General features: G+C 50.4%; 2 long non-coding RNA genes across 2 annotated transcripts; both read right to left on the bottom strand.

Moving 5' to 3' along the window:
- Nucleotides 1-16,168: 16,168 nt before the first annotated feature.
- LOC103881377 lies at nt 16,169-26,417 on the bottom strand. Its single transcript, XR_001899071.3, has 2 exons — nt 19,137-26,417; nt 16,169-16,772 (listed from the first exon to the last, which is right to left on the bottom strand). It is a non-coding gene; the product is annotated as an uncharacterized LOC103881377 (long non-coding RNA).
- A 5,828-nt stretch (nt 26,418-32,245) lies between these two features.
- Nucleotides 32,246-45,458, bottom strand: LOC116275405. Its single transcript, XR_004184496.1, has 3 exons — nt 42,812-45,458; nt 41,076-41,174; nt 32,246-34,226 (listed from the first exon to the last, which is right to left on the bottom strand). It is a non-coding gene; the product is annotated as an uncharacterized LOC116275405 (long non-coding RNA).
- Between the last annotated feature and the right edge of the window lie 26,245 nt (nt 45,459-71,703).

Genomic DNA, 71,703 nt, shown 5'->3' with positions numbered 1-71,703 from the left:
AGGTCCCTAGAGGAGTCACATCCCGGAGTGAGAAAGCAGGAAGGTGGGCGTGGGGGCAGGGGAAGCAGCAGGGACTGAGTGTTGAACGGGGAGGAGGTGAAAAGGCTCTGGACTAGCTGTACAACAGTATGGGTTTACTTAACACCAAGGAGCCAAACACCTAGAAATGGCTAAGATCATGCACACTGTGGGGTGTCCTACTGAAGAATTACCCTGGCCCCCAAGGACCTCACCACTGAGCAAGGGTAAGAGGTGGGTGCTGATGAGAGCAGTGGGCACTGGGCACTTGCCCTGAGGTTGGTGTTTCCAGGCAAGTCTGATGGCTGCCAGGACAGCACCCGGTCCTTGGCTCTCTGTGGAGCCTCCCCTCCCATGCCCTGGGGTGACCCCATTCCAACAGATGAATGGCACCTCCCAGCGACCCTAAGAAGTGCTCTTGGTGAATGTGTGCATGTGACTTGCTGGGAATGTGTTTCCAAATGTACCCAGGGAGAAACAAAATACATTTTAGAGGTTCTTCTAAGTCTTGGGACTGGCATTATAGCCAGACGCTGTGGTCACCGTCTCCTGAGCCATCGCCGTGCCTACAGACTTTGAGGAAGTTTGAGAACCAGCAATGTCATCCCAACATTGCTGAGTCATCTCCCAGGAACCAGGACACCTCTTCTTGGCTGGAGAGGCTTTTGCTGGACAGAAAAGGGTTCCCTCACCATCAAGGTGCTGAACAGGTGGGTGCCCTACCCAAGCCGCCTGGAATTCTCCAAGGCTGGAACTCTCCATGGCTGGAACCACACTTGTGTACGAGGCATGGATTCTTCTGTCTCTGCTCTGCCTGCCTCTTCCACTTCCTCAGCAACACCATGAGAGTGACTCACAACCCCCAGCCCCTGGCCAGAGGCCTGACACCGATGGCTCCCACCTCAGGGAGCCCCTGGGGGCAGGAACATCTTGGTGCAGGGACGTTCAGTAAGCTCCGGACACTCCACTGGGACACGTCTGCCTGGAGCCAGCCCATTCCATGGAGGGATCGGTTGGGTGCACATGAACCCCTCGTCTATTTGAAAGTGTGGAATGATCTAGAGCAGACAGTCAGGAAACAGTTTTCTAACGAGTGAGAGAACGAGACAGGATAGTGGATGGTGAGTGTTCGTGGAGTCAGGTTTGTCAGAAATTGAGTTAACCCTTCTCCTTACCTTAGACAAACTGAGGTGAAAAGTAGTTTGTCTTAGGTACACAAAAGTATTTGTTTTTTCTTTTTTTTTTTTTTTTGCAAAATTCACTCATCTATTTATTCACTCATGAATCAAATCTTTCCTAGGGCATATTTCTTTCCAGGGCCTTGTACTGGGTTAGGGACCCCCAGAAGAAAGTGATGTGGGGTCCTTCCTTCCTTGGGCCACAGACAATGTGAACCAGAATGGTCACAGCTGCAAAACCACCCCTCTCCAAACGCACGTTTCAATTGACAAGAGGCCAAAAGTGGGACCTTGGAGAGATCCTGCAGCCACAGGGTGAGATGTGACTCCCAGGAAACGACCGCCATGACCAGCGAGTCTGTGTGTCTGCAGGCTGGGTCCCTGTGTCCTCCGCATCCTCCTCGCAGGCAGTTCCCTCATCCCTGGGATGGAGCTTTGCGAGGGCCAAGTCAACGCCTTCTGTGTTTGGTGGATGCAGTGCTCCTGAGAACGCACAGCTAAGTATGAAGGGAAGAGGAAAAGGCAGTGTGGAGCCTCCAAAGTGGCCGCCTCGAGCTTTTGGTGGTGTTGATTTCTCATGTTCTGTTTTACACTTTTCATATTTTCTAATATTTGTACAGAGTATTCTTGTGATATAATAAGGAGGACATTACAAAAAATCATGTTTTCTTTAAAATAAAGACAAAAAATGTGTTCAAACAAGTGATAAACCTAGCCCCTTTGTGTCGTGAAAAAGTTCAGTGCATGGCAAGCTTCTGAGTCCCTGTCTCTGTATGAATAAAAGTCTTGGTGTTTTAGAAGGCAAGGTAGACTCCTACTGTTCATGTTCTTGTGCATCCAATGTAAGCTTTGTATTCTACCTAAGGCTTACACAAATCACTGTGCTTTGCTCTGAAGTGGCCCAGAGAAAGTCTGGATGTTTCAGGGCCTTTAAAATGAGTGAAGTAACAAGGTCTTGCCACACTCAGCCCATTTAACATTTATGTTTCCAAAACATATTCTGAATCACTGACCTTGAGAATGAAGTGACTCAAGGTATAAACCAAAAATAAGATTCTAAGCTCCCATGAGGATCTGAATGGGCCCCATCTCTCAGCCACGGGCATTCCGAAGTTAACCTGAAAAACTCCTTCAGGCTGTGATGGGAAGTGGGGGTCAGACATGCCTCATTATACCCTCTAACCGCTGGAACCTGGGAAAAGCTGACCAGCAAGGACACTGTGATGGGAAGTGGGGGTCAGATGCCTCGTTATACCCCCAAACCGCTGGAACCCGGAAAAGCTGACCAGCAAGAACACCATGACGGGAAGTGGGGGTCAGATGCCTCGTTATACCCCAACCGCTGGAACCCGGAAAAGCTGACCAGCAAGAACACCATGACGGGAAGTGGGGGTCAGATGCCTCGTTATACCCCAACCACTGGAACCCGGAAAAGCTGACCAGCAAGAACATCAGCACAGACTTTAAGCCTGATAGGAAGAATTACAATCTCTTCTCTCTGCAGCCTGCTACATGGAGGCTTCGTCTGCATGAGAAAACCTTGGTCTCCACAACCCAGACACTGCCTTCCTGTGGATTCTACTTTTTAAGATAATAACAACTCTTTCAACTAATTGCCAATCAGAAAATCTTTGAATCCACCTATGACCTGGAAGCCCCCCCACCGCCCCCTGACTTCCCATTGTCCCTCCTTTCCAGACTGAAGCAATGTGCACCTGACGTGTATTGACTGATGCCTTATATCTCCCTAAAATGTATAAAGCCAAGCTGTAGGCCAGTCGCCTTGGGCACATGTTCTCAGGACCTCCTGAGGCTGTATCTCAGGCCAAGGTCACTCATATTTGACTCAGAATAAATCTCTTCAAATATTTTACAGATTTTGACTCTTTTTATTGATAAGGCATTCCTGCTTCTCGGGCTCCAAATTGACACTAAACAGCCTTGGAAGCTCTGCCTTTGGGTGATGGCTCCAAATCGCTCGTCCTCATCACAGGGCAGCAGGCCAGTTGGGTCACTCAGTGCCCAGCATCCTCCCTGCATGCAGTTTAAGCAGTGAGTCTCAGACAAGCATACACTGCTGCCAGCTTTAGACACTCACGGAGGAGCCAGGGCCATCTGTGAACAGCAAGCTCACTTCCAGCCAGAGTCATGGCTCACATCGGATTCCTGTTGGGTGTACCTGCCTGGCTACTGTCAACAGCTCTGGCCATATCGGATGCCCCATGTCCCTCTGTCTGCACTGTTGGGGGGTCCTGCTGCTGTCCCCCTGGAGGCAACCTTGCTGTCTCTCCTAGGTGGTTCCCAGGGGTGACAAAACCAATGAGGCCAGGGTTGGCAAGAAGGGAAGAAGGATGGGTGGGGCCCTTACCCCATGCAAATCTCACCCCCCCCCCCCACTAAGACCACCTGCACTGCAGCAGCCCAATGTTGCCCTCCCCAGCAGTGGGCCTGGAGTGGCTTGGGCAGGGACCCCAGCCATCCCCTCCTTCCCACCTTGTGTTAGTCCATTTCCATGCTGATAATAAAGATATACCCAAGACCGGACAATTTACAAAAGAAGCAGGTTTAATGGACTCACAGTTCTATGTGGCTGGGAAACCTCACAATCATGGTGGAAGGCAAGGAGGAGCAGGTCACTTCTTACATGGATGGCAGTAGGTGAAGAGAGAGCTTGTGGAGGGAAACTCCCCCTTATGAAACCATCAGGTCTTGTGATACGTATTCACCATCACCAGAACAGCACAAGAAAGACCTGCCCCCACGATTCAAATACCTGGGAATTCAAGATGAGATTTGGGTGGGCACACAGCCAAATCATGTCATTCTGCCCTTGGCCCCTCCCAAATATCATGTCCTTATATTTCAAAACCAATCATGCCTTCCTGACAGTCCCCCAAAATCTTAACTCATTTCAGTATTAACTCAAAAGTCCACAGTCCAATGTCTCATCTGAGACAAGGAAAGTCCTTTCACCTATGAACCTGTAAAATCATAAGTAAGTTAGTTAGTTCCTAGGTACAAGAGGGGTACAGGCATTGGGTAAATACAGTCATTTCAAATGGGAGAAATTCACCAAAACAAAGAGGCTATAGGCCCCATGCAAGTCCAAAATCCAGTGGGACAATCAAATCTTAAAGCTCCAAAATGATCTCCTTTGACTCCATGTCTCACATCCAGATCACACTGATAGAAGAGGTGGGTTCCCACGGTCTTGGGAAACTCTGCCCCTGTGTGGCTTTGCAGGGTACAGCCTCCCTCCTGGCTGCTTTCATGGGCTGTTGTTGAGTGTTTGCAGCTTTTCCAGGCATAGATTGCAAGCTGTCAATGGATCTCACATTCTGGAGTCTGGAGGATGGCTGCCATCTTCTCACAGCTCCACTAGGAAGTGCCCCAGTAGGGACTCTGTGTCAGGGTTCCAATCCCACATTTCCCTGCTGCACTGTCCTAGCAGAGGTTCTCCGTGAGAGCCCACCCCTGCAGCAAACTTCTGCCTCAACATCCAGGCATTTCTATACAACCTCTGAAATCTAGGCAGAGGTTCCCAAACCTCAATCATTCTGTGCACTTGCAGGCTCAACATCATGTGGAAGCTGCCAAGACTTGGGGCTTGCACCCTCTGAAACCATGGCCTGAGCTCTATGTTGGCCCCTTTCAGCCATGGCTAGAGCAGTTGGGATGCAGGGCACCAAGTCCCTAGACTGCACATAGCACAGGAACTCTGGGCTCCAAAACCACTTTTTCCTCCTAGACCTCCAGGTCTGTGATGGGAGAGGCTGCTGTGAGGACTTCTGACATGCCCTGGAGACATTTTCCCTGTTGTTTTGGGGATTAACATTTGACTCCTCATTACTTATGCAAATTTCTGCAGCCAGCTTGAATTATTTCCCTTCAGAAAATGGGTTTTTCTTTTGTATCACGTTGTCAGGCTACAAATTTTCTGAACTTTATGCTCTGTTTCCCTTATAAAACTGAATGTCTCTAACAGCACTCAAGTCACCTCTTGAATGCTTTGCTGCTTAGAAATTTCTTCTGGCAGATACCCTAAATCATCTCTCTCAAGTTCAGAGTTCCACAAATCTCTAGGGCAGGGGCAAAATGTCACCAATATCTTTGCTAAAACATAACAAGAGTCACCTGTGCTCCAGTTCCCAACAAGTTCCTCATTTCCCTCTGAGACCAGCTCAGTGTGGACTTTATTGTCCACAACATTATCAGCATTTTGGGCAAAGTCATTCAACAAGTCTCTAGGAAGTTTCAAACTTTCTCACATTTTCCTGTCTTCTTCTGAGCCCTCCAAACTTTTCCACCCCTGCCTGTTACCCAGTTCCAAAGTTGCTTCCACATTTTCAGGTATCTTTTCAGCATCGCCCCACTGTCTGCACCACCAGTTTACTGTATTAGTCCATTTTCACACTGCTGATAAAGACATACCCAAAACTGGGCAATTTACAAAAGAAAGAGGTTTAATGGACTTACAGTTTCACATAGCTGGGGAGCCCTCACAATCATGGTGGAAGGTGAAAGGCATGTTTCACAAAGTGGCAGACAAGAGAAGAGAGCTGATGCAGGGAAACACCCCCTTATGAAACCGTCAGATTTTGTGAGACTTATTCATTATCACAAGAATAACATGGGAAAGACATGCCCACGTGACTCAATTACCTCCCACTGGGAACCTCCCATAACACAGGAATTCAAGATGAGATTTGAGTGGGGACACAGCCGAACCATATCACACCTCATTTCACATTTATGTCATCACAGCAGACTCCAGAGCAGGAGGCCAGGCCTGGCAGTGCAGCATCACAGGCACAGGAAAAGGAAGCCTCCCTGCAGTAGTCGGTCATGTGCCCTGCACTGTGGCTACAATGCCGCAGGGCCCACACCCTGCCTCTCTGGTCCTGACAGGATTGGAGCCTCAGCCCTTCCAGGGAACAGCGCCCCTGCTGGAAGCTGTGCTCCAGTGCAGTCTGGAAGACACCTTCCTAGACTCAGCCATCTGTCGGGACTGGCCTGGTCAACCCCAGCTTCGCTATGAATGGGAGTCTCCAGATGAATGACCCCATTAGGGATGGGACAGTCCATTGGAAATTGGACCCATGGTTTCCTTGTCTCCAGGGTCACAGTTTCCCTGTGTGAAGTCCCGTGCCCACCCTTAACAACGGCTTTGTTTGCCCTGTGTACTGACTGTGGCTTTTGTCTTTCAGCCTAATTTCTGCCCATCCCTTGACAGAGGCATGGGAGAGTGCTTTGGCCTTACCTGAACCTGGACCTAGAGATGTGGAAGTTTCTGAAGCTTGTGAGCTGCCCTTTTCTCTCTGCCATGGCTCATCTGAGGTCTGTTCTGATGGGAAGAGATTCAGAATGGCTTCTGACTCATTTGCTGTCCTGTCCTCATGACCCTTGCAAAGCTGGGGTGTTACAGCTGCCAGGGAGGCTGAGACTGCTTCCCTCCACCCCTACCTTGCCATATTAGTCCATTCTCATGCTGCTAATAAAGACATACTGGAGACTGCACAATTTATAAAGGAAAAAGGTTTAATTGACTCAGTTCAGTCTGGCCGGGGAGGCCTCAGGAAACTTACAATCATGGCAGAAGGGAAAGGAAATATATCTTTCTTCACATGACAGCAGGAAGGAGAAGTGCTGATCACAAGAGGGGAAAGCCCCTTATAAAACTGTCAGATCTTGTAAGAACTCACTCACTGTTGCAAGAACAGAATGGAGGTAACCAACCCCATGATTCAATTACCTCCCACTGGGTCTCTCCCATGACACATGGGGATTATGGGAACTACAACTCAAGATGAGGTTTGGGTGGGAACACAGCCAAACCATATCATTCCACCCCTGGCCCTGCCCAAATCTCATGTCCTCACATTTCAAAACACAATCATGCCTTCCCAACAGTCCTCCAAAGTCTTAACCCATTCCAGCAGTAACACAAAAGTCAAAATCCAAAGTCTCCTTGAGACAAGGCAAGTCCCTTCTGCATATTGGCCTGTAAAATCAAAAGCAAGTTAGTTACTTCCCAGATGCAATGGGGGCACAGGTAAATGTTTCTGTTCCAAATGGAAGAAACTTGCCAAAACAAAGGGGATATAGGCCCCATGCAGGTCTGACATCCAATAGGGCAGCCATTAAAACTTAATGTTCCAAAATGATCTCCTTTGACTTCATGTCTCACATCCAGGTCATGCTGATGTAAGAGGTGGGCTCCCATGGCCATGGGTAGCTCTGCCCCTGTGGCTTTGCAAGGTACAGCTACCAACTCCAGCTTCTTTTATGGCTGGCATTGAGTGTCTGCAGGTTTTCCAGGCACACAGTGCAAGCTGGCAGTGGATCTATCATTCTGGAGTCTGGAGGAGGGTGGCCTTCTTCTCACAGTTCTACCAGGCAGTGTGCCAGTGGAGACTCTGTGTGGGACCTCTGACCCTACATTTCCCTTTCACACTGCCATAGCCGAGGTTCTCCAAGAGGACTCCACCCCTGCAGCAAACTTCTACCTGGACATCCAGGCATTTCCACACATCACCTGAAATCTAAGAGGAGGTTCTCAAACCTCAATTCTTGACTTCTGTGTATCCGCAGGACCAACACCACATGTAAGCCACTAAGGCTTGAGACTTATACCCTCTGAAGCAATGGCCTGAGCTGTACCTTGGCCTCTTTTAGCCATGGTTGGAGCTGAAGCAGCTGAAAAGCAGGGCACTATGTCCTGAGGCAGTGCAGAGCAGGGGGTCCCTGGGCCTAGCCCAGGAAACCATTTTTCCCTCCTAGGCCTACAGGTCTGTGATGGGAGAGGCTGACATGAAGGTCTCTGACATGCACTGGAGACATTTTTCCCATTGTCTTGGTGACTCCTTGTTACTTATGCAAATTTCTACAGCAGGCTTCAATTTATCCCTAGAAAATGTGGTTTCCTTTTCTATCACATCACCAGGCTGCAAAATTTCCAAACTTTTATGCTCTGCTTCCTCTTGAATGCTTTACCGCTTAGAAATTTCTTCTGTCAGATACCCTAAATCATCTCTCTCAAGTTCAAAGTGTCAGAGATCTCTACGGCAGGGGAAAAATGCTGCCAGTCTCCTTGCATAGCAAGAGTGACCTTTACTCCCATTCCCAACAAGTTCCTCATCTCCACCTGAGATCACCTCAGCCTGGACTCCATTGTCCATATCACTCTCAGCATTTTGGGCAAAGCTATTCAAGAGGTCTCTAGAAGTTCCAAACTTTCCCACATTTTTCTATCTTCTTTTGAGCTCTCCAAACTGTTCCAACCTCTGCCTGTTATACAATTCTAAAGTCACTTCCACATTTTTGGGTATCCTTATAGCAGCACCCCACTCTCTGCAGTACAAGTTTACTGTATTAGTCCATTTTCATACTGCTAATAAAGACATACTTGAGACTGGGTAATTTATAAAAGAAAGAGGTTTAATTGACTCACAGTTCAGCATCACTGGGGAAGCCTCAGGAAACTTACAATCATGGCAGAAGCGGAAACAAACACTTATTTCTTCACATGATGGCAGGAAGAGTAAGTGCTGAGCAAAGGGGGGAAAGCCCCTCATAAAACCACCAAATATCATGAGAACTCACTCACTTCACAAGAACAGCAGCATGAGGGTAACCACCCCCATGATTAAATTACCTACCATTGGGTCCCTCCCAGAACACCATAGGGATGATGGGAACTACAATTCAAGATGAGATTTGGGTGGGGACACAGCTATACCATATCACATGGGTCAAAGCTTCAGAGACTGCTAAGGCTTTGCTAGGCTGAGACCCACAGAGGTCAGGACCCACCCTGTGGGTCTGTGGGAGAGAACTCAGGGCTCTTCCTTGGTGACAAAACCATACAGCACAAAACCAGGGTCAGAGGTAAGAAAGGACCCATGACCCCCTGGCCCGGGTGTCTCAACCTAAAGATCAGGGCTTGCTTAGATGATCACTACAGGGACAGCGTTGTACCAAGGCAGAAGGCATATTGTGGCTTCAGGGCTGACCCCACGGCTGCACCAGCACATAGAGCCCTACTCGGTTCTCTGCCTTCACCATGCTGAAAGTCTTAATGACCTTGGAACAAGGGATCCTGCATGTTCATTTTGCACCAGGCTCTGGGAACTATGTAGCTGGTCCTGATCAGATTTCCTCTGTGCTGACAGAAAGCCCCACTGGTGCAAAACCTAACTGAAAGAACAGACTAGACCAGCAGTTCTCAAGGGTGGAATGGTGCCCTGGGGGCACATTTGCCAATGTCTGGAGATATTTTTGGCTCTCTCTGCTGGTGCTGAGAGGGATGCAGCCAGGGATGCTGTGAAACTGTCTACAAGGCACTGCAGTCTCCAGGAACAGAGTCATCCGGCTCCAAGTGTCCATACTGCTGAGGAACCCTGGGCTAGAGCAATGTAAGCAGCCCAGGCAGCTGCAGCAATTGCTTATGAGTCCAATCAAAGGAGCCAGCGCTGTCCAGAGGAGGCTTCCCAGCACAAGGAGAGGCTGGAATTTAACCAGTCTAGCAAAAAGAAAATCTTCCCGAGACACCAACCCCCACCCCCCCCCCCCCCCCCCCCCTCCGGCAACCCCTTTAGCCCTTCCTCCCGAGAGTACAGGCCATAAATCAGACAAAACGTGCATTCTGCAGAAGGAACACACTCTGTGACCTGGTGGGTTGCAGCATGGCCGAAACATGCATGCATTTGAAGAAGCGGCAGCCCACAGAGGTCATTCTGGAATCACACTGCAGACAGAGGCAGCGAGGAAGGTCCGTGAGGGCAGCGGGGGAGACTCACTGAGTCTGGTATCCTCTGCCGTGATGTTAGAAATCAAAATTTTATGAGTGTGACAAGCAGATGGTCAAAACCACGTCGATGTGCCAGGTGTTTTAATGAGCCCGGTCCCCAAGTCAGCGTGGCACCCCGGAGCGCAGCATTCCTGGAGTTACCTAGGTTACTCCACCGAGGCAGCCCTGGGCAGCGAGGCCTCAGGTGAAAACCTTGAAAAGCGGCTTGGGCATTAGCATGACAAAGAGCCGCCACCTGGGGCAGCTCTGCGGCCCGGCCTCCTGGCTGCCAGGACAGACGCTGTTGTTGTTTGTCTTTTTGTTTTGTTCGTCTTAAAGAACATCCTGAAGATGTTTGCTGGGGCTGGTAACTAAGCAGCAAGAGTTTATGCTCAAAATAGACATTGTTTGTAATTTTTCACCCCAGTTACCCTAGAAATTTCTCAAATGATTTCTTTATAGCAGCAGACACAGGACTCCATCCCACCCCCCACTGGCTCTGCTCCTTAAAGGGATAATGAGCTGGGCCCCCTCAGCCTCCTTCCCACTGATTACTGTTTATTAAGCGTCCGCGAGAAGCGGGGCCTGTTTTCCCTCAGCCTTTTTTATCTCCTAATGTGTGTGTGTGCCATGCAGATTAGCATAGGGAAATGCTAATTTACACTGCACAGCGAGCTGCCCAGAAAGCCAGATCTGCACAGACCGGTAAGCTGGGGGGCGGTGCAGGGGCACCAGGAGATGCAGAGGCTGGTGCCCCAGGGTCCAAGGCAGCAGACCTGGGGTAGGTGGTATAGACGTGTTCAACCGCATTCAAGTGGTGCATTCCTAGAAATGGGGCTGGTGTGGAGGAAGCTCCATGCACATCCTATATTGGCACCTCTCAGCCAGCCGGGCTTCTCTGGACACCATGGACACTCCAGGCTGGACGGGGCGCCTCTTAGGAACCTGTCTCCACTGCTCTGTCCCCAGGCCTGCTAACTTGCTTGCAGGAGGGTCAGGGCCACAGAGAGACCAGGGGTTCATGCAGGTTCTCAAGGTCACCTTCCTGGAACCCTCAAAGGAAGGGCAGCAGCTCCAGAGATGCTGCGACCCTGCATGTGAGCTCCAGGCTCAAGGTCACCTTCCTGGAACCCTTGAAGGAAGGGCAGCAACTCTGGAGATGCTGGGACCCCACATGTGAGCTCCAGGTAACTCCTTAACTGAGACCACAGAATGTTCCCTTCACACGGCAGAACTGAGTTTATGAGGCTTTCCATTTTGAGAAGGATGCAACCATTTACCTTTTTAACTCATTGGAAGGTGGAGACTCTCTGTTAGCTAAGTCAAGGCTTTAAAGAGAACAGCCACAGCTGGTGGAGGTAGAGGAGGACAGGACCGAGCTTAGGGTGTTAGGGAACTGGCGTTTCTGGATGCGAACAGCCTCTGAGAGGCAACGGGGAATCAGAGCTGGGCAGCAAAGCACAGTTTGCGCCTGCAGCACCAGATTTCCAGTGAAATGAAGACTCAGAGTCACGACAAGCCGTGGAGACCATGTGGCTGTGCTCTCTTGTCAGCGTACCTGAAGAAGATGAGCTACACCATGACACTCAGGAGCCCTCCTCAGTTCCCAGGACTCTCACGCACAGGGATAGAGCATTTAGTACTGCCACCCACTCCCCAAGGGACATGTCTCGTTAAACTCACCTCCACCTAACTCCACCCCCAGCCCTGGGCTATTGCTTTGAGCTGTCAATTTTGTATTAGATAGAGAATTAAAGTTTAGTCAATGAAACAAGTCAAACTCTGTAAAATGTTTGAAGAGATTTATTCTGAGCCAAATGTGAGTGACCATGGCCGGTGACACAGCCCTCAGGAGGTCCTGGGAACACGTGCCCAAGGTGGTCGGGGCGCAGCTTAGTTTTATAGATTTTAGAGAGACATGAGACTTCAATCAAATACATTTAAGAAATACATTGGTTTGAGAAAAGCAGGACAACAAACTGATACAAATTGATTCTCATTTTGAATCTGTATATATACACTACCTTCGTATTAAGAAGCTAATTGGTATATTGAAGGGGGGCTTCCAGGTTATAGGTAAATTAAACATTTTTCTGGTAGACAATTGGTTACCTAAAGATAAATAGGAAGAATGAATGGAGCAAGGTTCAATAGGAAGGAATGTCTGGGTTAAGAAAAGTTGTGGAAACCAAAGTTCTGATTGTGCAGATGAAGCCTTCAGGTAACAGGCTTCAGAGAGAATAGATTGTAAATGTCTCTTATCAGACTTAAGGTCTGTTCGATGTTAATGCCAGAGAGGTATCATGAGTCCTGTCCAGCCCCTACTTCCCATCATGGCCTGAACCAGTCTTTCAGGTGAGATTTTAAGGGCACCCTGGCAGAGGAGGAAGTCCTTTCAGATGGTTGCACTGTGTGGCGGGGAGCAGGGGTGGGGGGACTTGGAATTGTATTTTTGGTTCACAGTTTATTAAATCTGTGTTAATGCATTGAATTTGGGCCATAAAAATTTCTGTAAAATTGGGGTAATGTGCCACTTTCTCTTAGGTAAAGATGTAGCTATTTTGGAGAAATTTGAATGAATGCTCAGAACAGGTGAATCAGAGTGCAGCGTCTTAAGGCTTGCCTTCAGTTGCAATACAAGGCACCGATTTTTAAGAATTTTGATATTCTAAAAGTTATCTGTAATAAAAAATATTTTGGCACCAAGCATGTTCCTCTTTCTTGTAACCTGTATTCTATGTTCAAAAAATTGTTGAATTCACATCCCCCAGAATAGAAACTCCATGAGAAGAACATTGCAGTTCTTATTGAGAAGTCTTCTAGGCTCCAAAAATAGTGTCTGATACGTAAACATCACTTGAGGAATACTGTTGGATGTGTAAACACACCGTGCCCATGGCACACGCATGCACACCACACACAACCTGTTGTCTGCTCCATTAATGCTCCCATTACTGGTATGCTGGGATGGTGTCAAGAGTGAATACAACCTGCCCAACACGCTTTGTATACATTTTTCTGGAACATAAGTGGCTCTTTGACTAATCCTAAACTTTGTTCTAAAAGAAATGTAGCTAAAATTTGCTTCTCATATATTATCAAGTGAAAAGACTAGATCACACGGTAGGATCTAAGGTGTGGCCGTAAATTGCTTTAGAAACCTATCGACACACACTCCTAGAAGAACACTGGAAGAATATGCACCCAAGTGTTGGCAGTCAAGATTTTCCCCTAATTATGTATATTTGTATTTATATTTTCTCATTTTGAATCAATATGATGCACTGCCTTTGTATTAAGAAGCCAATGGGTACCTTTTTCCTGGGGCATGTGTTTGGTTTTAGAGCAGGAGCCATCACCTGCCAGGTGTCTGACTCCCCTGTACTGCCTGCTGCTGCTTCCCATGACACCCAGGGCCTGAGGGAGGAAGTGGGCTCCTGCAGCATGGTCAGGGCAGTGAGGTGAGGCAGAAGCGGCACTGAGGGGATTCCCTGAGGGACTTGGGGAGGGTCTCCATGCATCCCACCAAAGGTCAGCACCTCCTGGGGTCTCCTCTGACCTCCTGGCACCAGGGATGGGGTGCCCCTGCTGGGACCTTGGAGCCTGGGCTCTCTGACTGCTTACTCTGTGTAGCTTGGCTCCCCCTATTCCATTACTTTGAAAGGGAAAGGAGAAGGAAGAAGGTCAGAGGGAAGGAGGAGGGAAGGAGGAGGCAGGAGAGAGCTGAAACAACCTCCGGCAGCACATCTTTGGGTGCCAGGTCTCGGAATGTAGCGGTGAGTAAGACAAACTCCCGGCCTTCAAGAGCAGATACCAACTGGCAATTTGCATGATTGATTATTTAGCCACAACTGTGACGAGTGCAACTGAGGACAGGCACAGGGCCTAAGGCGGTGCCCAACACGATGCCAGGCCGGGGCTGGGACCGGACTGAGATCTGAGATTGGGAGGTCCAAGTGTGTCCTGAGGTGCTTATCTCTGCCTGCAGGAGCGTCTGTGAGAAAGAAAAAGGAACTGCAGGTTCCCTCCGTGAACTCCCACAGCCCTGCCCAGTGAGGACAGCCGGGCCAGGCCAACAGCCGGGCCAGTGCGTCTGCCCCCTGGAGCTCTCTCTTCCCTTCGCGTCTGCCCCCTGGAGCTCTCTCCTCCCTTCACACGGGGGCTGCTGGTGGGGAGGTCACAGGCGGGGAGGTCACAGGCCAGAGCGCAAAGTCCTGGCTGCACAAGAGGCTTCCCTGAGGGAGGAAGCTGCTCCCTTCCACAAAGGTCTCTCCAAAGGACCTTCCTAATTTGCTGCTGGCAGAGAGACAAACAACACAGTGGCCATGCCAACTGGGGAGAGAGGCCAAATGGAAACCACAGGCCACGCTGCAAGGTGGTGGGGAAGAGGGCTCTGGCTTGCTTGTCCTTTTATGTGGCAAAAACTAGAGCGGCAGCTTTCATCAGGCCAAAACAGGATGAAAAGGACAGAGGGAGCATGGCAGAGGACAGCACCTGACTGCCAGGAGATGAACAATGAAGCCAGGACGCAAGAGGATGTGCGTGCAGCGGCATTTGGGACTCGGAGAGAAGACACAAGCCTGGGAAGCGCAGAGGGTTCCAGCCTCATCCATCACATCACCAAGTTCCCGTTTTACCCTCGATTCTAAGCAGCAGCTAAATAAGCAGATTAAATACTTAGAAATGCCGCGTTGTGGAGTGTGGAGGCCCAACGGCCAGCGAGGAGGCTGTAAACAGAGTCAGTGAGAGACAAAGAGAAAACAAGTCTCTAGGAGGCGTCCCTCTCTTTTGCTTTGACGGTTGTGATAACGAGCAGGGAGGAAGGATCCATGAGTGAAAGGCATACGTGAAATATGATTTTCAGTTTCCTTCTTTCACAACTGGGTAGAAATAATCATTCACCAAATAGAGAACAGACAGGAGGAGGAGTCTACTAGGAAAATGGTCATTATTGAAAACCGAGGCAAAGGAGTGTCAGTCGAGCTCCAAAGCCCAGACACACATGGGAACACTGCTAGGAAAAATAGCAAAATTGCTGAAGACCTAGCATCTACCTTGGCCCTGCAGCAGACACAGGAAGAGCTCTGCCTCCTGGAGTTCTTCAGACTCAGACTGCAGTGCTGTTTGGAAGGAACTTTAGGTAAACACAGCACCAACAGGTCCGTCATCTATGTGTGCAGCTGTGGCTATAGGGCGGAAGATGGTCATTGATGGTGAGCGAGGGAAAAGGCTGGTGGCAGGAAGGATCACAAAATGAGGCCTAGACCAATGTCCACATCATGGAATGCTGCGGTGGCCTCTCGGGTAACATCAGATGCAAAACAGATACCAGAATATTCACCCAGGTTTGATTCCTTAGGCCCCTCATTCTGAAAGCAAAAGTGCTCAGATTCAGTGATGAGAGGAATCTGAGGACACACTTGTGAGGACCAGGCACTTCACATGTTCAGAAGGTTGGAAAATAGCCTCTGGAAGGTGAATACTGTGCTTGGCTTGCTGAAGGGGTCCCTGGCAAAGCACATTCCCAGCTGCGTCCTTGTTGTAACAAGCCGTGCCTAGTGGGCTCTCTGAGCTTATGGGGCCTGCAAACAAATGATCTGGAAACTTTATAAGTATAGTATTGATTATGACTGAAGATAAAGTAGATTTAATTTCACTGGCAATCTGAAAAAGGTATCTTTAAGAAAAGCTAAGTGATCTATGAATTAGAAGAGAACAAGAAAGAAGAAATAGATAATCCCAGATCAGCTTTCCTTGACCTAAATAGCTGCAAAAGATTCCTTTTTTTTTTTTTTTGCCTTGAGATATTCCACTTACATGAATAAAGTGAAATAGTATTGTTCCTTTAGAAAGTAATTTTGACAGGTCTTACTAATTATTGAGATGATCACTTGTTTGCTGTCCAGAGAACAAAAGCCTGCATTTCGGAAAGGCCAATATTCTTTTTGTTCGCCTTACACTCATTCTACTTTCAGTGGGTGGGCTTAGGTTTATTTCAGACTTAGGTTTTCTTGCAATGCAGGTATTATGTAGGCTATATGCCTGCCCATGCATTCATGTTGATTTAGTGTATAAAATGCTTGGACACATGGAATCATGAATCCTAGAGAAGTAATCTAAAGAGTTTATTGTTGTCAGTCAGGATGGACTAAGTTATGCTGTGCTAACAAACAATGCCACGATCTTAAAGAACAAAAATCAATAGGTTTATTTTGTGCTTATGCTGCACTTTCACTGCCAGTCAGTAGCAGTTCTTCTGCATATTGTTCAGTAGTTCAGGCTGAGGAAGTTCTAACTGAAAATTGCTGGTTGTTACAACAGAAGGAAAGTAAAAACATGGGAAACCATGTGTTCACTCTCAAAGCTTCTACCCACATGTGTGACACATTCCTTTCGCTCACATTTTACTAGCCAAACTCAGTCATGCCTGCAGGCAACAAAGGTGGAAATGTGTAATGCGCCAAAGTCTTGGAAGCAACAGTGGTCTTGCACCCTGCTTTCAGACAAAGTCTACAATGATCCTTGTATACCATCTCATGTGAGCATTTCCTAGATACAGTCTTCAGCAAGAGGACTCTCAGTCTTCCATGTAATGGAAATACAATCAGCAGTTGAAAGCACAGAATTAACTCCACTGGTGTAAAAGCCGGTGCCTTGCTTCTGTCCCAGAGTCACCAGGATGTCCACCAGGGAAATGAACCAAGTTGACTCTGTAGTGAAGAGGCTGCATCAGCATCAGCCCTGCGTCATCCATGGTGATTACATTATCCACATCCATGGTGATGGAGCTAAAATACACAATGATCACACACAGGACATAATGACACATTGTGGATCATGACCTGCCTAGGCCACAATTTGCCCTAGGGATCAATGGCCTAGAACTATATCAGTGAAATCTGTTGAACAATGAAAGAAGAGATTCTCTTACTTCAGTAATTGAGAAGAAAAATGAATTCTCCTACCTCAGTAACTGTGGAAAAAGACTGATTTACCTCAGTACCTGTGAAGAAGAATAGATTTTCCTACTTTAGTAACTGTGGAGGAAAATGTGTTTTTCTACATCAGGAACTATGGAGAAGAACAGATTCTCCTACAGAGAAGAGGGATTTTCCTACCTAGGTAACTGTGGATAAAGAGAGATTCTCCTACCTTGGTAACTGTAGAGAAGAAGACATTCTCTAACCTCAGTAACTGTGAAGAAAGATTCTTCTACCTCAGTAACTGGAAAAAATGAATTTTCCTATTTCAGTGACTGGGGAGAAGGGAAAGAAACTCTTACTTCAGTAAGTAGAGAGGAATAGATTCTTCTACTTCGATAACTGTGGATATGGAGAGATTTTCCTCCTCAGTAACTGTGGAGAATAGATTCTCCAATGTGAGGAACTGTGGGAAAGAAAGGATTCTTCCACATCAGTAGCTGTGGAGGAGAGATTCTCCTACATTATAACTGTGGATAAAAATGAATTCTCCTCATTCAGAAACTGTTGAGATGCATGCATTCTCCTACTTCAGTAACTGGAAAAGAATTGATTCACTTACCTCCTCAGTTATGAAAAAATGATAAATTTTACTGTCTTTGGAGGAAGAAAAGATCTCCTGCCTCAGTACCTGTGAGGAATATTGCATTCTTCTACCCCAGTAACTATGGAGAATAACAAATTTCCCTATATCTGTAATTGTGGACACGGAGAGATTGCACTATTTACATGTGGAGAAGAATGGCTTCCCCTATCTCAGTCACTAAGAAGAAGAATAGATTCTGTAACTTTCATATCTGTGGAGGATGAAAGGTTTTTTTTACCTCAGTATCTGTGGAGAAGAATGAATTCTCTTACCTCACTAATTGTAGAGAAAGAGAGACTTTCCTATCTCAGTAACAGTGGACAATAATGGATTTTTTTTTAACCTCAACAACTATAGGAAGAATAGATCTCCTTTAATAACTGTAGAAAAGAATGAAATCACCAACCTAAGTAACTGCAGAGAAGAGATTCTCCTACCTTAGTAAGTATCTAGAAGATTTTATTATTCTACATCAGGAACTGTGGAGAAGGATACATTCTGGTACTTCAGTAACTACAGAGAAGGAGAGAATCTTCTCCCTCAATAACTGCTGAGAAGAATGGATCCAACCTTAGTAACTGTGAAGAAGAATGGACTGTCTTACCTCAGTAACTGTGGAGAAGAATGATTCTTTTATCTCAGTAAAAATGGGGAAGAACAAATTCCATAACTTCAGTAAAAGGAAGAGAGATTCTTCTATCTCAGTACAGGTGGAGAAGAATGGATTCTTCTAATTCAGAACTTTGAAGAAGAGATTACACTCCTGCAGTAACTGTGGAGGAAAATGGATTCTCCTCCTCTGTGACTTTGTAGAAGGAGAGATTCTTTTACCACAGTAACTGTTGAGAAGAATGAATTCTCCCTCTTCAATACGTGTGGAGAAGAATAAATTCTCCTACCTGCATAACTGGAGAAGGAAGGATTTATTTTAAAACTCAGTAACTGGGAAGGAGAGAGCTCCTTCAATAACTGTGTATATGAATGAATTTTCCTAATTAGTAACTGTGTGAAAAAAGATATTCTCCTACCTCAGTAACTGTAGTGAATAATTTATTCCTGTATCTCAGTAACTGTGGAGAAGAATGGATTATCCTATCTTAATAACTCTGGAAACGGATGGGTTCTCTTCCTTCAGTAACTGTGAAAATGAATTCTCCTACCTTGGTTATTGTGAGGAGGATAAAGGGTGTTACCTTAGTAACAATGAAAGAAGATAGATTCTCCTACCTTAGTAACTGTAGAGAAAAACGGAAAGATCCTCCTCACTCAGTAACTGTGCAGAAAAATATTATCTTCCCTTAATTGTTGGGAAAAAGAGGATTCTCCTACCCCGGCAAGGGAGCAGAAGAGATTTTCCCACCTCTGTAATTGCAGGGAGGAATTATCCTACCACAGCATCTACAGTGAAGAGTAAATTCTCCAACTTGAGTAACTGGACAAGAATGGATTTTTTAAACTTTAGAAACTGAAGAACAAATTCCCTAATCAGTAACTGCATGAAAGAGGAGATTCTCCTACCTCAATAACTGTGGTAAAGAATTTATTTTCCTATGTAAGTAACTATGGAGAAGAATGGCTTCTTTTACCTTCTTGGTAGATGTAGAGAAGAATGAATTCTCCTAGTTGAGTAACTGTGGAGACTGAGGAGGAAGAGACATTCCTCTACATTGGTACCCATAGATAATAATGGATTTTACCAACTCATAACTGTGCAAATGCACAGATTCTTCTATTTCAGCTACTGTGGAAAAAAATACATTCTCCTTCCTTAGTACATGTGGAGAGGAATGGGTTCTCCTATCTCAGCAACTGTGAAGAAAAGATTCTTCTGCCCAAGTAATTGTCAAAAAGAATGGATTCTTCTTCCTCAGTAACTTTGGAGAAAGATCTATTCTCTAACCTAGTAACTGTGGAGAAGGGGAGATTCTCCTACCACGGCAACTGGAGAAAGATTCTTTTGTCTCAGTAAATGCAAGGAGGAATGGATTCTTCCACTTCAGTAACTGTGGATAAAAAGAGATTCTCCTACCTCGGTAATTGTAGAGAAAAGAGATTCTCCTTCCTCAGTAACTGGAGAAGAAAAACTTTTCTTCCTTAGTAACTGTGGAAAAGGAGAGAGTCTCCTGCCTTACTATCTGTGGAGAAGAATAGATTCTACTTTGTTAACTGTAGAGGACAGTGCTGCTACCTGAGTAACTGTGGAAGAGAGATTCTCCTACCTCAGTAACTGTGGAGAAGGAGAGACTTTCCGTCTTTAGTAACTGTGGAGAAAGAGAGCTCTTCTTCCCTCAGTAACGATGGAGAAGAATGTATTCTACCTCATTAAGCTTAGAGAAGGAGACATTCCCCTACCTCTCTGGTGAGAATAAATCTGGGCTCTTGGTTAGAATAGTATCAGTGTAGGTATCGCCAAGGCTTCTTGTTTGTGTCCCTATGAACTTGGGAATGTGCTGAAATGAGACGTGGTGGACCGGATTGAGAAAGACCGGCCAGGGGGGCTTTGGCTCTTGTGAAGCTTCTCTACCAGTGAAAGGCACAGCTCGGCACCTCCTCTTTCACAAAATGGTGTGGAAGATTATTAGAACTGAGAGCCCCAGTGAAAAAAGAAACTCTTCACATCCCCTGTAAAAGCTGTTGGTGAGAGGTTCCTGAGAGACGTGGGGGGATATCAATACTCTCTCCTCCCTACCAAGGGAACGCACCTTCTGGACATCTGGAGAAGAATCACAATAATACTTTAAAAATCACAGGACCAAAATTGAAAATCAAACCCTCACAGAAAATATGACAAGGCAGAATTGTAGCTAATTGTGGATAAGATGGTCTGCGTTTGAATTATGGCTCTAGCACTTACCAACTGTGTGGCCTTGAGCAAGTTAGTCGACTTCTCTGTGGTTTCAGTTTCCTCATTTGTAAAACTGGGATAATAAAATGACTTGTGCAGTCAGCCTTCTGTGAGAAATAAATAAGATAATGCCTGCGACACACTCAGAACAATGCATGGCACAAAGCAAACGTGCAGTCAGCATTCACTGCAAACAATTTCTCATCCTGAAAAAAATGTTGATTAGACCATGGTGAGCCAAGAGATGAAGGCCATTTTCCTTAAAAAGTCCCATTGGAGGCCTGGCCTTGGTTTCTGCAAACTGAGTAACTAAACAAGCAGAATTGAAGGTGTGCTTTGCCATTGTTCTGCAACAAAGCTTATTGCTGAGAATGGAAGTTTGAGAGAACAACTTTGCCAAAAAGAAATTTCATCACTCCTTGAAATGGCAACCATAATTTGGGGTTTTTAGGAAATTCTCTCAGAAACCCAGTGCCCTATTTTCCTCAGATTACCCCCATTTAGCTATTTGTGCCATACACCATATAAATTGTCACATCGCTAAGTCCAAGACATCATGACTCATAGACTGCCTCTTTGTTTTCCTAAAGAATGAAGAGTCCAAGAGGAATAGAGAGGCATTTTTTCATCCACAATTTTTTTTTTTTTTTTTGAGATCCCCAATGTTGTGTCGGGTGCAGGTTATGGAGACAAAGATGTAGGTCATTACCTCCAGGGTCTCACAGGCTGGTGGGAAGGCAGGCCAGGGAACCTGCCTGTAGCAATTGATCCCTGGTATATTCACAGGCTTTGGGCCTGATGGAAAAGAAGGGTGGGAGCTCAGGGACTCAGAACCCCGAACAGAGGGAGGAGAATCGTGAGGGTGAGAGCGTGGAGGGCAGGGCTTCCAGAAGGGAACAGCCCAGGCCAGGCAAATGGTGAGAGAGCCTCTCACATTTGGGAACCATGAGAGTTTCCATGTGGCTGAGAGGTGGCTTCATGGGGAAGACGTGAGGGAGAGTGGAACAGGGTGGAGACAGATCACAGAGGGCTCTGTGTAACTTATGCTGGATCTCAGCACCATGGGGAGCTGTCAAGGGCAATTTAGATTGAGCAGAGATCCAACTGGGTTCGGAATATCTCTCTACAGCAGCAGTAAAATACCATGTGGGTGACAAGACTGGGAGCCGGGAGCGGAGGCAGGAGAGTGTGGATGGTTCAGGCCAGGGATGGACAGTGGGGCCGAGGGGAGGAGACACTGGAGTGGCACTGTGCAGACAGGGGCAGGTCTTGGGGACGCATAAGACTGAAAGAAGATGTGGAAACATCCAGGCCCACAGTCTAGGGGTCCAGGGGCTGTGGCCACTGGGGTGCCATTCAATCAAAGACTTCTCCCAAGCCCACCCCAGGTGAAGCCCCTCCCCTGCCTGTGCTGGCTTGCTCCTGGGGGCCAGGGCCTCTCCCTCATTGCAACCGCCAAGCTGGACCATCCAAGAAGTAATGTAGCACCTGCCTACCATGACCCATGCCTGAGTTTCCCAGCCTGAGCCTTCATTCGCAAAGCTGTTTCTTGCTTCAAGGCCATTTCCTCATGGTCCTCCCGTTCCTGCGATGCTCAGCCCTGAATTCTTCACCAGACTCCTAACAGTGAGTGATTCGCTCCTCTGTAAACATCTCCTCCGTGAAAGGCCTTGCCCAGTCTCCAAACCTAAATTAAGTCCTCCTGTTACAATACCCTATACTTTGCCTCACATTTATGGCAACGTGGAATTATATATTTCTGTGTGTGGCTGTTTGTTTTATATTTAGCTTCCTTCACAGACCATGATCTCTGCAGGGACAGGGCCCCTGTGCCCCCATGCCCAGGGCGGGCTCTACACTGATGCCTAGAAAACACACATGCAAAGGCAAAGGCATGAAGTCAAGTGAACGAGAGAAGGCTGGATTGGCTCCAGGTTTCTGGCGGTTGACAGTGCCCAGTATCATTCACCAAATGTGGGATAGGCCAGGGGGAAAACACACTGTGAGAAGGAGAGAGGAGCTGTGGATCTGCTTCAGAGCCATCTGGCCCAGGCCCCTCATTCCAACTGACAGGGACTTGCCTGTCCAAAGTCAATGTCTCCTATGAGTCGCCAAGCGTACAGGGATCACAGGAGCCTTGGGTTCACGAAGTGCGTGGCTCCCCTGTGCAGATGAAGGACCAATGGCGAAAGGAACAAGAGAATCCTGAACCTTCTGTAAGACAAACCCACTAAGTGCTGTTTCCCACTGGGGTCTCCTGCGGAGAAGCCCCTCAGACCAGGAATATGGTGCAAGAGCTTCGAATTCTTTCTCCTGGACCAGCGGTCACCCAAACAGCTATCATTAGCCAGCAGACTTTTGGTCCACAGGAGGTGGATGATGCACTTGGTCCTAATGGGAAGTTTCCTGGATCCGTTTGGTTTGCTGCTGTTGGGAGACCAGGCGGCCACCTTCTTATAGCTGTGTCCTCCTCACTTACGTGGTCTCCAGCAGCACCGCCATCCCACAGTTTCCTGACTCTAAAGTGTCTGAGGCCCCCACTGCCTCTGGCCAAAGCGCATCACCTGCAGTTCACTCCCAGCTGCCACTCACCACTTTTGGAGCTCCTGCCAAAGCAGCTTCCATGTGCTGAGGACAGCAACCTGCACAGTTCACCGAGGCCTGACTCAGTTGCCCTCCGAGGGTCGGGGCAGCTTGTTGAGTGCAGATGGTGAGACGGAGTAGGAGGCCGAGGGGCAGGAGGCCATGCTGCAAACCACAGGTGGATTTCTGCCATTAAGGACAATGCTCTGTGCTGATGAAGGCCTAGTCTGTCACAGTTAGTAATTCTGTAATAACACATTACATTTTCAAAGCATTTGTACATTTTCCAAGTATTTTCATGTTTATTACTCTTTGTTAACAATAACTACAATTTTTTTTGACCTGAAGTACACTCCTGTGCTGCCCACTGACATTTACTAACTCATCAAATCCTACACACTTATTCTCTACTCACAGGCGAGAAAGCTGAGGCCTGGAGATGTCACCTACACTGATGGAGGTCAGCTAATTCGGGTCTGTCTGACCCAGAACCCACACCCTAAATCACTGCAGGCCACTGCCTTCTCCCCAAAGTGCCCTGAGGGAGATTAAAAAAACTCACCTCCTCCCAATTGAGCCAATGGTCCCAGCAACCATGATGGCACTATCAGGCAGGGCAGGTCCCTCTCTTACTGATGTGAGAGCTGAGACAGGGAGCCCCTCAGAGCCCAGTCTGAAGTTTCACAATGAAGACAGCTAAGTCACTCCCTTCCTCCCTGCCTCTCCCCTCCTTTCTTCCTTCCTTTCCTCAATAATGAAGCATCCATTAGAAACCTGCTCTATGGAAAACATTGCTCTGTGAGGATACTATGAAAGTCTCCTGGAAATCAGGAGTGGTCTGAGCATTTCCAGGGGTGTGTGTGCACACGTACATATATGATTCTGTTGATAGCAATATTAACAGTAGAGTAAAAAATAAAGCACCAAATCAGAATTTCTTAAAATTGTTATATATTTCAAACATTTGCACTTAGCATATTAATGCTTTTATATGTAATTCATACCATTTTATTGGCAGTGTGTCTGGAAATAGGACTAACATTTGTAAGAGTATGTGCCTTTATAGAAATATGGAAAAGAAAATGCTGCCTCTCAATCATGTCATTTTGTGACAGGAGGTAAAACTGCATGGAGAATGAAGTACTGAAAATAAAAAATGGAGGCCTTTCATTAGTATTAGGCCCTGGGTTAGCTTATCTCCACCTCGGAGATTGGCGTCTGCTAGGTTTCAACTCTTCCTCCCAAAGCACACAGCCTCTTGCCTGTTGCCAGCCAGTTGAGTGTCAAGTGGAAGTTCGGAGCCATTGGCTCCATTCCGACTGCCCACAGAGAGGAAACAGTGCTGCTAAAGGGATCATGTGTTTGGGGAGATGGGCCTGAAAGCACTGGTGGGTGTGGAGAGGGTGGGCTCTGTACAAGCCCTGCTGCCTCTGGCCTGGATTGGGGGTGTGCTGCAAGGTCTGGGTGCCCAGGGCAGTCGACTCTCTAGACAGCACCGTTCAGTGTGTGCTTCCCTCACATCTGTGGGGACTACTCAGGTACAGGAAGCTGTCCCAGGCTCTCTGGACCTCATTCTCCAAATAACAGAATAGTAACGTTGCACAGGTTTATGGGAAGATTTGTGGAAATAATTACATGTCTCTAGTGAATCTGAACTAGAATTCACAAAGGATATATATGGGTTAAGAACCTGAGACTAGTTCTGCCTATCCTATAAAGGAGCATCTGTATACCATAGTATTGGTGAGATTGACAGTCTTTGCGTGGAAATTGTGATCCCTCACTTCAAATATGCATGAGAGGCCCTAGATCATGCCCTGATGATGCCTGCCATGGTTTCCAGCACAGGCCCTTGACCACACCAGCTCTAAGACGGCACCAACAACGCAGACCAGAGCTTGTTCTTTCAACCACCTGTATGGGCATCATCCTCATGTCCACCTCTCCACCGGCATGTCCACCTCTCCATTCACGCGTCCACCTCTCCGTCCATGCATCCACCCCTCCGTCGGTGTGTCACCTCTCCATCCACACATCCATCTCTCCACGTGTCCAGGAAACTGTTGCCCTGGGGGCGAGAAAAGTGTAGTTTGTAGCAGTCTACACTAAGCTCACACTTTTGCTGTCTTCACCTTGCTAGTGTGGTGGGCCTCGGTGACCCACTCTGGTTGGTCGGTCAGCACACAGCGCGGCGACGGCAGCTCCATGGTAGACGGTGCAGTGGGACCCGGCAAGGCTGGCCGTCCCTCTGGCGGGGTAGTCAGAGCCGCTTCGTGGAAGGCGGACTTCATCCGAAGGGCTAATGTCGCCAGGACTTCCTGACCGGGGAACTGCAGAAGGAGCCCCCAAAACAGTGCAAGCCACGGGGCTTTAAAGGCGCTCTTCCTTCTGCGTCCCATTTTACAAAATAACATTAATATTAGGTTGATCACAGTTAATCGTTGTTTTGTAGATTGAAAGCATTTGAATATTGACAATTTAATAAAGTTTATATTCTATCTAAGCATGAAAACTTAAAAATTTATAAAGCACCTTCTAGAACAGTCGCTTTGCTTCAAACATTTCAATCCTCAAACCGGCCACGTGACTATGTTAGGGCAGGTATTTTTCTCCCGGCCTCAGGTGAGAAAACTGCCTCCGCTGTGCGCTGCGCTGAGCCAGGGCCGACACAGCTGTGGGGCTGGGGTTTCCAATGCCAGCGCAGAGCATCTCCCGCTGACTCCTGCGGTTGTGAGGCTCCTGGGATGCCCCTCTCTGAAGTGGGTCGGGACCGCATCGGGATCCGGGCAGCCCGGCCTCGCAGAAGGCCCTGGGCCCGGGCCTGCAGCTCTGGCCTGACCCCTCAGAACCGCCCGAGGCTAGCGCGCTCTTCTCGGGCCCCGCCGGGAGCCCCGGCCTCAGCCCCTCGCTCCCTCCGCCCTCCGTGTGGATCCCGGCGGCCGCCCTAGGTGGGGCCTCTCGGCAGGGCAGTCTCTAGCGCCCGCCCTCCCGTGCATCCCGGCTCCGTGGTGAGCAGCGTTTCCCGCCTTTGCCTTCTGCCCCCTCCCAGCTCCGCCGTGGGAGGTGGCGCCCTTCTCTGGCTCTCCTCAGGCTGCGTTCGCGCCGCACGGGAGGTCTCGCCAGCCTGGCAGTGCTCGGCGCCGCTTCCCGCGCGGACTGAGGAAAGATGGCGCGCAGGCGCTGGGAACCCGCGGGCTTCTGAGGAGCGCGGCGGGCACGAGGACGGAGGGGAGCCCTGAGGCCACAACTGAGGAAAGGGTCGAGCTCAGGCACCGAGGCGGTGGCCGAGGGGTTCCCAGGGTGGGGGCGGACGCGCGTCATGGGAGGCGCTGGGGTAGGATGCTATGGAGGCCGCCCGAGGCCGCCCCAAGCGGCAGGAAACAGGCGGGCCGCGTCCCTCCCGCCTCAGCTACAGGCCTGTGGGGCCGCCTTCCTGGCGCGGCAGCTGCGGTGAGGGGCGGCCGCTCGCAGGCCTTCCTGGGCTGTGTGGTTCCGTCGTCGTGCAGATGGGATCAGATGGCTCTGGAGGTGGGGTCCCCTAGGTGTGCGCCCCAGACGTGCCGGCGCCTCCCCACGCCCATCAGTGAGGGTCACAGCCCCTCCCCAGACCTGGCGGGGCCTCCCAGCCCTTAATGCAGCGCTGACTGGGCCTCTGCCCACCGGACTCCCTGGTCTCAAGACGGAGCCCACGTCCCCTGCTTGGGCTGGACGAGTGACCGTCCCCTGCGGCCATGAACAGGGAGCTTTAAACGTGTTGAGGCTGAACCCCACTCTCTGGGAGCACAAGCATCAGACGCCACGGACGTCATGGTGGAGGAGACCACCCGCGAGCCTGGTGACGTCATGGTGGAGACCACCCGCGGGTCGATGACGTCACGGTGCAGGAGACCACCAGCGAGGTCGGTGACGTCACGGTGGAGGAAACTACCCCGAGCCCGGTGACATCATGGTGAAGGTGACCGCCCCTGAGCCTTGTGAGGTCAAGGTGGAGGAGACCACCCTGAGCCCTGTGACTTCACCATGGAGGAGACTGCCCCTGAGCCCGGGTGCCCCTGACCCCAGGCACTGGATGGGATCCCTGGAGGCCATGTTTTAAAATCCGTTTATTTGCTGTCTCATCTATAAATTATTTTTTAATTGCAATAAGACTGCCTACTCAAAAAGAGTTCTGGAGACAGATGATGGTGGTGTCTGCACGTAGGAATGTATTTAATGCCACTGAACTGAACACTTAAAAATGGTTAAGACGGTACACTTTTTGTTAGCTGTACTTACCATAATAAAAAATTGGGAGAAAAAGTAAACACTGGCCTTACAAACACACTAGCTGATCCTGAGGATGTGCATTTTGTGCTAGCGAGGCATAAAGGAACCTCAGAGCGTTGGCCAAAAGATGTGACCATACTACAATTTGGGGTAAAGTCTGAGCCTCATTTTTTCAGCTGTATAATGAGATTAAAAATAACATGTAGTCCTCTACGATGTGGGGACAAATAACAAATGTTTGCTTTGGTAACTGCAAATTGTGAATAAATGTCACTATATAGTTAAAAAACAACAACAGCTCATCTGGTAAGCACAGCACCACCAGCCTCCCTCATGGCAGAAACCCAGCATCTGGTCAGCATAGCACCACTAGCCTCCCTCATGGCAGAAACCCAACTCCAGTGTAGCGTCAGCACTGAACAACAGATGGGACATTAGCCCAGGAAACACAGCGGATCCTCAAGACAGGCATTTGCTCGTGGGTTGAATTTGGAGAAGCACAGCACACTCAGAGGGTAACTGTTCCCCATCTTCAAGGTCGCCCATTAATAAGTGTTTAAAGTTGGTTTGTTCTCCAGTTTTCCACGTATCTATGTGTACAGTGAAGTGTCAAGGACTCCAGCCTCCTCCACTGATTCAAGACCACTCGTCCTCTGTACAAATAAAGACTTAGCCTGGCAGCAGAGCGAAGAAGAGACTGCAGGGCATGTTTGTTCTCCACAGAGGCTAAGAGTTCCCCTCAGGCTGGCACCACCCACGAGAGGCAAACAACTGTGTCTGTGGAGCTGGGTCCCCTCTGGTCACAGGGACAGCCAGACTTCCTGGGATAGGGGTCAGAAGGCGGGAGACAGGCAGGGGCAGCCAGTGAGGAAGGAACCAGGATGAGGTCCCAGGAGATGGCCGGGAGGAGACAGCCCAAGCGGAGGAGAGGCCGGGAGGCAGGTGGGCACCCTGAGCCTTCATGTCCCCTTCACTGGTGGGCAGCATCTGCCTATGAGCTCCTAATATTGCATTCAAGAGTCCAGTAAGCACGGGCATAGGGAGGGAGCATGTGGACGGGCCTCTAACCCACAAGCCAGCAAGTGACGATAGTGCCACCAAACAGGAGGCATAGGCTGTGGGTCTCCCCTTCTGAACCTGCACATTCACCAAACAGGAGGCATGGGCTGTGGGTCTCCCCTTCTCACTGGACACGGGCGTTGGGAGGGAGCATGTGGACGGGCCTCTAACCCACACGCCAGCAAGTGATGACGATGCCACCGAACGGGAGGCATAGGCTGTGGGTCTCCCCTTCTGAACCTGCACATGCAGCGGCACCTGCTTCAGGGCATCTACAAGCCGCCTTTGGCCCAGCACCTCAACACCCCTGCCCCTAAGGAGCTGCGAGTCCCTGGCCCCCAGGCTTGCCTGGGCCACAGGTTTCTCACGGGAATGAGGATCTTCATAGCACCTCACAGGCCTGCTGTCCTAGGGGCCACTGAGACCATCGCTGCGAGGCTGTGTGAAGTGCACCCCCCAGCTCAGTTCTACTGTGCAGTGGTAATGAGATGACATCTGGGGTTTTGTTTTTGCTTCTCTGACTTCCCATCCTTTCAGACTGGAGGACCCTGACCCTGCTGGGGTGGCCAGGGACTTGAGGAGGGAGTGCAGGGAGCTAACCCAGCTGACCAGCTCAGACTGGGGAGCCTCAGGTGGGTAGGGCAGGCCCGGGGCTGAGGAGGCTCTGCCTTTGACCAGGAGGCTGGTGGCAGAGATGTCTCAGGGGTAGGGTTTCCTGGCTGTTTATTTCTAGGCTAGGACCTATGCCAGTGTCCCTTTTAGAAAAGCTGGAAGAAGCATTCCTGGGTGAAAGTCTGGACAACAGTACCTGCCTGGGCGGCCCGGGCTCTACCCTTGCTTCAGCAGCCGGGGGCCCTGAGTGCCTGGTCGCTGAGTCACTTCTGCAGAGCCAAATTCCACAGACGCGCATATGGCGCCAAACACCTGGCTCCTAGACCTCCCTATTCAGGCGCTGTGCCCAGGTGTCTACATGCCTGGAGGGCGGGAGGCCTGCTGGGCATGCACGCGATCTCATCAGCACACTTAATATACATGTACCCACACCCTGCAGGCGCGTGGACAGGCAGGTCACAGCCCGGTAGCAAGAGCACACCTGGAGATTCCGTGGTGCCTTAACTTTCCAAAGCACTCTCATGTGACTGTTCCACGGTGACATCTTCCATCCCCGCCCTCTCAGCCAGGCTCCAGGCTGGGCTCTTCACCTGCATTGGTGGTGGCCCCTCTGCAAACCCAGTGCTAGACAAGACAGATTATTGTCTTTTGTCCTTGGAGGAACTGAGGCTCGGAGAGTGTGATCAACACACCCAGGCCACACAGCTGGGGTGTGTCACACAGGCATTGAGTGTGTTGATCCTGGGACCAGCCATACCGTCCACCACTCTGGATACTTCAGGCGAGCTCCTTAATCCCAGCCGGGCCTCTATACATAGGTCTTAACTGTGTAGGCAAATATTTTAAGAAATGAGTAGATATATCTGCTTTAGGGAGCCCATCCATGAATATCCATGCCTGTCCAAGCAGGTAAATTGAAGGACTTGCTATAAAGTAGAGGTGAACTTCTCGGCCACATGCAGTAAGGATGGCTTACATCAAAGCGCATTTCACAATTTTACCAAGATCTCTCATATGCATTAGCACTTGAACTTAATTTAAGATAGGATGTTGCCTTTCCTAGGAAAGACTGTATACGTGGGTAGCTTACATTCTACTCACATTCCAAGCACATTACTGTTCGTTATTCAGCCATAAGTGCCATTATTATAGGCCCTTGATGGAGTTACGTAAGTGAAATGGGCTGAATTTCACTAAAATTCTATTTTGCACCTGGGGTTTGCCTCAATCAATACTTTTTGTACAAGACCTGGATTGAGACAGAAAGTTGATATCGTACAAACTAAGATAAGTTTGTGTTATATTTCCTTTTCAATTTGGACATTAGTTATTGGTTGTCACATGTACTCACACATAAATAAAATGTGGACTCACTAGGCCAGGAGGAAGGACAGATATGGGGGAGGAGAGGCTGTAACCAGAAGGCAGTAGAAAGCCCAGACCTCCCCCAGGGCCCCTGCTGCACTCAGTCCCTGTTGGGTCAGAGATAGGGAGAAGCCACGGGGTAGGGGAGTTGGTGAGGGGAGCAGCCTTGGTGAGCGGGAGGTGGGGAGACGGAGATGGAGATGGAGACAGAGAGATACAGACAGAGACAGAGAGAGGCAGAGATGGACAGAGACAGAGACAGAGATGGGGACCGAGACAGAGAGACAGAGATGGAGAGACAGAGAGATGGAGAGAGACAGAGATGAAGAGATGCAGAGATGGACAGAGACAGAGATGAAGAGATACAGAGATGGAGAGAGACAGAGATGAAGAGATACAGAAATGGACAGAGACAGAGATGAAGAGAGACAGAGATGGAGACAGACATAGAGACAGATGGAGAGAGATGGAGAGACAGATGAAGAGATACAGAGACAGAGATGAAGAGAGACAAAGATGGAGAGAAGCAGAGACAGACAGAGATAGAGATGAAGAGAGACAGGTGGAGAGAGACAGACAGAGAGAGACAGAGACAGCGATGGAGACAGAGAGATGCAGAGAGACAGAGATGAGATACAGAGACAGACAGACAGAGATGAAGAGATAGAGATGGAGAAAGACAGAGATGGAGAGAGGCAGAGACAGAGATGGGGAGAGACAGAGATAAAGAGAGACAGAGTGAGACAGAGATGGAGAGAGATAGATGAAGACATACAGAGATGGACAGAGACAGAGATGGAGAGAGACAGAGATGAAGACAGAGACAGAGAGATGGAGAGACAGAGAGAGATGGAGAGAGAGAGAGAGACAAGGAGCAATGAAACAGAGACAGGAATGGAGAGATACAGGGAGAAATGGAGACAGAGAGAGGTGGGGACAGAGCGAGCCAGCATGTGCCACTCCAGGACCAGGTTCTGTGGCCACGTGGGCATGGCATCCTGGGCTGTGCATTGCTTTCCCAGAGCACATGGCTGGCTGTGGGGTACAGGACCAGGAAGAAACCTGGTTGCCCTCAGGCCACCTTGGGGAAGGCGGGAGGTGACTTCAAGACAGAGAGGACACCAGAGAGCTGCTCCCAGCCATCAGAGCCGAGCACAGGCATGAAACCTCGAAATGGCCTCGACTCCAAGGGGACTTTGGAGCAAGCCCAGCAGTGGAACCAGGCAACGGGTGGGGTTTGTCCACAACAGGAGGGCAGAGCAGAGGCCCAGCCAGAGGTTTCAACCTGAAACCTAGGCTCCCTCAGACCTCGGATCAGAACAAGCTCCTTTAACTGAGAATTCGTTCCTATTTCAAGTGAATTGTTGCTAAATGCTGTATTTTAGGCTTAGATGAATCAAGGTCCAGCATACCTGATGATGACAAAGGGGACCTGGGAGCTGGAGACTTCTGTGTCCATGGGCAAAAGCAGGGGGGTGCTCAGGTGCTGGGAGGAGGTCCTGGGCCTCTGTGTTCTTGCAGCAGGAGGCTGGATGTGGAAGAGAAGGCAGCCACCTGGGCGTTCAGTGCAGCCCGACAGACAGCCCCACCTCTGCCACAGCCCTGCCTACCTGGTCCATGCCCTGCACCAACCCCAAAGTGACCTCTCTAAAACCCAGAGCCATTTTCCTGCTGGAAATTCCACAATGGCCTTCAATCTTAGTCGTACATTGGAATCTCTTGTAGAGATTTTCTTTTAAATGCTCACACCTGGGCATCACCAGAAGTTTAGACCTCATTGGTATGGGCTGGAGTTCGGGCACTGTTAAAAGCCCCAGGTGATCCTGACAGCCGCCAAGCTGGTGGCCAGCAGCCGTGCAACCCGCGGTCCTGCATGCCGTCCAAGCTGGTCCAGCTGCTTGAACCACCCCAAGCATCATCTCGCAGCCACCAAGCGATGGTCCAACGCCTGCACCCGAGGTCCTGCAGCCGCCAAGCTGGTCCACACCTGCACCCGAGGTCCTGCAGCCACCAAAGTGGTCCGCGCCTGCACCCGAGGTCCTGCAGCCACCAAGCTGGTCCACGCCTGCACCCGAGGTCCTGCAGCCACCAAGCTGGTCCGCGCCTGCACCCGAGGTCCTGCAGCCGCCAAGCTGGTCTGCTCCTGCACCCGAGGTCCTGCAGCCGCCAAGCTGGTCCACGCCTGCACCCGTGGTCCTGCAGCTGCCAAGCTGGTCCACGCCTGCACCCGAGGTCCTGCAGCCGCCAAGCTGGTCAATGCCTGCACCCGAGGTCCTGCAGCCGCCAAGGTGGTCCACGCCTGCACCCAAGGTCCTGCAGCCACCAAGCTGGTCCACGCCTGCACCTGAGGTCCTGTAGCCACCAAGGTGGTCCACGCCTGCACCCAAGGTCCTGCAGCCACCAAGCTAGTCGAAGCCTGCACCCGAGGTCCTGTAGTCCTGTGGCTGCCAAGCTCGTTCATGCCTTGTAACCTGCTTGAAAAGCGCTTCAACACCTGCACCCAAGTTCCTGCGGTCCTGTGGCTGTCAAGCTGACCCGCGCCCCTGTCACTTACTTGAAAAATGCTTCAACACCTGCCTTCCACATCCCTTTCTGGAGCTTCCCAGTGCCTCCAGTGAGTCTGCAGCTCCCAGCTCTGCACTGCTTGAAGTCACAGAGAGACATCTGTGTCAGGGTGCACGTGCCATGCCTGGCCTCTCAGGAACAGCGTTCTGAGCTCCTCATGTGGAAGCTACTGTGGTCTCTGCTTCCATATGGGCACAGGCCATGATGCAGTAAGGTGTGAGCGAGGGCCCCACTCTCAAAATGCAACACACTTGACTGTCCAACACACACAAGGACTCATGTGCACACCCAAGTGTCTACACATGTCCACACAGTACATATGCCCACAGACACACGGTACACAGTCATACACATGCGCACAAGTACAATGCACACATCCACATGTCTGCACATGTTCACATGAGAAGACGTGTTTGCATGTGGATTCACATGTGTGGACACCTGTGCACACCCCCACCACCACCACTTTCACCACTGTGTCTCTCATGGTAGTCAGAGGGTAAGGGTAAGAATTTCTGAATCCCATGTATGATATCCTAAAGCAAAATGCTTTTCTGCGTCCTTCCAGAGAGAAGATGCAACAGCCACAGGAAATGAGCTTCTTGGACAAGGGACATCAGGCGTCCCGTGCCCTGCCGACTTCCTGGTGCCTCGTCCCCTGAACCGGTGAGAGGTGCTGATAAAATGAGCTGCTGCACCGATGCCTGGGGTGACTGGGGTGGAGGGCTGTGGGGACAGCAGCCCTGCTGTCCTGGAGCCACTCCTTCTCCCCCTGCATCACTCCCAGGCCTCTCCTGGAGGCCTGAGCCATCCTCCCCAGGGCAGCCCCAGGCTCTGCTGCCTGAGCAAACCCAGAGCCCAGCCCTCCCTCCCCCTGCAGCCTGAGGGCAGGGACCATGGCAAGCCTTTCTCCTACAGTCCCAGTGCCTCAGCAGCCTCATTTTCGGGAATGTGCCAGCTCATTTTCTGGCCTGTTTTGTGGTGTGGCAACAGCCTCGAATCACAGCAGCCTGAGCAGCCCGGTAAATATTTACACAAACCTGGGGCTGGCAGGCCCTCTCCTTTGTGGGGCTGCTCTGCTGAAAGGGAGGGGAGCCAGGCCGGCTCAGTCCCAGCTCAGTGCAGATGGTGCCTGCAGCATGCAGCTCTCGCGGGGACGCAGCCGGGATGCAGACATGGGGTTTTGAAGCCCCTGGCAAAAGCTGGTGGCCGCTCCTGGCTGGGGCTCTGTGGTCTTGTGTCTGGAAATGTGGCCTGGGAACATCCCTGAGGTCTCCCCAGAACAGCGAAGACTGTCTTCTTTTTTATGCACAGGCAGCCCTCTGAAGTCCTCAGAATGCTCCAGATATGCACAGTCACCTCCCAGCTGGGCTCTGGTGCTCTGGAAATCAGAAACAGGTTTTTTATGTGGTTCATTTTTCTCCGTTTCCAAGCATTTTTATTGTTATGCTTATTAACAAATCACATCGTCATTGCCGGTTATAGTAAGTGTATAAAAGTGCATTTAGAGGCATATCCACTGAGGCGTTTCCAGGACAGAGATAGGGGCCAGGGAGGCCAAAGTTCTCAGCCTTCAGCAAAGGCAGCCATGAGTCAGTCATGAGTTACGGTGATGGGCGCCTGGTGTCACAGGAGACCTCAGGCCACAGTCACAGGGAGAACTGGGCATCATCACCGGGCCCCTGGCCTGTGTGCCCCCACCCAGCCAGCCCGAGCTATGAGCTCATCACCAGCAGCCCGAAACCAGAGAGGACTAACATCCACATCTCCTCTACACCCAACAGGGACAGCTCACAGCGCCCAGGGCTCAATGGAGACCAGGTGTTTGGGAGAGGCGGGAGAGGATGTGGGGTGATGCCTGCTGCTTCTCCAGTGAATAAGGTAGCTGGAGTTAGGACTAAATTTGTAAGGGAATGTTTGGGCCAGAGGACCTACCATTTCTGCGGTCTGTATCTCCCCCAACACCCCAAATGTCCAACAAAGATACAGAGCCCAGGAAAAAGCCGGGCTCAGGGAGGAGACTCGGACGGCAGGTCACATACCTGCTGGTGGAAAGCCAGGCAGGAACCCTGTGTGGCCATGACGTCAGCACGGAAAGACCCTGGACCTCAGCCTGTCCCCACTGCATGGCAGGCAAGAAGCAGCAGCCCAGAGGTGGCCCCATATGCAGGCCAGAGTCCCAGTGTGGCTCCCATCTCCTGGGGCAGCTCATGGCACTAGCCAGAAAAGCCCAGCCGGGGGGATCCAGGGGCTCATGAGACACGAGACATTTGCTTCCTCCCTTGGACAATCCCTTCTAGGAACAGGGTGAGCTGGAGAGAGGCAACAGGGCAGGAACAGGGAGCACTGAGGGTGGTTCCTCCTGAGGGTACAGCACACATCCAGGGCCCTGTCTGCACACTATTTCTCCCTCTCTTCTCACTCCCAATTTAGAACAAGTGCCCAGGGGAAGAAAGAAGAAAAGACACGCTGCTCCTGCTGCCGGTGCCTCGTCCTTCCAGAGTGCTCTGCAGGGCAGGCTGCAGGCAAGGCCTCCTCACCCTGGCACCCTCCCGTTCTCCATCTCTGCTGCCCCATCTGGACCTGTGAGCCAGCCTGCACCCAGGACCCCAACCTTTCCCGCTCCGTAAACGAGTCAGTGCACATTCATGGCTCCAGCCCATAAAGAACAGGGTGTTTCCGTCTCTTAGGCCTCAAATGTTTTAAATGCACAGAAAGAGATAGTGAGTGCTCAGGGCATCCCTGCCGCACGCACTCAGCAGCAGCTGTCGTGGCCGACCTGGGCACCACACTTCAGATATGTGGCTCTGCACAGTACAAGAGATTGGGCCAGTCATCACGTCCCACAGACAGGCAACACAGAGGCATTACCTACACCACAAACCCACAGGTGCTCAGGGACAAATGTTTAAGCTACTGAGGCTACACCAGGCTCAAACTCAGATGACATCTTTCAGATTATCAGAGGCAGTGTCCGCCAGACACGCAATTCCCTCTGTGGAAGTCAGACCCCAGGTCACCCAGCTTGCTGGGAGGGTTCCTCCAGAGCAGAGGGAGACATGCCCAAGTCAGACTCAGGAACACCAGCAGTTGACTTCCGTAGCATTTGCCACCAGTTCCATCTCCCTGTGTTCCTGTATCTTCCCAACTTCCTGTGAATATCTCCACCAGATGTTCCGTCGGCACTTAAAACTCACATTTCAACACTTGATCTGAATTCCCCCAAATCCCACCTCTTCCCCTGGGCACCCTGATTTGGTGCTGGCACCACCATCAACCAGGCAGCCAGAACCAAACTTTGGGCTTCTTCTCACTCTCATGCTTCCATGCAAACCACTGTGGAGTCAGGTTGTTGCTCTCTCTGAACCGTCTCCTAAAATCACCGCTTTTCCCACTTTCCACCCCTAACTCTCAGGGGAACCCCTCATCACCATCCATTTTGGCCAGTCTGCCTGGCATCCCCTCAATCCATGATCCTTCCTGAAGCACAGAGCTTTCATACCTTGCTCAAGTATCTGGCACAGGAAAGTTCTTTGCTCCTGGGTGTGGAGCCCATCAGCACCCGGCTGAGCGTTGAGCCCACCTCCATGGTACCATTCTCTCTTGGGTCCCAGATAAACCAAGTGCTCCCATCCGCCACCTGACCCCACTTTTCTGCCCTGCCCTTTGCTCAAGCCATTTGCACTCAAAGTGACCTGTCCTCCAGGCCCAGCCTGCATCAGACACACTCTCTCCAAATCTACAGCAGAGGAGGCCTGGAAGCCAGGTCTGGCTGCTGCATCCAGGGGTCTCTGCCAGGCAGATGCTTGACCCTCCTGGGGGGCCTCATTGGCCCCTCCTGCTCTAGTCTTCCTAGTGTGGCTGTGGTCTCAGAGTCCTCCACACCCAAATCACCTCCAAGAATCAAAATTGAAATTGGTTGGGGAAGAAACAGGTGGCAGGCTTCTGAGGGAAAGAACCCGTCCCTCTAATTCCTAAATGTGTAGTCAACCCTGCCCGAGGGCTCCTGGAGAGAGGGAGGAGGGACACAGGGTCTCTTCTTGTATCCAAAGGCCCTGAGTCCAAATACAGTCTCACTGGGAGCTGGGACTTCAGTGCGGGACTGGGGGGTACCATTCAGTCCACAAAGTCCACAGCATGTAGGGAGGGTGAGGTTGGGGAGGAGGCAGAGGCTTGGCCCCAGGCTGCAAAGTTTCTCAGCCTGTCTGGGAGGGGTACGGCTTTAAACAAAGAAGTCCAATCAAAAGCCCTGGCTGCTGGCACAGATCACCACACCAGAGACACAACACGCCACCTTGCCATGGTGTCTGCCACTGAAAACGTCCCGAGCCAGGCCCTAACCCACCTGCCTGGGTTTTTCACCCATGGGCTGTCTTCAGGGCCATAACCTCTTGGGACAGATGATGAATGTTCATTGATTTTTAGTGGTATGTGAAAAGAAACACATCGTAAGTATTAAATAATGTATTTAAAGTTATCTGTGGTTGAAGTATGTATTACAATGTTCATTTACATATGATCTTTAAAAATATTCCTATGATTTCCTCATTTGGCAAGCATTGTATGCACTTTACTCTGCTTTCAAAGTAAATGTAAGAAAAATCCATGGCTCATCAGTACTTTTGAAGCAAACAGCTATATTCTATTTTATTTAAGGACTGAGTGTATGTTAAAAAATCAAATTACTTGCATGTAATATGTCTCCAAATGACTTTTATGATCCAAAGTTTAGAATATTTTTATTCAGATGTTTAAATATCTGCTTCTCTAGAGATCATATTTTGTTCCCAAATGATGCAAGGGACTTAGAGACATGTCTGAAGCTCTTTGCAAACAGCACATTGATGGTGTGACAGGTTATATTCACAACCAGCAAAAAGCAAAAAGGCTACGACTACCATTCTATTTCCCTTTTTGTCCATTGGATGTGAGGGACGTCTTGACATGTTATGGAGGCATCTTGCTAAATGATTGACGTGTTATGTAGGCATCTTATTAAATGATTGACATGTTGTGTAGGCATCTTGCTAAGTGACTGACATATTACATAGGCATCTTGTTAAATGGATGCAACTTAGAGACATCCTGAGATTTACTTGCAGAACTGCTGCAATTCTTTTTAGTACTTGCCGACTTTCCTTACCTTCCTCATAGACACTGTCAATTTGCATAGAATAATATATGACTATGAGGAATAAAAATACAATTCTAAGGTCCCCAACTAACTGAAATGACCCCACCTTGGCCAAAGGGACCACTGAGAAACCTTGAAAACTGAGTTCCCAGCCATGACAGGGGGAAGTCAGATATGCTTCCTGATCCCCTCTCTCACTAAGCACCATTAGGCTTTCTTCCCTGAGGGCTACACAGAATACAGCCCCTTCAAAGGAGACCACGCTGATTTCCACCAACCTGATGTCACCCCTGTCTTTTATGGTGTGGGCACAAACACTGACCAGCACTCCTTCCTGATGCAAGAGCACTGACTGCAGACTGCAGCTCCACCCGGCCACACAGGAAGCACAGTGAGGGTTTTTGCATCCTCTGCTTCACATTTACCCTCCACACTGCCCTAGGAGAGGTTCTCCACAAGGGCTCTGCCCCTGCAGCAGACTGCTGCCTGGATATCCAGGAGCTTCCATACATCCTCTGAAATCTAGGCAGGAGCTCCCAAGCCTCAACTCTCAGCCTCTGCGCACCCACAGGCTTAACACCACATGGAAGCTGCCAAGGCTTACAGCTTGCACCTTCTGGAGCAGCTGTCTGAGATGTATCTGGGGCCTTTTTAGCCATGGCTGGAGCTAGAGCAGCTGGGACACAAGGAACAGTGTCCCAAGGCTCAGCAGGGTAGCGGGGTCCTGGGCCTGGCCCTCAAAATCATTCTTCCCTCCTAGACCTCTGAGTCTGTGAGGAGAGGAGCTGCACTGAAGTTCTCTGAAATGCCTTTGAGGCATTTTCTCCATTGTCTTGGCTATCAACATTTGGCTCTTGTTTACTTATGCAAATTTCTGCAAGCCAGCTTGAATTCCTTCCCAGAAAATGGGTTTTTCTTTTCTACCACATGGCAGGGCTGCAAATTTTCCAAAATTTTATGCTTTGCTTTCCCTTTAAATTTAAGTTTCAATTTCAGATCATTTCTTTATTTATGCAAATGAGCATAGGCTTTTAGAAGCAGCCAGGCCAAATCTCGAACACTTTGCTGTTTAGAAATTTCTTCTGCCAGATATCCTAAATCATCTCTCTCAAGCTCAAAATTCCACAGATCCCTGGAGCAGGCGCACAATGCCTCCAGCCTCCAGCCTCCAGCCTCCAGCCTCCAGCCTCTTTGCTACAGCACAGCAAGAGTGACCTTTACTCCAGTTCCCAACAAGTTCCTCATCTCCATCTGAGACCGCCTCAGCCTGGACTTCATTTTCCATATGACTATCAGCATGTTGATCACAACAATTTAACAAGTCTCCAGGAAGTTCCAAACTTTCCCTCATCTTCCTGTTTTCTTCTGAGCCCTCTACACTCTTCCAACCTCGGCCCTTAATCCAGTTCCAAAGCGGCTTCCACATTCCAGGGATCTTTATAGCAATGCCCCACAGTACCAATTTTCTGTCTCATTGCATTCTCTCATTGCTATAAAGAACTACCTTATAAGGGTCACTTATAAGGAAAGGAGGTTTAATTGGCTCATAAATTCACAGGCTATACAGGCTTCTGCCTCTGAGGAGGCCTCAGGAAACTTACAATTAGGGCAGAAGGCAAAGGGGAAGCTGGCATTACTTATGTGGCCAGAGCAAGAGACAAGAGGGAGCAAAGGGTGAGGTGCTACACACCTTTAAATAACCAGATCTTCTAAGTAACCAGTGAGAACTCACTCATTATCATGAGAACAGCAAGGGACAAATCTGCCTCCATGATCCAGTCACCTCCCACCAGGCCCCTCCTCCCACACTGGGGATTACAATTCAACATGAGATTTGGCCAGGACACAAATCCAGACCATATCACACACCTTGCTCCTCTAACACATGGACAAAAACATCAGTCCCTTTCAGAACTTCTGAAGGTTCACAAAACACCCTGGGGAAACGTGTGCCTATTTAATTTTTGTTAGAGTTTAACTCTGATGTTGAAATGCAGGCATTTTGACTGTGAGGTGAGGGAACACTTGGAAATTTTCTCAGTCTGCTCCATGTGCTCTGGGACATTCAAAATCTCCCAGGCGTCTCCACCAAGAGACCCAGCCCCACAGGATCCTCTGCTAACAGTAGAGGATTATCCCTCCCCTCTGCCAGAGCAGCAGTGAATCACCTCTCAGCTCTTCAGGGTCAAGCCATTTTCACCATGACTACCTGCCAGAGCCTAAGGGTCCCAGCAGGACGTCCCAGATCCTGACCTGGCCCAGGACCTGCAGCCCCTGCCCAGACACGCCTCCCAAGGGCTGCTCCAATCACAGCCACCCCTCAGCTCCTACTAAGGTTCAGTTTCAATTTTGCAATTTCTCTCATATGCCCATCCCCCAAGCCTTTTCAGTCTCCTAATTTTCCAGCAAATGAGACATTACAAAAAGTCTTGTTCATCCTAGCTAAGTATCTCAATTAAAACACTCCATTCCGAAAACACGAAGCGGCATTTGGCACCTTCGTGGTAGCACAAAACAGCTGGCGAGATGCTCTGTGCTCTGAATGTCCACCGAGTCAGCTTCTGGCCGCTGCCACACTGTCGCGGGGGAGGGTGTGGGGGTAGCGGTGCTCCAGCTATCCCCGTGTGAACTGGATGCCAGTGAGGGATGGGGACTGTCACGGTGCCCTCAGAGCTGGTGATGGGTGCTTCCCACCGAGGACCCTCAGGACAAGCTGGACATTCTGCTGTCCTGGGCACCTGGCATACCTGCATGTCCTTCCAGAGACCAGGGGTTTGGCTCCCCCCCACCAGTTGAAATGTGACAGGGGAAAGCTCTGCATGTCTCTGCTTAGAAACTTGCTGAAAGATAAAGGTCATTGTTAAGCACCTTCTCTGTGTGAGACAGAAACAAGGGGGATCCCTGCTCTCAGGGCTGCTGGAGGGAGACCCTGTCAGGAGGATGAGTACTACAGTAACTGCTGTGTTCCCTGGGATGACGGCTGCAGTAGGGGTGAAGGTAAGATGAATGATGAGCACGTGGGTCCTGTTTCCCAGCTGTGCCTGGGGTGTGCACAGACACCACCCTGATCACCAGGAAAGCCTGGCCCAAACTCACCACTGACTGTGGACAGTGAGAGCTCTTAGATCTGTGCATGGCAGAGGGCTGGTCCTGGTGGCCTCCAACCTGGCAACAGTTTACACGGATGTTACACTCCTGAAAATAAGTTGGCAAGTTATTCTGTAGTAAATTTTCTGAAAGAGTGAAGGAGTCTTCTACAAAACATGATCCCACAAGCCAATGTTCTTTTTCACAAAAACCCTAATGATTTGTTCCCATCCCAGAGGATCTGGATGGACTTGGTGGGTCTAAGAGGGGTCTTGGGTCACTGGACGTCTACAGACCCCCGGGGGTTATTCCCACGTGCACACCAAGTGGAACCAGGAAGTAAACACTCTGGCTCAAGGCATCTGGTGTGCATCTGGTGTGCGTGAATCAGGAGGCCGGCCCTCAGAAAGGTGTGAGGAGCCACCTCCGGTCACCACTCCAGCCAGGCGCTGGGAAGAAGTCATTCTGTTTCTAGCTGATGTGCAAACTCTTCTGAATGATGTCAGGCACGTTCTTTATTTTCTGTTTAACTTTGTACTTTTATTTTTAATTTTATTTTTTATTTTTTTAATTTAGTTTCTTTTTTACTATGCTTTTAAGTTCTAGGGTACGTGTGCACAACGTGCAGGTTTTTTACATATGTACACATGTGCCGTGTTGTGCTGCACCCGTTAACTCATCATTTACATTAGGTATATCTCCTAATGCTCTCCCTCTCCCTACCCACACCCCACGACAGGCCCCGGTGTGTGATGTTCCCCACCTTGTGTCCAAGTGTTCTCATTGTTCAATTCCCACCTGTGAGTGAGAACATGTGTTGAACATGAGTGCGGTGTTTGTTTTTTTTTGTCCTTGCAATAGTTTGCTGAGAATGGTGGTTTCTAGCTTCATCCATGTCACTACAAAGGACATGAACTCATCAATTTTTATGACTGCATAGTATTTCATGGTGTATATGTGCCACATTTTCTTAATCCAGTCTATCATTGATGGACATTTGGGGTGGTTCCAAGTCTTTGCTATTGCGAATAGTGCCACAATAAACATATGTGTGCATGTGTCTTTACAGCAGCATGATTTATAATCCTTTGGGTATAGACCCAGTAATGGGATGGCTGAGTCATATGGTACTTCTAGTTCTAGATCCTTGAGGAATCGCCACACTGTCTTCCACAATGGTTGAACTAGTTTACAGTCCCACCAACAGTGTAAAAGTGTTCCTATTTCTCCACGTCCTCTCCAGCACCTGTTGTTTCCTGACTTTTTAAAGATGGCCGTTCTAACTGGTGTGAGATGGTATCTCATTGTGGTTTTGATTTGCATTTCTCTGATGGCCAGTGATGATGACCATTTTTTCATGTGTCTGTTGGCTGCATAAATGTCTTCTTTTGAGAAGTGTCTGTTCAATTGACAAATGGGATCTAATTAAACTAAAGAGCTTCTGCACAGCAAAAGAAACTACCATCAGAGTGAACAGGCAACCTACAGAATGGGAGAACATTTTTGCAATCTACTCATCTGACAAAGGGCTAGTATCCAGAACCTACAAAGAACTCAAACAAATTTACAAGAAAAAAACAACCCCATCCAAAAGTGGGCGAAGGATATGAATTAACTTTGTACTTTTAACTAATTTTAGTCTTACAGTAGAGTCACAAAAATAACAGCCCTTCCTGACACACCACACCCAACTTCCCTGAGTTAGCCCCTTAGCCCCAGCACGACTGCCAGAACAGGACACTCACAGTTGCACATGTTATTCATGAAATTCACAGACTTCAGATAAACCTCACGGTGTTTCCACATGGGCCTGGCTTCTGCTCCAGGGTCCATCAAGGTGGTCGCCTGCATCCAGTTGCCTGAGTCTTGGCCGCCTGCAGCCGTGGCGGCTCCCTTGTCTTTCGAACCTTGACACGTTGGAAGACTGTTGATCAGTTATTTTGCCGACTATCTGGTCTGTCCAATTGGACTGAAGTAAGGCACTATTGGCAAGAATGCCACAGAGGTGATGCCGAGTCCCTGCTGGGGCTCGATGCCCCGGCTGTCCCACTATGTCCCTGCTATCCCACCATGTCCCTGCTGCCCCTCCGTGTCCATGCTGGCCCGCTGTGTCTCTGCCGTCCCTCTGAGTCCCTGCTGTCCTACCGAGTACTTGCTGTTCCTCTGTGTCCTTGCTGGCCCACCATGTCCCTGCTAGGGCACTGTGTCTGGGGGCTCACGAAGTCCTCGTGTTCACCACTGGCTGTGGGCTTCCATCACCGGGGGAACAACGTTACTACTGCTTGCCCACTGTGAGGTTACAAAGTGATTCTCCTTTTTGGATAATAAATATCTTCTTCGCTAACTGCCTATCACATATGTCCATATTCAATATTTGAAAAATCAAATTAACATCTCCCCAGGAATTAAAACAGCCCTATTCCCTTCCACCCCCTGCAGGCAGACGGTGTCATCGGGAGTCTGTTAGAGCCAGGTGGGGAAGGGTGGCCGCCGGCATGTCCCAAGCCTGGCCTTGAGCTTCTGACCATCTGCTGGGAGTGACGCCCGGGGTCTCAAGAATGCCACCGTGAACTGTGTGGTTGAGGTCCTTTAGAAACTAGGCGCCTCCAGAAAAATACCTAAGTTAAAATATTGATTAAACTTCCGTTTCTATAGAGGACCCAAGCATGCGACAGGAAGGAAAGTTTACTGGGAGGATCAGATCCCCGTTTAAGGGAAGAGGCTGTGGAGTTGTCCTCGTTCCCAGGAGAGTCACACACTGTGCTTCTAAGAAAGAACTGATCCTACCATAGGCGTGTGGCCGCCACAGATCCACATCCAAGCAGAAGTCACAGCTGTTCAGAAAAAAAAGCAAAAGGAAGAAAGACATCTCTGTTTGACAAGAGTAAACCAAAAATAAAATTCTGAGACTCTCCAGTCACCTGCATGGACTTTCTCCTCAGCCACGGCTCTTAAAATGTAACCTGAGAGACGGGTTCAGGCCATGATGGAAAGTGGGGTCACACACGTCTCGTTATACCCCTCACATTAACAGCAACACTGACTTTAAGTCTGACAAAAAACGTTTTGCAAGCTATTCTCTCTGCAGCCTCCTAGCCAAAGCTTCATCTGCATGATAAAACCTTGGTCTCCACAACCTGTTATCTTAACCCATACATTCCTTTCTGCTGCATCTCAGGTCTTTGGACAAACTCAACCAATTGTCAACCAGAAAACGTTTAAATTTACGTAACACCTGGAAGCCTCCCTTCACTGCCAGCTTTGCGTTGTCCCTCCTTTCTGGACCAAGCCCCACACCAATATACTTCTCAAATGTTTTTGATTGATGTCTCATGCCTCCCTAAAGTATATAAATCCAAGCTGTGCCTGACCACCTTGGCACACGTTCTCAGGACCTGCAGAGGGCTGTGTCATGGGCCACAGTCACTCATATTTGGCTCAGAATACATTTCTTCAAATATTTTACAGAGTTTGACTCTTTTTGTGCACAATAGCAAAGGCTACAAGTTTCTTTCTTTGCTCTGATTAATCAGCCCAGAGCCTCCTCTCTTGCTACCGGTGAAATTTAAAATAAATGAAGGTGTTTTACAGATGGGGTCTGTGGAGACCCAGTAGGCAGGGGGGACCGCTTTTCTGTTAGCTCTCCCTAGCGTCCTTGGCCAGTTGAGAGGGATCTGTCATTCTCCTACCAAAAATTTCACCTGGTCACGTGGGGCCTTTTGTAAAACAGGATCTCAGGTCCCACCAGAGGTACAGGAATCAAAACCATCATTTCAGCCAGGCCCGAGGTAAGCCCTGTGCACAGGAAGGTGTGAGAAGCATTTCTTTGCACCAGGAGCCCTCAAACTTTTCCTGTAACCAACAGGAAAGGGAATACTTTAGGATTTGCCGGCCACGCTACTCCACCCTGCCACTGTAAAATGAAAACCACCCGGGACAGTTTGTGAGTGGAAGAGCAGGGCTGTGTTATAATAAACTTTACTTGATTTGGCTCAGTTCAGCCCAGTTTTCCATAGGTGGGCAGCATCTTGGCTGGCAAGATGATAACAAAGGACCCCAGCTCTGAACCACCCACATCTCATGTCAAATCCTAAGCCCCAGTGTTGGAGGTGGGGCCTGATGGGAGGTGATTGGATATTGGGCTGATTTCTCTCCAGTGCTGCTCTCGTGATGGTGAATGAGGGCTCGTGAGATTTAATTGTTTATAAAGGTGTGTGGCACCTCCACCATCCCACCCCCTGACACCTCTAATCCTCCTCTGGGCATGTGATACATGCCTACTTCCCCGTTGCCTTCTGCCTTCTGCCATGACTGTAAGTTTTCTGAGACCTCCCCAGCCATGTTTCCTGTACAGCCTGCAGAACCATGAGCCAACGAAACCTCTTTTCTTTATAAATTACCCAGCCTCTATATATTTATAAAAAGTGTAAGAACATATTAATCCACTTACAGACTTGTGGCAGGACAGGTGTGACCCTGGGCCAGTTTTCAGCCCCTGCTTAAGGTCAGTTACTGTCTGGAAACAGCCCTGTTTTCCTTGCAGATTCAGAAGGGAAAGGTCATGTTTCCGAACACGGAATAGGACATGCGACTATTGAGTCACACTGGAGAATTTGATTTGCATATAATTGGTTCACCAAACACTAGAAGCTAATGGATGCAAGAGTGTGGCCATAGTAATGATTTCAGGATGTCTTCCCAACAGCCCCGAGAGACAGATGTGTTATCACTTCCTTTTTATTCAGACAAGAAAATTGAGGCTTGAAAAAGGTAAATTACTTGCTCAAATTCTTATGTTTAATACGTAGGACTGGGATTTAAACCTAAGAGCTAACAGCAAAGCATTTTAGACCCTAAACTATAAGAATAAGCGTGAATGTGATTCTCAGCCCAGTGTAAGACCAGGTATTGCCGGATGAGAGATGGCCACTCCTGGGAACAGCCGTAAAGCTGAAAGCGCCAGTCCTTCAAGGTGGATCCTGAGTGGCTAAAATAGAGCCCAGCAGCCATTTGCTGTCTGTAGGTCACACAAACGCAGAGTCCCCCAAGAACCGCACCCTTGCACCTGGGTGGGCCCACTTTCTGAGCTCACCTGAACCAACCAATCAGAGCTCACCTGATCCAACCAATCAGAGCTCACCCAATCCAACCAATCAAAGCTCACTGGCTTTGGCCAAATCAAGACTCAACTGTTATCAATCAATCAGAACTCAGCTGCCTTGACCAATCAGAACTAAGCAAGTTGGAATCCTTTATTTGGATACACAGACCTGACTGAAATCTGGGTGGGAGCTTTTGCTATGAAACCGGAACCTTCCCTTTGTTCTCCAGGCACGTTTGTTTACACCAAAGGCTGCATCTTCCTGGTTTGCAAACTGTGCACTGGAGTCTCCTCCTTCTTCCAAACTCCTTTCGGAGGATGTGTTTACTCTGCATTTACAACTTCAGGAGCACTATCGCAGCCACGGTTTCTCTTCTTAGTGCTACACTACTTTGATTTTATAATCACACTATTTTGATATTGTGATAAAACATCCCCTTTTAATAATCTGTGAATTTTAGACTTCATGTGGTACAACTAAAAATCATACCAATTTCTTCCCAAGAAGAAAATTTACTCAAAATCCATAAAAGATATGGCTTGGTTCAGCTCAGTTGGCCACAGGCAGGTAGCCTCTTGGCTGGAGGAACGGAAACGAAGGACCCCCACTCTAAGCCAGCTTGGGAGACTCGTGGTCTGGCCGAATGCTCCCTGCAGAGGGAGATGGCTGTTTGCGTGTTCTTGGTGCAGGTATGGCAGATCAATCTGACATCCCTTATTAACATATCTGTCATATCAGCCACCTCTTTAAACGGGTGTCGCGGAGTAACAAGATCCAGAAAAATGCCAGCAGTCCAGTTGGAACACCGGGTCCCGTTGGCTGAGATGCTGCTGTCCCCAAGTGAGGACAGGCGCTATCAGGGAATGCAGTCACAGCATCCACATGTCAGGAATCAAGGGCGATCGTTTTCTCCGGCATTTACATTCGGTCACGGTACCCCTTGCCCCAGATCACATCTATAGAGTCTCGACAGCCCAGCCACTGAAGAATTTCTCCGGCCCTGCATAACATCATGCCTGTCTGGTACAGATCCGCTAGACTAAAGGAACGAGGTAGAAGAGGCTTTTGTGTCCCTCGGTGCAGGACAGACTTGTCCCTGCAGAGAAGTATTTACAATGAGGGCAGAGCTGGGGTGTGAAGGACCCTCCACGTGGGGCTGCTCCCTTCTCCCTGCAACGCCACACAGGAGGTGGTCTCCACAATGCCTCATCCCAAACACTGCCATTGTCTAAGTTTGAACACTGTGTGGCTCTAACAGCACTGCCTTCGCCAGTGGCTGAACACTCAGTTTCGAGTCAGGCGGGCCATCTTTCACACAGGTAAGAATAGATGGGGAGAGAGAGCATTGATGTGGTACAGACCTAAGACCTGTGAGAGAGCCTAGACCTCCACTGGCCAGTTACCCAAAGGTGGTACAAGTGAATGTGCCCACCAGGGGCTGTACACGTCAGGTGTAAAGTGGTTATCACTATGCCTGGCATGTAACGGACTCAGAAAACACTGACTATTATTTTGCAAGAAAACAAGTAGCTCAAAATAGCCACAATGATGAAGAATTGGCAGCACTGCCTTCATTTCAGGATAAGGAAGTTGCCTGGAGGTGCACACCCAGATTGTACTGGGAAAGGAGGGTCCCTGAGCTCGGATCTGCACACCACTAACCAGCCCGTTGTGCAGAAGCCCTTGAGCTGTGACCACAGCTCACACCAGGTAAGAGAAAATATCTGTGGTCCTAACTAACCACAGCCAAACTTGGAGGCCAGAGCCTACTGCCAGATGCATGTCCCCAGCTGAAAGGTGGCCACCGTGGCTAAGTGAGAGGGCTTGCTCACATTCCACAGAGCCTGTGTTCACGGCACCTGCATCCACAAAGCTGTGTCCACAGAGCCCCATGTTTCAGGGACCTGTCCTCCAGGGAGCCTGAACATGGGAGGCCCACGTTCCCTCTCTCCTCCATCACTTCTTCCTGGTCCTCGAAGCATTTCTTTCAGGTCTGCCTGGTACTGTGGCTGCTTCTGGGGACTTTGGACCTTTGGGCTCCTCTGTCTCAGTGGGATCTTTGTCATCCCTGCTGGTCTAGTGGGAAAGCACCCTGAGCACGGCTGGGAAGCCAGCAATGTGAAGGAATGCACGTGGTGCTGTCTGGCTAACTCCGGACTCCCAGCACTGCACAAAGTCAGGAACTCAAAGTGACACAGAATCCCCAGTGGCATCAAGTGGCAGAGGCAGGTGGAGTTTGGCTGAGTTGTTACCTTTGGTCTTTGTGATGCTTTGTGACCAGGGTCTGCTCTCTGGAGCCTTAATCCCAGGAGAGCAAAAGAAGAAAGCATTCCTAGATCAATGTCTCCTGGCTTTTCCGGCCTGGCACCCAGAGTTCAGGTTCTTAAACTCTGCCTAGCACACAGGTCAGCAGCACTTCCCACAGAACTGGACCTCCAGTTATAGCCGGCACTTTAGCAAGGTCACACTCACTCATGAGCCTCAAGAGTGATGCTCATCCCTGACCCTGAGGGCCAGCCAGTGCAAGACCCACACTCAACATTCTCAATGTGGCTTTCGCCTGCTCTTGGACACCCGAGCAGGTTTCTGTTCCTGAGCCCTGTGGATGGTTCAGACGTCCCCATCCACATGAGAGTCATGTGATGTGGCTTTAATTTCCACCTGGCAGCCCTGGAAGCCCAGGTGTGCCTCTGGAATGCATGGCTTCCAACTCCTCTACAGCCGTAGGCAACAGGTCGACCCGGGGCATGTGTGGGTCACCTGCAGTGGACAGGTGGGCCGCACGGGGTGTGTGGTCGCCTGCAGTGGATGATGTTGTCACCTACAGTGGAGACAGGTGGGCAGCATGGGGAGTGTGGTCACTTGCAGTGGATGGTGTGCTGCCTTCCATAGTGGGTGGTGTGCTGCCTTCCGTAGTGGGTGGTGTGCTGCCTTCCGTAGTGGATGGCGTGCTGCCTTCCATAGTGGGTGGCGTGCTGCCTTCCGTAGTGGGTGGTGTGCTGCCTTCCGTAGTGGGTGGTGTGCTGCCTTCTGGAGTGGGTGGTGTGCTGCCTTCTGCAGTGGGTGGTGTGCTGCCTTCTGCAGTGGGTGGTGTGCTGCCTTCTGTGAGGCAGGACAGGCTCTACGTGCCCTTCGGCTTCTGGGCAGACCCAAGCTAATGAGAACTGCCCTGGACTTTGCTCCCGTTTAACTTTCCATTAAGAAGAATGTTCTTCGGCCGGGCGCAGTGGCTCAAGCCTGTAATCCCAGCACTTTTGGAGGCCGAGATGGGTGGATCACGAAGTCAGGAGATCGAGACCATCCTGGCTAACACGTTGAAACCCCGTCTCTACTAAAAAAAAATGCAAAAAACTAGCCGGGCGACGTGGCGGGCGCCTGTAGTCCTAGCTACTCTGGAGGCTGAGGTAGGAGAATGGTGTAAGCTCGGGAGGCGGAGCTTGCAGTGAGCTGAGATCTGGCCACTGCACTCCAGCCTGGGCGACAGAGCCAGACTCTATCTCAAAAGAAAAAAAAAAAAAAAAGAAGAAGAAGAATGTTCTTCTTCACTCTGACTCTGGGCCGAGTGCTTGTCTAAGTGCTTCTCTGGGACAGGGAGACAACACTCCTTCCCTGGAGCCTTCCACTGGGCCTTGACATCTCCCATCACTGGACTCTGAGTTAACTTTGTGGGGCCAGCTCTTTGTGGGGTGTGTGCACGGCTGCAGGTGAGGAGACCTGTGAGAGTCGGAAGCCAGCTGCCGCCCCAAATGATAAGCACGTTGTGGCTGTGTCCGTACAGCTTCATTGCATGAGGAAAGTGGCTTCTGTCAACGCAGGGTTGCTGGTCTCCACCTCGGAATGTGGCAGTGCACAGATCCACCACTGCCCTGTGCTCACAGGTCACAGAGAAAAGAACTGCTTTCTCTATTCCTTTTCTCAGTCAGTATTTTGTGATTATAGAAAAACTGTGCATACTTGGAAGTAGGGAAGGAAGGCGGGAGGGAGGAAGAAAAACAGAAAGAAAATAAACTGAAAGAAAAAGAAAGAAGAAACCACCTTAGTTTTAGTTTGCTTAGAATTGTTAAAGTGACTCAGGAAAAAACCTTCAATCTGAAAATAGTGGCCAACACGAGATGGGACGCCGATTGCTGTATGAGTAAGAGGAAGCGCTGCAGACCACCGCCGACGAAATTCTGGATTTTTTGAGGAAGGATTTCCTGAAGCGGGTGTTGAATATGGGCATGAAGCCATGAGGCTGAATCTAGATGTGTGTTTCACGTTTCTCACAAGAGCTGATGTTGGTTTTTGATTGCAAACGATGCCCATTGCCGAAAAACAAAAACGTGTGTCATGAGGAGCCTTGGAAACCTCCCCAACCCCTCCACACAGAAGTGATTGAGTGCCGCTCCAGGCCTTGCCCTATGGGATCTATAGGACCCGTAGAACTATAGCTGCCTGTACAATCCTGTGGGTACAATCTCTTAATGTAGGTGAGTGTGTGGTCTTTATAACATAGAAGTACATGCGAGCCTCATGGGCTGCTTTTATTGACAATTCATGATAATAATAGCACACAGTGTGTGTGGGGCATGGGATGGGGGCTGGGTACTTACTGACTATCCTGCGAGGTGGTGTGATTTCTATCCCCATTTGGCCAGTGAGGGCCTGTAGCACAGAGAGGTTACCAGCCCTCCCAAGGCCAACAGAGTTGATGGAGGGCCAGCTCCTGCACCATGCCAACCTGACGCACTGTGTGGTCGAAGCCCTTCCCACGGGACTCATCATTTTCACGACCCCATATTATCATATCAATGTGCCATAATTTATTTAGATCTTTCCCTTTGTTGTTTCAGTTTTTCCCTCTTATAAAGCACATTGCAATGAACAGCTCATAGCCAAATTTTTGTGTACCTCATTATTTCCTTATGCCCTCCCCAACTCCTCACTCTACAGTGACTCCACTGGGCAAAAGCTTGCACTCTTTAAGAATTTGGAAAATGTGTTGACGAATTACTTCCCAGAGAGGGGGGTGTCAACCCCCCTGAAGCAGATGGAGAGGCCCGCCCACGCCTTTGCTAACCATGGGAACACTGTTCCTAAAGGAAAAAGCTTTGCCAGTTTGGTAACTGCTGTGATTTGAATGATGATGGCTCTTCCAAAATTCAGGTTGAAACTTAATCTCCAAAGCAACAATATTAAAAGGTGTGGTTTTGGGAGGCCCCACCCTCATGACTGGGATCAGTGCCCTCACAGAAGGACTGGAGATTGAAGGGAGCGTGCAACTGAGCACCTAGCAAGAAGGCCCTCGCCAGACACCAGTGCCTCCACCTTGGACTTCCCAGCCTCCAGAACACTAGGAAATTGCTTCTAGTTCTTTATAAATTACCCAGGCTCAGATATTTTGTTAGAGCAGCAGGAACAGACTAAGAGAGCAGATAAGAACTGTCTTTTCTGCTCTAACATTCTGGCCATCTTAGAGAATAGGCTCTGTGTGGCCTGCCCAAGGACAGGCATGGTTTCAATCCTTTCTCAAAGAATCTGCTGGCAATGTGACCTGTAAGGCAGTAAGTTTATGCAATTAACATTCTGACCTGATTTCTTCATTAACAGTCTGAGCTTGGCTGGGCTGTAAAGCTGAGCAAAGGTTCAAGACAGAGCTTGGGCTTCTGGTCTTTCCCTTACAGGTGTGTATTTAACACCAGGGCTCTGCCAGGCTTCTAGAAAGAGCCTAGGGTGAGAAGGAAGCTCAAGGAGCTTGTACTCCCAGAAGAGCTGCATCACAGAAGTAGAGATGGGGGCTGCACATGGACCATGAGTACCGACGGATTGCAGTAGCCCCACTGAGGCCCCTTCAGGTGATAAAGACAAGGTACAACCAAAGTCTCTGGGGGCTGGTTCCGGTGGTGGAGCTTTGGTGTCATTGGGGATCATGGCAGGGGCAGGTCCTGGGGGCTGGTGTGGGCTCTCTGCCCTCACACTTGGGAAGGAGCAGAGCAGGCCCTGAGACACCACCACAGCCTCCTCCTTCCAAAAAGAGGAAGAGACCGCGATGTTCCAGCTCTGCCCGTGTGACTCAGCCAGGGCTGCGGCCGACTGCGTGACCACCAGGAAGAGGCTGTTTACATCTTCAGGAATCCCACATCTGGCCAGGCTCAGCTCAGGGTGGAGGGTCCCCTGAGCACTGGTAATGACTGGAAGCCTGCAGTCCCAAGCTAGGTGGCCTGGCCCCGAGCTCCTGAGATTTGGACATCAGAAGACCGAGTCGCTCAAACAGGTTCCTGCACATCTGTGAGTCCATTTTCTTCTCTGTGAAATGGGGACAATAAAACCACTTACTTTATTGAGTCACTGCAAGCCGGAAGAGGGTGACGTGTGTAAAGAGAGTAACTCAGTATCTAGTACCTCTAAAGTGCTTAACAAATGACCCTATCACAGTGATTTCAACTGGCTTATTTCTTCATAAAATGAACGCGGAATCCATCCATGGGCTCGTTCTCGGAATGCAATCAGGTCCCCAGCAAACTAAAAACCCTTCAACAGCAGCAGCGCCTCCCTCCACACCACGTTCCTCCTCCTTGATTTCTAGACCCAAATGCGGATTGAGGTGGGCAATGGGGTCGCACTTATCCTCACTCCTCGTCATCACCAGAGAGGTGGTGACCTTCCGGGGACCCCCACAGACAGGCTTGGTCTGGCTCTGCTTGCCAGGAATTCCCTCAGTCGTTTTGCGTTTCTTTTATTTTGAGTCATTCTTTCCCGTCAGTGGGGCTTAGTGTTTGCTGGATGAGCGCAAGTTCCGTCGGCAGGCGGCATCCGGTTCTACAGGGTCCTCTGCAGACACTCGGGTGCCCGGGAACCAGCAGTTCCACGTTGCATTTTCCTGGAAGTCTGAGCAGAGCACCCGGGTCAGGCGAGTTCCCAGAAGCTCCTTGCCTTCTCTTGCCTGCGTAAGGAAGGCTGGGGAGGGCGGCTCCTGATCCTGAGGAGAAGCCACTGGGATCTCCTGCAGCTGCTCAAGACCTCCGCACTGTGGCTGCGCTTGCCCATCTGGAAAGCCTCGGGCGTGCAGGAGCTTGGCTGGGCTCCACATTTGGACACAGAACCTGCTCCATCTGAGCTCATGGCTCTCGATCAACCCAGGCTTGGGGAGCTTCTCAATGGGGTGGAGTTTTGGGTTTCACCCACTTGGCTGATTCTTCCTGCCCCGTGTAATTGAATCAATCCTTTACGTAAATGCTGTTTCGTAACTGTCTGGGCTTTTCAGGGCCTCTGGGCCCTGGTCGAAAACATAACTCAGCTCCTTCCTCCCTGGGAGGCTCTGCGTGGCAGGCCTGGCTGGTGGGAGGGCTTGGTGCTAGAGGTGTCCATCGGGTAAGGACCTGGAACTCCTGCGGTGAACATGGTGGCCATGTCCCTGCAGACCCCAGCCTGCTGAGCTCTCCAGGTAACCCTTGTTCACTTGAGCTGCAACACGCAATCGTGCCCCCAGGAGGCCACTTGATGCAGAGCAATAGCCAGGTCCTCGACGGTCCAGCTGCAGAGACCTCACCAATCCCAATCTCCCTGGTTCCTGTGTCGGCGTCAGCCTGCTCTGGGCCACAGCTACACAGCACGTACCTCCTCATCAACACCACGCATCACGCTCTGCCCCCAGCCCCTCCACGCATGAAAGGGGACCGCTCTTCAGGTTTCTCTGGGCTGTAAGGGTCCCCCAGTCTTTGTTGGACATCTGTTAAGTCCAGCCTTTCCAAGCAGATGCAGTCCTTCCTCTCCAGCCAATTCCTCCAGATGAGGCCATGTGTTCCCAAGCACGTCGGGTCACATTTCATGTGTGTTTTGGTCCCGAAAGCAGGACACTCATGAAAATGGCAGAAAGGTCTTCAAACAGCTCCCCTTTTCACCGCAGCCATCACAGGTGGAACTGGAGGCACAGGTGTGTGTATGGCACAAATGGCCACATTTAGCTCGGAGAAGCCATCACGGAAACCCAAGGGCTGAGGTTAACCAGGCCCTGGCGTTAGATTTGAGGCATGAGCAAGAGGCTCAGCAAAGCAGAGGGCGAGTCCTGAGGCCTGGTTTCCTCCAGAAAACCCATCCCTCCTGCCTGCACCCTCCAGGCTGCAGAATACACCTGCTCATGACCGCCTGCCCCGGCACCGCCTCGCCGCCCCTCCTCAAGTCTCTCCTTCCTGAGGCACAATTTCTGCTTTAGCAAGGGCGGCCCCGGGGCCCTGTTGGAGTCTGTGTCCGGGAGGGAGCAGACCTCATGTCCGTTTCCTACACACCCTGCAAGCACCCATCAAGGCATCCAGGTGTGCCCTTGGTACCTAATAAATGCTCGACTCCTTCAGAATCCATGTTTACTAGGGGGTTGGGTATAAAATAATCACAGGCAATAATCTCACAGAGTCAAAACTGCCTTTGAGAATTCCTTAAGAGCCACAAATCACAGCATTGAGTTGCATCTCGACCATCACAGGAGGCAGTGACCCCCAGGCAGGACCAGTGGCCGTCTCCCGGGAGCGTGCTCAGCAGAAGACACCGCCTCCAGACTTCAAATTCAGGCCCAACACAGGAACACACAGCAGAGTTGCAGCTGAACTGTGTGTATGGTGCGGCCGTGGCCATGCTCCCAGAGCAACACACGGACCCACCAGGGAGACAGGAGCAGGTGCTAGGAGCTCAGAGGGTACTGCCAGCCTCTGCAGTGCTGTGGCCACACAGGGCCACGGAACCACCTGGGGGATAGGAACGGGTACAAGGCACTCGGAGAGCAGTGCTGCAGCCACACAGGGTGTCACAAGAATGAGTGAGAGACAACTACTCTGTAGGCCAAGCCTGCACTGATGCAGGCCAGGGTTTCTCCGCGTTGGCACAGTGGACGTTCTGGACTGGATAACCCTTCGTTTCAGGGGGTCCTGAGCACGGCAGTGTTTTCCATGCATCCCTGGCCTCTGCCCACCAGATGCCAACAGCACGTCCACTGTCACAACCGAGTCTCCAGACAGGGTCCGATGTGTCAGGGTGGGGGGCACCCCCAAGGCTTCTACTCGGCCTCAGGCACCATGAGGCCCTTTCACTGGGTTGATGGGAGCACTGATCGTTCCGGCCCTGCCTGGGTCCCCACTCGCTCTGCTGACTCCTGGAGCTTCTTCCTCACTATGAGCTATTTCCTCGGTTTGCACCCACCTGGGACACCTGGATCTGCTCTTGGAGCTCACCATTCTCGACAATGAAAATTTAGCCTCTGTCCTCCCCGAACTGTGACCTCTGTCCCCCAAACGGGTCAAACCCCTTCCTGCACTGTGACCTCTGGGCGTGAAGTCAACAGCTTGTCCCCTCCTGGCTGCAACCTCCTTGAGGGCCCCCACCCTGTGCTTCCTGCTGCCCAGAAGCCGCGTGGATTCTGGTCCTGAGTTGTCTCTCTTCCCATTTCAATTTCTAAAGCTCTGTCTAGAGGGACAGGAACAACTTTCAGCTCTAGGAATGGGGTTGGGGCCAGAGGCGGCATCTTAGAGGGGTGGTTTCAGGAGGGGGCAGCAGAAGAACCCAAGTCTGCGGGGGTGGGTTTATTTGCTTGCGAGCAAACCACTTCCTTTCCATCCTCGTGTGCCTGAGAGGTGCCTTGGGTGTGGCCTCCTCTCCAGTCCTCACGCGTGGGTGACTCTCCACTGTGGAGCACAGCGCCTTGAGAATGCCGTCTCCTCTCCCAGAACTTACACACCCGCGCAGGTCCACCAAGAGCGGAGCATAAACAAAGAGACAGATATGCCTGTGAATGTTTCAGAACCAGAGAAAGGAAGAACACATCCCAAAATGCAGTCAGTGCCAACCACCGTCCACAAATAGGAAAAGAGACACTGACCACTGCGCTCCAGCCAACCACCGTCCACAAAGAGGAAAGGAGACACTGACCACTGTGTGCCAGCCAACCACCATCCACAAACAGGAAAGGAGACACTGACCACCACGTGCCAGGCAACCACTGTTCACAAACAGGAAAGGAGACACTGACCACCACGTGCCAGCCAACCACCATCCACAAACAGGAAGGGAGACACCGACCACCGCACACCAGGCAACCACTGTCCACAAACAGGTAAGGAGATACTGACCACCACGTGCCAGCCAACCACCGTCCACCAACAGGAAAGGAGACACTGACCACTGCACTCCAGCCAACTACCGTCCACAAACAGGAAAAGAGACACTGACCATCGCGCGCCAGCCAATCGCTGTCCCACAAACAGGAAAGGGGACACTGACCATCGCATGCCAGCCAACCACCGTGAGCCAGCCAGACAACCACCATCCACAAACAGGAAAGGAGACACTGACCACCACATGCCAGGCAACCACTGTCCACAAACAGGTAAGGAGACACTGACCACCGCGTGCCAGCCAACCACCGTCCACAAACAGGAAAGGAGACACTGACCACTGCACTCCAGCCAACCACCGTCCACAAACAGGAAAAGAGACACTGACCACCACGTGCCAGCCAACCACCGTCCAAACAGGAAAGGAGACACTGACCATCGCGCGCCAGCCAATCGCTGTCCCACAAACAGGAAAGGGGACACTGACCATCGCATGCCAGCCAACCACCGTGAGCCAGCCAGACAACCACCATCCACAAACAGGAAAGGAGACACTGACCACCACGTGCCAGGCAACCACTGTCCACAAACAGGAAGGGAGACACCGACCACCGCACGCCAGGCAACCACTGTCCACAAACAGGAAAGGAGACACTGACCACCGCGCACCAGGCAATGGGAGGCTGGTGTCGCTGGCTTCGGGATGCACCCTGAGATGCGCTTTGGCAGCCGGTGCAAGCCCCTAACTGTATCTGCCCCAGCCTATTAAAACGCGTTTTTCTTCCCTGGGCTGAGGCAGCCTGGTGCTGCCCGAAGAACACAGAAATGTTCAGAGTACCAAGAGCTTCACTGCAGATAATCCTTAAAGTGGATTATTTCATTCACAGAATCAAAAATGCAGAGCATTCAGGACCAAAACCTTGTCCTAACAGCAGCAACAATAGCAGCCTCCGATGTCCAACACCACGTGCAACTGTCATAAAAACCGTGGGAGGAGCTTAAACATGAGGCAGAACCCTCCCGCTGCTGCTTTCCAGATGGGCAAGTAAGGCTCAGAGTCCTGCGGTTTACTCACCCAACAGAGCCAGGCAGCGGGAGAGCAGGCTGTGCAGGTGTGAGGCTGGGATTGTCCCTCCGACGCCCGGTGACGGCCCTGCAGAGCCAGGCAGCAGTGAGGGTGGAGGTTTGGAGTTTGGTGTGGTCCGATGTGGAGGGTGGGGCTCAGGAAAGCAGCCTCACCCCATCATCAGCACGGCCTTAGGACAGGACGTTGCCTTTCCCTGACTAGTGAGAGAAAGTCAGTAGGCTGACAGGGCAGTGGCAGCAAAGCAGCCGTCCGGGGCCCTGAGCCGCCCGGGGTCTCCCCCTCATCTCTTTCTGTGCTCGGAAGACCCAGGCCCCGTTGGTGTAGAGGGGTTGCTAGCTCTAAGGAGATCTCCTGGCCCCTAAACTGACGTTTTATTAACCAGGTTGATGACTGTGGAACTTCGTTATAAGGAAAGATTGCCACCTTCATCACTACTTATTATTCCTTTTCTTAAGAGGCAGGAAGGTGCCTCCTCTTGTAACTAGAATGGGATTTGCAAATCCATCCTGAGTGAAGGGCCATCTTTCCCCCACATCTACAGTCCTGACCCAAGAGCCAAACTGTCTTGAAGTCAAACGGCAGCTCATCCAGCCTGCGGGAGGCACGTTCCTGCCCAACCTGTGGGAGGTGCTTTCCCGCCCAGCCTGTGGGAGGCGCTTTCCCGCCCAACCTGTGGGAGGCGCTTTCCCGCCCAGTCTGTGAGGCGCTTTCCCGCCCAGCCTGTGGGAGGCGCTTTCCCGCCCAGCCTGTGAGGCGCTTTCCCGCTCAGCCTGTGTGAAGCGCTTTCCTGCCCAGCCTCTGGGAGGCGCTTTCCCGCCCAGCCTGGGAGACGCTTTCCCATGCAGCATGTGAGGTGCTTTTCCACTTACTCCTCACAAAACTGACCTGAACACCGTGTGGAGAATCTCATCTTATCTACAGACATCACTGTTGGCAGATTTTTGGTGGGGAAAGACCAACATTCACACACACCAGCCAAACATCCAATGTCCACTCAAATCAGCACTTCTGTGCACCCTCGGCCGTGGCCCACGTGGAACACTGCACAGCCAATGGCCAGCCTGCCCTTGGGCACGCGTGGCACATACACAAAGCCTGTGGCCAGCCCCGAGGGTCGCCACGGCCGTCTGGGAGGAGCCACCTCCGTAGAACTCCTGGCCCTGCAGGCTTCTCTGTTTGGTCCTTGCCTCGGTCCAGGCAGGGAGACACGCCTCACAGTATCCCCCGTGAAACCGCACAGCGAGGGCAGTGCCAGGAGGGCTGGTCCAGGTGCTGTGGATTTTCCCCTAAATTATTTTTGATCTTCCAGTTACAGTTTAAAACAGCTAAAATGTTAAAACAAACAAACAAGCAAGCAGTGGAAGTGAATTCAGTTCAGTCATGAGGCGGGAAAGCCTGTCCCCCGTCACTGCGCTGGTTTGGTGGCCTCCACGGCAGGCCTAGGGGCCAGGATCAGGTTCCGAGGATCCTGCAGCCGCAGGCGGCCCTGAGGCCCCCCTCCCCACTTCTCTCCCCTTCCTCTCCCCTCCCTCTTTCTGCTCCCCCTTTTCCCTCCCATCCCCCTCCCCCCTTCCTCTCCCACTCCCAGAGGCAGAGCTTCAGGGCCTCCGGGGTCACTCCCCGACCACGTCCTCGTCTGATTCCAAACTGGAAATTTCTTCTAATCAGTCTCATCTGAATACCAAATGAGTAACAAGTGCCTCCCTTTTCCATGTCCTGGCTCTTGCCTCCAAGCTGAGCTCCATGGAGAGGAAATCCAAGACATCTGCCCACTCACCCTCAGCAGCCTCTCCAGGCCCGGTGGTCTCCACAGCTTTGACCCCAACAGACAGACACTAGCCGCGTCGCGGGCGCTACAGGCCCTCCTGGGACAGTTCCAGTGACACACCTGGATCTTCTCTTCATGGACTCACCTCTCCAGGTCCTCATCCCGGGCCGCCCCGCCCCCAGCCCTGTCTCAAGCCATTCCTTGGGCTCTGGTCTCCTGGGAAGTACTAGATGATGTGGGCACAGCCACAGCCATGGGGAGCACTGGGTGATGTGGGCACAGCCACAGGCTTGGGGAGCGCTGGGTGATGTGGGCACAGCCACAGCCGTGGGGAGTGCTGGGTGATGTGGGCACAGCTCATGTAATTGAGCTTCACTTTATGGCCTTTCCAGATACTGTGTTTTTCAAGATGGAAGGTTGGGGCGACCCTGCAGTCAGCAGATCTGCTGTTGATGTTTTCCCAACAATGTGTGCTCACTTCATGTCTCTGTGTCATATTTTAGTAATCCTCGCAGTATTTGAATTTTTTTCATTATGATAATAATTGATGGTTATTTGTGAGCCATGACCTTTCGTGTTTCTATTACACCTGTTGAGGGCATCACAAACCACACCCGTGTAAGATGGCAGACTTAGCCTACAAACATTGTGTGTGATCTGACTGCTCCAGGGACCAGCCACGTCCCCATCTCTCTTCCTCTAGTTGGGCCTCCCTGTTCCCCAAGATGTGATATAATGAAATTGGGCCAGTGAATACACCTATAATGGCCTGTATGTTAAGGGAAAGGAAGAGTCACATCTCTCACTTTAAATCAAAAGCAAGAAATGATTAAACTTGGTGAGAAAAGTGTGTTGAGAGCAGAGACGGAATAAAGGCTGGGCCTCTTGCACCAAGCAGCCCAGTTGCGAATACAAATAGAACTTCTTGAAGAAAATTAAAAGAGATATTCCAGTGAACGCATGAATGATAAGAATGTGAAACAACCTTACTGCAGAACGTTTTAAGGTCTGGAGAGACGATCAAACCAGCCACAATATTCCCTTAGGCCAAAGCCTAACCCAGAACGAGGCCCCAACTCTCTCCAATACTATGAGGGCTGAAAAGTTTGAAGTTAGCAGAGGCCGATTCATAAGGTTTAAGGAATGAAGCCATCTCTGTCACATAAAAATACAAGGTGCAGCAGGAGGTGCTCACGGAGAAACTGCAGTAGGTTCTCCAGGAGATTCAGCAAAGATCACTGATGAAGGAGGCTACACTAAACAGCAGATTTTCGCTGTAGACAAAACAGCTTCTACTGGAAGAAGAGCCTGGTTTCGAAGCTTCAAAGGACAGGCTGACTCTTATTAGGGGCTAATGCAGCTGGTGACTTTAAGTTGAGGCCAATGCCCATTTTCCATTCTGAAAATTCTAGGGCCCCTAAGAATGATGCTAAATCTGCTCTGCCTGTGCCCTGTACATGGAACAACGAAGCCAGAATGGCAGCATATCTGTTTACAGCCTAATTTCCTGAACATTTAAGGTCACCGTTGAGATGGAAAAAAACATTTTTTTAAAATACTGGTACTCACTGATTACGTACCTGTCATCCGAGGCCTGTGATGCAGATGTACAAGATTAACGTGTTTTCACGCCCACTAACACAACATCCATTCTGCAGCCCATGAATCAAGGAGTCGTCTCAACTTTCAAAAAATCTTACTATTTAAGAAAAGCATCTCATACAGCTGTAGCTTCCATAGATAGTGATTCCCCTGATGATCTTGGCAAGGTGAATTGAAAACCTTCTGGAAAAGATTCACCATTCTAGATGCCATGAAGAACGTTCGTGATTCATGGGAGGAGGTTGAAATACCAACATGAATAAGAGTTTGGAAGAAGTTGATGCCAACCCTCGTAGGTAACTTTGAGAGGTTCTAGACTTCAGTGGTAGAAGTTACTGCAGGTGTAGTGGAAATAGCAAGTGAACTAGAATTAGAAGTGAATCCTGAAGGTGTGACTGAACTGCTGCAATTTCTTAATAAAACCTGAACGGATGAGGAGTTGCTTCTTGTGGATGAGCAAAGAAAGTGGTTTTTTGAGATGGAATTGACTCCTGGTGAAGAGGCTGTGAAGAGTGTGGAACTGACCAACAAAGGATTTAGAATATTCTATAAACTTAGTTGATAAAGCAGCAGCAGGGTTTGAGAGGATTGACTCCAATTGTCAAAGACGTTCTAGTGTGGGTAAAACGCTGTCAAACAGCATCACGTTTTACTGATAAAACTTCAGTGAAAGAAAGAGTCGATTGATGCAGCAAACGTTATTGTTGCCGTATTTTAAGAAACTGCCACAGCCACCCCCACCTTCAGCAGCCCCCACTTGATCAGTCAGCAACTGTCAACATCAAGGTAAGGCCCTCCACCAGCAAAAAGATTCCGACTCCCTGAAGGCTCTGATGATTATTAGAGTTTTGTTTTTTGGTTTTTGGTTTTTGTTGTTGTTGTCGTTTTAGCAATCAGGTATTTTTTTAAATTAGGGTAACTACTTTGTTTCTAAATAAATAACACTATTGCACACTTAGGCTGAAGTAGTGTAAACTTAACTTTCATATACACCAGGAAAACAAAAGTTCCTATGACTTGCTTACTGCAATCTTCACTTTATTGTGGTAATCTGTCTGGAACCGAACCCACAGTGTCTCCAAGGCCGGCCTGTACATGAGCAAAGATGTTCACCGACTCCTCTTTTGTGATGCCAAAAAGCTGGAAATAACCTCAGGGGCCGGGAAATACATTCCAGCACATCCATGAAATGGTTAAGCAGTGAAAAAAGAAGAGACAAATCTTTTGTGCTGATACAGAAAAATGTCGGAACATATTATACACACATGTAAATTCCTTTAAAAACCCAAGACGCACCACAGCACGTATAGGAAACAGCATTCCTAAAATAGCTGCCCACAAACATTCTGGGATGAGGGGAACCTAACTGTGTATAGCGGTCAACCCCGAGAAGGCCGTCGTCTGGGAGCTGTTACTTCGCATGTTAAGACTTTTGGAATTATTTTTATCATGACAATTTATTTACTCGTGTAGTATGAAAACCAAGTATAACTTGTTTAAAAATAAAATAACACACCTCTTTAGATTGCTGTTGACTAAACGGCCTCCCCTAGGACATTCAGCCCTCAAGGCTCTGATGGCCCGACTTCGGCAAGGGGCTTCCCAGAGGCCCTGAGCAGGAACCCTCTGCAGCCCAGACAGGGTGCAGGCTCCACTCCACCCATCCTCCTTCCTCAGGACACCTTGAAAACCTGGCCGGGCAATGCTGGTGGCTGCACTGCTCCTCACCCCACCCCTGCTCGAGCCATAGGAGCCTCCTCAGGAGCCCTTCCTCCATTTACTGCACCTCTCCCACCAAAGTAGCCCTGGCATGCAGGTAAGGGCATCTCGCCAGCCCCAAAGGTGGCCTCATGCCCTTCCATCTGCTGGCAATCCCCTCCATGTCACTGGGAGCCTCACAGAGTCCTTGTGCTTTGATGCTGAGCCAGTTCAGGCTTAACTGAGGGATTGTCCATCCGCCCCCCACAGAGCCAGCCAGCCTGGAGGGATCTGCGCGGATCCTGGGGTCTGTGAGGCAATGGGCAGTGCCGTGTACCCGCGTGTGGCTGCATTCCCAGGGTTGCACCTGCCTCTGGACCTACACACCCCTCCCTGTAAACATCAGCCACGCTGCTTTCTGAGTTCCATCCTCTGTTCCAGGCTGCAGTTCCTAAAGCCATCACTCTGTCCCACAGGGAAGGGCCGGCGCGAGGGAAGGCCAAAGCCCGTTCCTCAGGAGAGCCCATCACCAGCCTGGCTTGCAGGGGCTTCTCTTCCGACTCTGGCCTCTGATGTGCCTGGCATGGAGTAAGTGTGTCACTGTCACCCCAACTCCTGCAGCAACCGCACCACTTACCCAGGAGCCCTGACCGGCTCCACTCATCCACGCTACACAGGGCTCCACAGGCAATGCCGTGCAGAATCTGCCAAAATACACGACCTGAGGATGGGCCAGCAGGCACTACACACACCATACTCCCCCAGCGCCAGGGCCACAGACACGCGGCCGCACTCACATTCGTTCTGAGTTCACTCTTTCTCATCTTGGTACACAGAGGTGTTTGCGTATTTTGTACTTGGGTTCCTGGTCGGACAAGCGGAAAGTCACGTGGTTGTGTCTCTCAAGATGTGTTCTCGCTCCGAGAATGGAGAGAAAGAAGAGCTTTCTGAGGAGCGACCGAAAGATGAAAAAAGTGTGGGTCAAGATGTGGCAGATGTGGTCATGGTGCCCAAAACTTGTTCTGAGCTGCTGGGGACCTTGGTCCAGAGGAGGATGCAGGGGAGGCCCAGGGCCACGCCTCCTTCTGCTTCCTGAAGCACAGGCCTGGGCAGGCAGGTCCAGGCTGATGGAAGATGGACCCTGAGCAGCCCTGGGCGGGTCAGGCCATCCTCATGAATCTGCCAGCACCATGGCAGGAGGACTGTGGGTGGCCTCGGGACTCGGCCACCTGCTGCTGAGTTCTCCGGGAGGGTCCGGCCAGGAGGGCAGCGGCTCCCAGACCCTTTCCACCACAGATGCCCCTAGAGCTGGGAAGGAGGAGTGGGGGCTGGGCACAGGGTCCTCCGAAAGGAGGCAGCCAGGCCTTGGGGCAGCGCTCAGAACCCTGAGCCCTGAGCACCTCCCTCCAGCTGGACACGCCGGCCCCCAGCCCAGCCAGCCACAGGGCGCCTGCTGGCCACAGAGGGACTGAGACACCACCCACCCTGCACACTCCTGCTTCCTCTGTGTCTCCCATCTGACACCCCACAGGAGTGGCCCTAAGATGATGACCTCAGCACGAAGAAAGGCCAGTTTCTCTTCTCTTATCATTTGCTTCTTGTCTAAACTCAGGGAAGCTATGTGGAATCAGCGGCACTGGCCTGGAAGTCAGAGAGCTTCTTGGGGGGACCCAGGACACAGCTTTGGGGGGTCACAAATACCTCGCCGTCGTTGGTGACACCTGCCTGGACCTGCCCCAGGAGTCCCTTCCAGGTGTGAAAGGAGCCACCCTCAGGAAAGAGAGCCGAGGTCTCCGCCCTGTGCAGCGCTTCACAGTCTGACTGCTTTCAGGTTGCCAGTTGATGGCCACTGCAGCTGAGCAAACAACCTCGGTCGCTGCTGGGCCCTTGAGGATGGTGGGCCCAGGCCCTGGGGGGCCTAAAGCTCTCAGAGACAAGCCCACAAGCAAAACCAGCCCTCACAGGCCCTCCTTCAGGTCCCTTCCCTGAGGCCCTCTCTTCCTCTGTGTGTCTCCTCCCAGCCTCCATATTCCTTGGGGTGTATTTGCTGGGAGAGGGGGGCTGCCCCACAAAACTCCTCACCATGTGACCACAAGCCAGCAGCTCTCTGGCCCTCGGCCCCTGGGGTGCAATGTTCTCCAACCCCAATGGCAGGAAGGACGCAGCACGCCCCCCACACTCACACACCCCTGTGATGCCGTGGTGCAGAGCCCAGGCCTCCTCCGTGCTGCATGGATGAGCCTCGCCTGGGTCCCCTCCCTGCAGACATCCCCGGACGGATGTGGAGAGGGGCGTAGCTTCTTGGCCACGCCGAGGAGCAGGTGTCTGCGACCTTGAGTTCAGCGCCACGTTGCTGGTGTGTGAAAACCCCCAGGCCTCAGACTTTGCTGGAATCATGTCCTCGGAGGAGACCGTGCAGTGTGCTTCCTCCCCTGGGGCCTGGTGGTGTCCACAGAGCTAATGAAACCCGCCAGCCAGAGGCAGCTGGTAACTCTCTGGCTGCAGGACTATGGCCGCCAGTGGACAGATGGTGGGTAGGAGACAGCCAGCCCCCCAGATCCCTCTTGACCTGAGCTTTCAGGCTCCTCAAGCCACACCCGGGACCCTCTTACGTCCTCCCATCCTCTGTGCCCCAAGCTGATGCCCCAAAGTCTGCACTAGGCAGTGAATCCCAGGCCCTGGCGGAGTCCAGGCAAAGGTCTGCAGGGCAGAGAACCATGCCTCGGTGGTGTCTGCAAAGACCTGGCCACATGCATCTCCCACCCCAACCCTGGAGCTGGGTTTCGAAGGCAACACTCCCCCCACAGATGCACTGGAAGCTGCCGCAGGGTGGAAAGCTGGCAGGCTGCTGGTGTAGAAAGGGGATAAAAGGGGGCCGAGTCCAGCCCAGACAGAGCCCTGAGCGGGGCTTCCCACCCCCACTCGATGAAAGTGTCACCCACCTTCCCACACGATGAAAGTGTCACCCACCTTCCCACACGATGAAAGTGTCACCACTTTCATCGCCCCTAATGGATGGGAAAACAATCTCCACGCCTCAGCTGCTAATGTGCTTCCCGCCCGGCCACCCTCTGCCCGCATCATCTGTGTTTTTCCACGTCATGGTCCGTTGACCCCTCGAGGCCCGTGGCAGCCCCCTGAGGAGCGAGTGCCCTCAGGCCCTGGAGTGAGCAGGTCTGGAGACAAGGGCGTCGTGGTGGGGTGGGGAGGGGCTGGTCTCAGGACAGTCAGCGCTGGGCACCCCTGGAACCAGGAGATCGGGAAACGGCACCACCAGTGCTGAGTGCCTGCGGTGCGCCCCACAGTCTCACGGCCCCGCTCTCTGTGTGAGGTGGGATTTTACCGTCCCTGTTTTATACACAAGTGAGCTACATTTTGCAGATGTTAACAAAGAGGCCTAGGCCACCAGAACCATGAGCCACAAGTGGGAACTGTGACCACCGGATGCCCCAAGCATGACGCTCGAGGCCCATGGACACCCGACCCTGCCAGTCGCCGCACACACCTGTTTTATTGGGAGAGGATTTGGGTCCCAGTCCAAGAATCCAAGGTCCCCTCGGAGCTGGGCCACATGGGCCTCCTTCCTGCAGGGCAGCACCATCCTTCTTCCGGTCCAAGTTTGCTCAGAAATTCTACGAAACACGAAGTGTTCCATCAGCAACACCATTTCACAGACTAGAAAACCCACTGAGGGAGAAACAGAATGACTTGAGCAGAACCATCCAAGCTCCAGGTGAAGACAACAACCCACCAGCCGAGCCAGCATCAAATTTCACTCTGGAAGCTCAAGCATGAACCTGACAAACAGGACAGCAAGCACAGCCCCCCGTGTCTGGATGGGAGGGGCTGGGAGGCCACAGCCTGGAGACCGGGAGGAGAAACACCAGGAGATCCTGGGCTGCCCACGTTGTCAGTTCTTCCTCTGCAGCACCGAGATCCAAGATTCCATTCCTTGTGTCCTCCAGTTCCATTCCTTCCATGTCATTCCATGCAGAGTCCACTATTCCATCCTCCATCCACCCCTCCATCCACCCCTCCATCCACCCCTCCATCCACCTCCATCCACCCCCTCCATCCACCCCCTCCATCCACCCCTCCATCCACCCCATCCCTCCATCCACCTCCATTACCCCCTCCCTCCATCCACCCCCTCCCTCCATCCACCCCATCCCTCCATCCATCGGCTCCCTCCATCCACCCCTTTCCATCCATCCTTCCATCCACCTTCCATCCACCCCTCCATCCATCCATTCCTTCCATCCTTCCATCCACCCTCCATCCACCCCCTCCCTCCATCCATCCCATTCCATCCATCCACCCCTCCATCCATTCCATTTCCCTCCATCCTTCCATCCACCCCCTCCATCCCTCCATCCACCATCCATCCTTCCTCCATCCACCCCGTCCATCCGTCCATCCATCCGTCCTTCCGTCCGCGTCCATCCCGTCCGCTTCCCGATCCCATCCGTCTGTCATCATCCGTCCATCCACATCCGTCCGTGGGCCATCCGTCCTTCCTCCATTCCGTCCATCCATCCATCCATTCCACCTTCCATCCATCCACCCTCCATCCACCCCTTCCCTCCATCCACCCCTTCCCTCCATCCACCCCTCCATCCACCCCTCCATCCCTCCGTCCACCTTCCATCCACCCCCTCCATCCATCCATCCTTCCATCCATTCCTCCATCCTTCCATCCACCTTCCATCCATCCATTTCCATCCACCCTTCCATCCACCCCTCCTTCCCTCCATCCACCCCTCCTTCCATCCATCCACCTTCCATCCATCTGTCCTCCGTCCACCACGTCCATCCGTCCGTCCATCCCGTCCACTATCCATCCGTTCGTCCGTCCGCTGCCGCCGTTCCGTGCCTTCCGTCTCGGCCTGGATCTCATCGTTCCTACACTTCTCTCATCCATACCTTCACCCTCCATTCCTCCATCCACCCCCATCCCCACTGCCCACTTCCAGGCCTCGCTCACTGGCACCAGTTCCTGCCTCCCCAGAGGTTCTCTGCTCTGGGCGTTCCTCACACAGGATCCTACCAGGCTGCAGCAGATTCTTGCACTTCATGGGGCCTGCACCCTCGGCACTTCTCTGGTGACCTCTCTTCTCCTCAAAACTCCCTCCCGGGGGCTAGTCCGCATCCCCTCCCAACGCCGCAGAGTCTCAGCATCCAGGACCTGCAGGGCAAGGGAGTGTTTTCAGTGTGGCAGCCCCTCCTCCCGAGCCCCCCGCTCACCCTCCATGCAATTCCTGCTTCAGGGCACTTCCGAATGGCCGGGGCCTGGTCTTCCTGTGAGCTCAGTCACCAGGAGTCTATGTGCCCTTTGGCGAGTGACTTAACTCCCCACCAAAGGATGCGGCTGACAAGCTGCACCCTCACATGCACCCTGTGCCTGTTTGTTGGGACATTGTACGACGACGCTCATCTGATCCTAAACCCCCTGCTGTGCATGCAAACGAGATTTTTTCACGGCTCTGGTGCAGCCTCTCCCTGTGTGCCCAGCTCAGCTATTCTGAGGGAGTTGCCTTTCCTGCCGGCCGTGTGACCTGCGCCTGCAGCTGGGAGAGCCCAGACAGTGTTGAGGTGCTTGGGGACTCTGCCAGCAGAGGGTGGGTCACAGGCTAGCGGGAGGCTCAGACAAAACTCCAGCTGCACCCTGCACTTACACGGGCGGCTCTGAGCCTCCTTCAGGACAGCCCTGGGATGGCTTCATGAATGCTGGCACCACAGCCTGCACTGGGAAGGCCCACCTCCAGCAGCCGGCCCACGTAGTCTGTGCACTCCGGAATGTCCAGAAGCTCATCTCGGCTGGAGGCATCCGTCGTGCCAACATGATTTGTGCCTGGGTGGAGGACAGTGTGGAAGTGGAAAAGTGGATGAGGCCAACCTGCCTGAGTTGTGTCCTCTCCTGTCGTGTCTGCCCACTGGCTACAAGAATCCCGTGTCGCATGTGTGGGCTGCTGGGGGTTCCCCTCGGCTCGAGCCTGGCCCTGCCATGGACATTCAGGTCAGACGAGGCCAGGAGGGCACTTCAAAGGCCCAGTGGCCTTGAGGAAGGTCAGGACCACCCCTGCTCCACCTGGAGCCTCAGTGCCAGATTGAGCTGCATCCCCCCAAAATCCACGTCCTTCTCAAACCTCAGAATAGAATCTTACTGGGAAATAAGCCATTGCAGGTGTCACTGGTTAAGATGAGGTCTTCCTGGAGTAGGCAGGCCCTTTGTTCAGTAAGGTGGTGTCCTTCTAAGAAGAGGAGACACAGGCACTCAGGGAGACAGAGGCTGAGAGCAAGCCGAGGGCCACAGCAGGAACCATGGAGAATCACCAGCCCCATCAGGACAGGGAGACGTGGGGCGCACAGAGCCCAACCCTGCTGGCACCTTGGTCTTGGACCTCTGGCTCCAGAATGACGGGAGAGCACACGTCCGCGGTGTGAGCCCCTGGTTTGTGGACCTTCTTACCACAACCTGGGAAAGTTCATACTGGAGACACCTGAGAACTGCTTCCAATTTCACAGCCTCTGCTCGCCCATGGAGGAGCCTCCAGCTGTGGCCATGGTTCTGCCCCATGTGGGGCTACTTGTCTGGGAGATTTCCCTCTGCAGAGTGGCCCATGGTGGACACCAGAGAGAGACGAGGCCCCTAATAAGACCTGTGGCAAATTTGGACTGTTTTCTGCAGTTTTGCAGGGTTTTGTTGGGTGTTTAGCAGCTTAGGGCTGCAGCAGTGTGGCATGGAGTGAGGCGTCTGCAGAGTCTGGTCACCCTGGTCTCAGTCCTTCATCTTTAAGATTCAATCTGAGTCTACTCTGGGCTTGCTGTGTGACTTTCCACAACTGGCTCCAACTCCCTGAGCCTCAATTTTATGATATTCACTTTAAAAAGCAGCTTTATTAAACTGGTTTTTATTAAGTAACATACAATAAACCACACATATTTAGAGTACAAAATTCAATGAGTTTTAATATATGTACATACCTATGAATCTATCATGGCAATCAAGAATTTGAACAAACCAATTACCCACAGCTTTTCTCATTTAATATCTCCTCCCTGCTCTTTTTCCCCACATACTCCATCCCCAGGCAACAACTAATCTTCCTTCTGTGGCTGTGTATTAGTTCACAGTTCATGGAATTTCATATAACTGGGTCACACAGTGGGTGCTCTGTTTTTATTTGGCTACAATTCATCAATGTTGTCATGTGCATCAGTCACTGATTCTTTTTTTATACTAAGTAGTATTCCATTGTATGGATATACCACTATTTATCAATTCACCTACTGATGAACATTTGAGTTGTCTCAAGCCTTTAGCTGCTACCAATGAAGTTGCTGTGAACACTCACGTATAGATATTTTGTAGACATAGACTTTAACTTCTCTTGGGTAACTTCTTGGGAGTGGAATGGCTGGATTATATAGTAGGTTGATGTTTAACTTTGGAGGCACTGACACAATGTTTTCCAAAGCGTGTCATTTCACATTCTCACGAGTGGTGCATGAGAGTTCCAATTCCTCCACATCCCAGCCTGCACTTGATGTGGTCAGTCCCTAATTTTAGCTATTCTAATAGGCCTGTAGTGGTTTCCCACTGTGGTTCTAATTTGCATTTATGTAAAGGCTAATGATTCCTGAGCATCTTTTTATGTGCTTGATATTTGTACCTCTTTAGACAAACAGAGTCTGTTCAAATATTTTGCTTGCTTTCATTGGGTTGCTTGTTTTCTCATCATTGAGTTTTAAGAGTTGCATATTCTGCATATATTCTGTATATAAGACTTTTATAAAATGTGTGATTTGAAAATGTTTTCTCTCAAACTGTAGCTTACCTCCTCATTTTCTTAATGGCATACTTCACAGGGTGGAAATTCTTAATTTGATGAACTCCAATTTGTCATTTTTTAAATTTATGAATTATGCTTTTGGTGTCGTATCCAAGAAATCTTTGCCTAATCAAGGTCACAGAATGTTCTCCTGTGGTTTCTTGTAAAAGTTTTGCAGTTTTAGGCTTTACAGGTAGGTCTCGGATGCATTTTGAGTTCACGTATGTACATAGTGCAAGGTATCAGATTAATGTACATTTTCTGGATTCTCAATTTTTTTCACAACCATTTGCTGTCCTTTATTCAAATGCCTTTGCAGCTTTGTCAAAATCAATTGACCGTAAGTGTATGCATTTATTTCTGAACTCTTAATTATATTCTAATGACTTATTTGTCTGCCACTCTCTCTTGACTACTGTAACTTAATGGTAGGTCTTAAAATGGGTCGAGTCCTCTAACTTTTTTCTTCTTTTTCAAAGTTGTCTTGACTATTCTAGGTCCTTTGCATTTCCATGTGAATTCTAGAACTGACTTGTCAATTTCTACAAAAAAAAATGTCTGCTTGGATTTTGTTGAATGTATAAGTCAGTTTGAGAGAATTCTGTCTTCTAACTCATGGACACAATGTATTTCTCTGTTTCTTTAGACTATCTTTAATTTCTCTCAGTGGTGTTTTGTAAGTTTCAGTTTTTCTCATCATTTCTCAGAGTGACCATTAAGTAGTTTGCATTTTTATGCTAAATTTTTATGTAAATGGTATTTATGCTACATTTTTATATAAATGGTATTTGTACTACATTTTTATATAAATGGTATTGTACCTTTAATTTAAATTTCTAATAATGTGTTGCAATTATAGAAATACAACTGATATTTAGATATTGCTCCTTTATCCTGCAAAGTTGATAAACTCATTCAGCGATTCTAGTGGCTTTTTGTAGATTCTGTCATATTCTCTACATAGACAATCACATCTCCTGCAAATAAAAACAGTTTTACTTTCTCCTTTCCAATTTGGATGGCTTTTCTTTCTTTCCTTTTTTTTTTTTTTTTTCCCTTCTTGCATTGGCTGGAGCCTCCCATGTGATCATGAATAGAAGTAGGAAAGCAGAGACCCTTGCTTTATTTCAATCTTCGGGGGAAAACATCCAGTCTTTCACCATTAATTATGTTAGTTGGTTTTTCATAGATACCCTTCATCAATTTGCTGAATATTTTAATCATAAATAGATGTTAGATTTTATCATGTACTTTTTCTACATCCATTGAAATGACCATGTGGTTATTCTTTCTTAATTTTTTAATATGGTAAATTATACTAATTACTCTTGACTAAATTAACTTTGCATTGCTGAGATAAACCTCGTTTAATAATGGTGTATTATCACTTTTACAAGCTGTTGGATGTGATTTTATAAAATTTTGTTTAAATTTTTCATTTTCATTTTCTTGCAATGTCCTTGTCTAGT

The sequence above is a fragment of the Papio anubis genome, chromosome 6, assembly GCF_008728515.1.
Source record: "Papio anubis isolate 15944 chromosome 6, Panubis1.0, whole genome shotgun sequence".
Classification (NCBI taxonomy): Eukaryota; Metazoa; Chordata; class Mammalia; order Primates; family Cercopithecidae; genus Papio; species Papio anubis.
The sequence above is the reverse complement of the archived record's forward strand: the minus strand, read 5'-3'. Positions and strand labels throughout refer to the sequence as shown.